General features: G+C 42.2%; 1 long non-coding RNA gene and 1 other non-coding gene across 2 annotated transcripts; one reads left to right on the forward strand and one right to left on the reverse strand.

Annotated features, from left to right (window-relative positions):
* Nucleotides 1-6,115: 6,115 nt before the first annotated feature.
* On the reverse strand, nucleotides 6,116-40,230 carry LOC119534806. The gene is made up of 3 exons (XR_005217116.1): nucleotides 40,030-40,230; nucleotides 9,131-9,225; nucleotides 6,116-6,815 (listed from the first exon to the last, which is right to left on the reverse strand). It is a non-coding gene; the product is annotated as an uncharacterized LOC119534806 (long non-coding RNA).
* Nucleotides 40,231-46,909: 6,679 nt separating this feature from the next.
* Nucleotides 46,910-47,068, forward strand: LOC119535617. The gene has a single exon (XR_005217233.1). It is a non-coding gene; the product is annotated as a small nucleolar RNA SNORA81 (small nucleolar RNA).
* Nucleotides 47,069-72,089: the final 25,021 nt, after the last annotated feature.

Here is a 72,089-nt window from a genome sequence, read left to right on the forward strand (position 1 = left end):
GGCAAGAAAGAGGAAAAAACATATTGTCCAGGCAAGAAGAAACACTGGAAACTGGTTCTTCCTTCCAAATTCCTTCTCTATCTCTCCCTTCCTGTCATTCCCTCTGCCAGCAGCCTAACGACTTCCACGACATCCGGCTGGACCCCGGTAGCAGCCTTCTTATCCTCTGCCTTTGGACAGAAGCCCTCTGTGCCAGTTTGAATGTATTGTGTCCCCCAAAACGCCATTATCTTGGATGCAATTTGTGTGGGTAGATGTATTAGTGTTGATTAGATTGCAATTCTTTGATTGTTTCCATGGAGATGTGACCTACTCAACTACAGGTGATAACTCTGATTGAATAATTTCCATGGAGGTGTGGCCCTGCCCTTGTGTCATGGGCCTTGATTAGTTTGCTGGAGCACTATATAAGCTCAGACAGAAGGAGCGAGCTTGCTATAGCCAAGAGGGACACTTTGAAGAATGCACAGGAGCTGAGGGAGGAGCTGTAGCTGAGACAGACATTTTGAAGTCTGTCGGAAGCTGATGCAGACATTTTGGAGAATGCCATTTTGAAACACAAGCAAATGCCAGCCCCATGCCTTCCCAGCTAACAGAGGTTTTCCAGATGCCATTGGCCATCTTCCAGTGAAGGTACCCAATTGTTGATGCATTTACCTTGGACACTTTATGGCCTTAAGACTGTAACTGTGTAACCAAATAACCCCCCTTTTACAAAAGCCAATCCATTTGTGGTGTTTTGCATTCCAGCAGCATTAGCAAACTAGAACACCCTCCATCCATGTGGGTTTCTCCAGAACACCAATTTTGTCATTCCATTTCATGTGCCCAAACCCCTAGTGGCTCTCTCTTGGTTTTTAGGATAAAACCAAACTCCTTGGCTGGGGACTCCCGGCCCCCCAACATTACAAACTGCTTTTCTAATCCCATCTGCTATGAGTCACATCCCTGTCCCCAGCAGCTATACATTCTTAGGGGACCCAGGACCCACAAACACAGCACATTTTACGTTCTCTTGTGCATTTTGTGCTCTGTCCCGAGCCTGGGGTGCATCCGCGACACGCGTGCGCGTGCACACACAGACACCTGCACTTAGTTTTCTATCCTTGTGCACATAACATAAATTCCACAAAGCCTATCTTTCAATGATCGTTTATACAGTGTCCCCCATAGGAATGCCCAAACAGCCCTGCCACCCACATACTCATTTTGGCAGTGACCAGGGTTTTTTTTTGGACACAGGTGTCACGAAATGGCACTGGGCTCCTTGTACATCAACAACCCAAAATAAATTAATCTCGTTGTACTGGGAACTACCTAAATTCCTTTACTGCAAAACAGGGGCGTGATGTAAGGTGCCCCCCGAGGCCTGTGGCCTCCCCACCCCTCCCCGCCTCCCTTAGGGCTCCTTTCAGGTCCGCGAGGCGAAGTGCAGGGTTGGAGTGGCTACCGGTCTTGGGGGAAAGTCTTGACACATGTCAGCGGGATTGAGAGTCACCGCGATTGTTTATGACGGAACAAAAGCGCTGCCCGACAGGCCTGGGGAGCAGGCCCCGCTCCCCTCGGAGCCACCCGGAGCCGGTGGCGGGCGCGCCTCCCCAAGCCGGGGCGGAGGCGCGAGAACAGTGTCGGGACTCGCTGCGCAGGCGGAGAAGACGCGCTGCCAGTCCCCGCGGCGCCCCAGCTCCCTGCGTCGGACCCCAAACGCCCCACGCCGAGGCTCGGGACCCCCCCGATGCCACCGCCGCTGGGAACAGCCCTCCCTGCCCCGCAAGTGCCCTGTTCCCGTGAGAGACAGACTGTTTACACGGCTGCTTCCCCGGCTCCCTCCTTGCAGACGCAGGACGCACGGTGTCCCGGGGTCTACACCTCCCCCTCCCCCGGGTCCCCAGCGGCCCTTGCTCAGCCACGCTGCGGGGAGGACACCCCGGGTTCCAGGCACAAGGAGCTCCAGCTTAGACGGGGTAATGGAAGCTGCCAGAAAAGAAACGGAATGCAAAACAAGATAAAGTAGAATAAATAAATAAAACGAAATATAAATATAGAATAAAATAAAATACACTATAAGTAAAATAAATAAATAAAAAAAGAATAAAATAAAGTGTAAAAATACATAGATAAAATAAAATATAAAATAAAATGTGAAAATGAAATCATGCTTCAGGCTGGCTCAGGCTGAATACAGGAGCAGTGCAGGGAGAGCGGGTCGGAGTTTGGGAGGAAGGCAGGATCAGCGAAGGGTCCAGGAGAAGAGGAAGGACGTGAGGTTGACCTTGAAGAGTGAACGGACCATGATGGGCTAGGGGAGGAGACGAGCTGGACCGAGGTGAGGGCAGGGCCTCTGCCTGCTTCTGGTCTCCATGCCCTCCTTACGTGAGCAGGTGCAGAGCCCCCTTCACCCACGCAGTGGCGGTGGGGGGTGTCAGAATGACGAAGCAGGGACCCGGGTGGCCCCATCCGTGGACGACAGAGACGGCGCACACAAGGGCCCGTACTTCTCCTGCACACGCCACACACCTTTGACTTCTGGCCTCTCTTTTCCCATGCTATGGGGCATCCAGGAAATCAATGACGAAGCTGTATATTGTGCGTGAGCTTCAAGTTAGGATATATTCCTGGCACCTCATCTGTCCAGGTGGGATGGATAAAACAGGATTTCAGGGGATGGAATATGAAAAGCTCCATAGGCTGGTAGAGAGGAGCCGTCCCCCTTTATTGGCCTTCAATGCAGGAACCCTATATGTTTACGGGTGATTATGAATAGTCAGTATTTCCACCATGTAGGAAAAGGAAGAGCATGGAAACACATAATCCATGTAATAGTCTTTGTCCCAAGTTTCAGTCATGGTTTCCAACATCTTCCTCGTAAAATTTTGCCCGGAGCCATCATGAAATGGTAAAGTTGTTTGATTTCCACATTATCTCTGTCTTCAATTAGTAACTTGGCAGACCTTGAGCTACCCATTTGGGTGCTCATTCTTTCCAGTCATATAATGAGGACGGCACTAGTCTAGGGGCTCAGTGGTCTCCTCTGATTCTCTCCAAATGATGCCATTCCCTGCTGCTGTGCTCTTGGTGGGGAGATTGCTGAGTGAGTGGCTGTAGAGGACAGTAGCTAGAGCTTTGCCTCTGGAGCATGGGTGGGGTTAGAGCCCAAGCTCAGCCACCGAAGACCCTCCCTTAGCTAAGTGAGATCAGTCATGAGCATCAAATGCCCTAATGCATGTAAAATGCTTAACACCAAGTGCCTGACTCTAGCAAGCATTCCTGATATGTCAGTAGAATGAAATAAAAAGATCCAAAAGGAGGAAGAAAAAGAAGGTGGTCTAGATAAACCAAGGCTAAGTCCTGAGTCAGATTTGAACTGATTTTGTATAAAAACGGTTGTCCGATGGATTTGGGACAGAGTTGGGACCCAGGTTCTAGCTCAGCAATGCAACACTGGGAGAAAATCAAGAGAGCATCAACATCCTTATCAAAACATAATTTGTCACAAAGACAACATAAACCAGAACTAAGCCTTTTAAAATGTGGATACAGCTGCAAGGAGTGACAAGCATTTGGTGGCATGCACGGTGACCTCCAGGCTCGCCGTGTGGAAAGGACAGCGGTCAGCCCCGCACCCTTCCAGACTGGCTTGTTAGGAAACCGCATGACTTAGCAGCACGACGCGGCTGAGGGTGGGAGCGTGGCCCTTGTTTAGGTAAGAAGTATTGGGTGAAAACATTTTACCTTTCCGTAGGGAGAAGACTTTCTTGGTAAAAAGAGAAAGCTATCAAATCCTTCTGCCCTAAACTGCATTTTTCAAACACTTTATCCTAAATGTGCCCTCCAAGAGGTCCCTTGCAGGTTCCCCAATTTTAGATTTTTTTTTTAATTGGGAACATCTTTGTTAGTATCTCAAGTGCGGGAAATTTCCCGTTAACCTGGCAGTGACCACAAGCTGAAGCGAGCCATCGTACAAACAGCAAGCCCAAGGAGCTCTGGCTGCACACTGGGTCCCCTGTAAATGTTCCTAGGACAGCCTGGAGCCCCTGGGAAGAGAGAGACGGGGCCCCCAAATCTATACGTGGGATCAGAGGCACATCTGCTTCCCAGCAAGCAGGCCTGGGCCCCAGGGTTTCTCTTTGAAAGCCTCCCCTTTTACTGGGGCTCCCTCGTATTTTATAGGGAGGCAACTCAGCTTATCTGTAAGCGTTTGTCTGCTGCAGTCCAGGTCCCTGGCGGGGAGCCCGTGTTGGCTGTGGGGCAACAGCATGTGCATTTTTTTTTCTGAAGGGGATGGAAAAGAGCACAAATAAACTACAGCCCTGAAGCCTTCACTGGGATTTTCTTCTCTCACGTGCTTTACAGCAGGAGGACAGGATGCTCTGTTTTATCTTATAAACAGTAAGGATGGAAATGGGGTTCTAGAGAACTTGAAAGGGAATCAGTGAGTTCTGACATTCCCAAGAGAAAAACATTTTGCTTTGAAGTTTCTGGACACAAAAGGGGACTAATTCCTGAGATGCTGACTCTGGTAGAATTGTTTGGGTCAAAGGGCACGGGCTCCCAGGCTAGGGAGAAACAATGGCTGCTTGATTGGGGTTTCCCATTGTGGGACTACGGGCTGTTAATTATGTCCTTATCTGCTACTTGGCTGAATGTGGTAGTTCCATGGTGAGTTGCAATGATTTCAAGAAAGAATAAAAGGTTAATACTACTAATAATAAAGTTTGGTGGGAAATATACACTATAGTGTTATGGATTGAATTGTGTCCCTCCAAAAAAACAGGTTCAAATCCGAACTCCTTGGTCCTGTGACTGGAACCTTAAATTTGGTAAATAGGGTCTTTAAGGATGCTACCGGTTAAGAAGAGGTCAAACTGGATTCGAGTGGGCACTCATCCAATATTACTGATGTCCTTATAAGAAAAGGGGAAATGAGGGACGGAGGCAGAGGGTGAGTGATGCTGTCACGAGCCAAGGAAGCCAGGGGTTGCTCGTCCCCCACTGGAAGCCAGGGGAGTGGCAGGGAATGGTCTTCTTTAAGAAGGAACGGGGTCCTGCTGATACCTTGGTTTCAGGCTTCTGGTCACTAGAATCATGAGATGACAAATTTCTGTAGTTTTAGCCACCTAGTCTGTGGTACTTGGTTTCAGCAGCCCTGGTGAACAGATAGAAGGCTGGTGGACGCAATGTTTCCTAGAGTTTCCCTGAAAACAAGAAGTGGCATGCACCCTGGGTTGTGGCCCACCTGCCAGGTGATCTCTGGGCATCATCTGGACAAATGGCACCAGGGTATTTCTCAGTCTTCCCAGGTGTGCCTGGCTGCCTGGGACCACCTCGGCCATTCGGATCCAGGAACTCCAGTGGCTACCTGGCAAACACAGTTCTCCGAGGATGCACCAAGCCTGCTAGGCAGTCATAGAAGTTTTTATCATGCTACTTCAAGTTTAGGACAAACTTCTGGTCCAGCAAGTTTCCACCAGTGAGACCTAATTGGAGAGGCATGGGCCCCACACCCCCCAACAAGAGTGGATCCAAGATTTGTGGGACCAGATGTTTATTCAAGTTAGGAATAAGGAAAAGAATATTGAGTGAAAGATGCAAAATCAAGGCAGAAGCTCAGAAACGTGTGCTTTATTCTATTCGGAGTGCATTGCCTCTGCTCCCAGGCAGGCTCTGCAGGGCAAACGGATCTTTGGGCATGGGCCACAGCACACTGCTGGTGGGGACAATGGGCCTTGGTGGCCTGAGCAGGTCTGGCTCCTCCAACTACTAAGGTTAATCCTAGAATCTCTTTTCCAGAGAGCAAAGCAAAGAGGGCTGTGCCCTGGGTCCTCCAGTGACATGCAGCTCACACTCCCCAGGACAAGGCTCTTGCAGCCTCACCTCCCCTGGTGCCCTGCAGTGCACCCATCACCCAGCCCGTGCTGGGGGAGCATGTGCTGAAGTGAAGGAGCAAATCGAAGCAAAAAATGAATCCCCATGAGTTTTAGTTTCCCAGGCTACTTAAAGCAAATAACATACAATGGGTTGGCTTAAACAATGGGAATTTATTAGCTTACAGTTTTAGGCCAGGTAAATGTCCAAATCAAGTCATCGTCAAGGCAGTGCTTTCTTCCCCAAAACTGGCTGCCGGTGATCCATGGCTCCTCTGACACATGGCAAGGCACATGGCGTCTTGTGCTCTCTCCCTTCTCTTATGGGTTTCTTTGCTTTCAGCTTCTTGCTTCCATGTCTTTCTCTTTTTTCTCTATATTCAATCCATTTACAAAGGACCCTTGTAATAGGATTAAGGCCATTCCGAATGAGGGGGGCCATACATCAACCAAAGTAGGCTCATCAAAAGGTCCTACTTACAAAGGGTTTACACTTACAGGAATGGGTTAGATTTAAGAATGTGTTTTTCTGGGATATGTACAGCTCCAAACCACCACACCACCTGAGAAAGAAATTCCCAACCTGGGTTCACAGGTCAGGAGGAGCCCCGTTCCATACCCGGGAGACGGAGGGTGGGATAATAATCTCTCCTTGTTTGTGAATGGAGAGGGTTTCTTGGAATGGATTCTTTCTCTCAAGAGAAGCTGGTGCTGGAGGGATTTGTGGATTTCTTTGTCTTACATCCACTGTCATCCTTGGCTCTTGTGCCGAAGGGAGGCCCCTGCCTGCCAATTTCCTCATGCATTGTGCATCTCCCCAGCACTTTCATGGTGAGAAGTAGAAGGATGAAGACGACTCTGCCTTGGTCTATGAGCTAATAGATCTGCTGAGCCAAGCAGCTCCGGGAAGTCATGTGTGGAAGGGAAGCTTTCCATGGGATGAAACTTTGCCTGGTGGAAGATAAGAACAATGATTCAGACTGATGGGGGAAGCAGTGGGATGGAGCTGGAGGGGTTGTCGGCAATAAAACTTCGGGACACATTAATCTCTCCGCCGAGGGCTGGGATGCCTTGGAGAGGGCATCTGTCTGTGTGCAGGTTCCAGATGATGCTAAACAGAATGTGCTCCACAGCACTCAGAGCCAGCGAGATGCTGCGCAGGGGAAAAGGGTTCCATGGTCACGTAGGTTTGGGAAACAGCAGACTGGCCTCTCCACTAGGAAATTCATAATGTGTGTTAGTGTATTAAAATCTGGAAAGCTTGGCAATTAAAAAACGAACCCCTGAAGTGTTAAATTTGTCCAGCATTTCCCAAATGTACTTGATCCGAGGGCTCTTTCCCATGTAAGGCCTATGTTCCCTGGAGCATGCCACAGAAAGCACTGGAACCAAGTCAGCACCCAGATGACTTAGAAAGGAGCTGCCAGAGTTATGGGATTAATTGGCTTGTCCCTCACTGGATGGAGGGTAGGGGCCTGGGGGAAATGTGGCTCCATGGTCAACGACTCTGCCCTCCCATTCGAACTGTGAGTCTGCGAAGGAAATTTTAGGAGAAGATGGGGAGGAGAGGGTTAAAAATCCTCAAGAAGTAATGCCTGGGCCAGAGGAATGGGGGAAAGAGTGACCTATCCTGTGAGGTTGGAGAAGAGCCAATGGGAGATGGAGAACCTTGTTATAAAAGATCTATTCTGTTGACTATTGATTATGACCCTAAAATTTCACTATTCTTATTTACCATGTTGTTACTACAGGTAACATTTATGGACTGCCTTACTGTTTGTGGTGATTTGGATCTCCCTTGATCCTCAAGCAGCTCTGTAAGGTGTATGATGGGACTTGATATTAGTCACTCTGCAGACGAGGTGACAGAGCTGAAGCGTGACATGCTGGACCTTGCACACCCAGAAATGGCAGAGCCAGGACGCACACCCGGGCAGCCGGCTCAAGTCTCGGGCTCCTTACCTAGGAGAAACGAGCAGCTTTGGGGCTGTCCTTCCTCAGAGAAGACTGGAAGGGGAAGGCCAGGGCCGCCAGCCTGTGCTGAGGGACGTGCGGGAGTGCAGCCCCGTGCAGGTGCCCCGTGCAGGTGCCCCGGGCAGCAGCAGAGTTGGGTGTGTTGGGGAGTGGGAGAGAGGACAGGGGGTGTCTCCTTTCCCCACACATTTACCTCTTTGGTTCCTGCCAAGCCAGAAGCAGCAGCTGACAGAGCCCTGGCCTTATGCAGGTTTTTCTAAAGGCTTTGAAGAAAGGCACACGGATTTTTCCTAATTTGGGGGGCTTTTCCAAAACTTAGAAAGGTGGACTGAAGAAACCCTGATCTATTTTAAGACTGTCTTGAGATTCATTAGGGTTGTTCTGGGGTTCTGAGAACTTAAGTGTAGGAGCTGACTCCTGGGATCTAGCCCCAGGTGCAGAGGCTCCCGGGGGAACAGTGGGGCGCTACATTTAATCCCGTCTGAGCCTCCAGTCATGTCAGGATCTCGAGGCCAAGCAGGGGAAGCCGTGGCTGTGAACAGTCTGGCTTGGGTTCACAGTCGTGGGTCCCCCTGAAGAGGCCTCATCCACAGGCCACCCGTCTACCTCTGGATGCTGAGAGAGCAGGTGCCGTCGTAGCCGAGCTGGGGAGCAAGACTTAGGGCTCAGAGCCAAGGAAGGTTTGGGGCGCCCAGAGGAGCCGAAAGCACAGTGTGCAGGACCCTGTCAGATGCTGCGCTCTCCCCCAGGGGTGTGACTGAGAAGTGGGGGAGGTTACATTTAGCAGGGAATTAGTTGGAGGGGGAGGCGCCAGGGCTGAAGTGGGGGTGGGTGAGGAGAGGGGAGGCGCCACTGGGGACTGTGCTGGTGACTCTGAATGGCAGGACTCAGCGATCACGTATGGCTGAGATTATTGTGGGGAGGGTAGGGGGTTCAAACAGGACACAGAGAAGCGGGTAAGTCCCAATGGGAGAAGCCCTGGGACAGTATTCCGCAGGGAGGAGAAGGCTTGCCAGGGTCACAGCCCAGGGGTACAGGGGTGTACCTTCACCATGAGTATGGGGTGCTGTGTTGGGAATGTATTTTCAAGACCTCTCCATCCATTTGACTTCGACCTCAGGCCAAAAAGTGAGGAAAGTCCAAAAGCAGTTCTGAGGGTCTTGCCCGAGGACCACTGGGTCCATCACCTCCAGGTCCAGCTACAGCCTTCTCTTTGCCAGCCCCTGCCACCCACCTCCTCTTCAGCAAACCCATCCTGCCCTTTGCTAGATGGATCCCCTTTTCATACTCACTTCCTTATAAGGACACCCGGTATTTTGTATGTAGCTTCTCATTCATTTTGCTTCTTATATCAGGTTCACCTGCTCAAATCCCGCTTCTGCCTTGCCTAGGTGAGAAAAATTACCCAAAATGTGAAAATATAAGGCAAAAGGAGAAGTGCAGATCCTTTCGACATCATGCTGGAATTTTATAGAAAATGCCCATCCAAGAAATATTCAATTATATTTCACTTTTCTTGGCTTACCATTGATTATTGATTTGGGTCCACACTCTGAAGTTACCTGTTCATTTGTAGATTTTTGCCTAATACAGATGCAAATTACTTCTCTCTGGTAGAAAACATAACCCAAAGTTTACGGTTATGGCAGGACATAAACCAACTTCTTATCTAACCTAATTGTCTTATTCCAATATTCTTCCAACATTCAATGGCTATAAATGCTCAATACCTCAAATGCTCTTTGAACAGCTTTTCCATCCTGTTTGCTCCCTCAATCAGTTAAATAAATCTGTAACACATGTTTATACCATGTTTGTATGCATTCATGTTTTTAACATTTTGGAAATTATACTTTAACCCTGTCAGCTAAGCTGGGCTGCCAAGAAGTGCACCCCAGGCTCTGTTTAAGCCCAGGCTTGTCCTTTCTTGGCCCCCAAATCAAGGCACAAGCAGTGATACACTTCTTTGCTGACTCTCTGTTTCTCTGTTTGGTTTTTGGAATTCTGACTCTGTGTTTTTTTCTTGTGTCTTGTTCTTGGCCAAGTCTGTTAGTCTGTATAACTTGCTGTCTCTTTCCACAGCTGGTTCCAGGGACTGGTGGGTCCATTTCCTTATCTTGGGTCGCTAGACTGGCCTCAACTGAGAATTACATTCCCCCTGTAAATCAGAAGACTCGTGGCTTGGGTCACACTGTGTTCTGGACTAGTGGGTATTGGACTGGTCTCAATGGCACAATTGAGAGGGCACCATGGGCATATGTGAGCCTGGCTTGTGTTCAGCTGCTAAGTTAACCAGTCTTGGTGAGAACCGGCGTTATGGTACTTGGTGACCTCTGTTGGGTCTGGTGGGTGATGGGAGAATCTGGCTGGTTAGTCTTTTGTTGTTGTACATTTGTCTCTGTGAATCTAGTCAATTAAGAAAATATTTTATGGCCACTGGAAAGGAGAACAGAGCTCTTTGAGATGGAGTCTGGTGAGTTTTAGCATTTCTGTGCTTACTTTTGACCTGAGTTAAGACTGTAGAACTAGAAAAAATAAAAATTAAAATATATATATATATATGTATATGTGTATGTATATGTGTATATATATATATATATATATATGGCTGCTGGGAAGCTCCAGGGTCCCCACTGTGACCACCACACTGTCCTGGAGTCTGCAAGGAGGTTGGTGCATTAGGACTAGAGAGCAGGGCCTGACCGGGGACTGTGGTGCTGCCTGGGGTCCTCCAAGACCCCGGAGTCCTCCTCAGAGAGCATTTCAGTGTGAAGGAGGCTCTAGGAGAATCAGGCGGTGTTCTAGTTTGCTAATGCTGCTGGAATGCAAAACACCAGAGGTGGATTGGCTTTTATAAAGGGGGTTTATTTGGTTACAAAGTTACAGTCTTAAGGCTATAAAGTGTCCAAGGTAACGCATCAGCAATTGGGTACCTTCACTGGAAGATGGCCAATGGTGTCCAGAAAACCTCTGTTAGCTGGGAAGGCATGTGGCTGGTGTCTGCTCCCAAGTTCTGGTTTCAAAATGGCTTTCTCCCAGGATGTTCCTCTCTAGGCTACAGTTCCTGAAAAATGTCATTCTTAGTTGCACTTGGGGTATTTGTCCTCTCTTAGCTTCTCCAGAGCAAGAGTCTGCTTTTAATGGCTGTCTTCAAACTGTCTCTCATCTGCAGCTCCTGTGCTTTCTTCAAAGTGTCCCTCTTGGCTGTAGCTCCTCTTCAAAATGTCGGTCACAGCTGCACTGAGTTCCTTCTGTTTGTCAGCTCATTTATATGGCACCAGTGATTTAATTTAGACCCACCCTGAATGGGTGGGGTAACACCTCCATGGAAATTATCCAATCAGAGTTATCACCCACAGTCGGGTGGGGCGCATTTCCATGCAAGCAACCTAATCCAAATGTTCCAACTTAATCCCCACTAATATGTCTACCCCCACAAGATTGCATCAAAGAACATGGCTTTTTCTGGGGGGATATAATATATCCCCCTGGCCCTTGACCAAAATCCATGTACCTCCAATTGCTTCAACCCCATGGGGAGACATCGGCTTTGCTGGGGGCTTCTGTACCTCCCTGGGAGCCCAGCCTGTCACCTACCCAGCCGGCTGGGCAGTCATGGGGGCCCCCTGAGCTTTCCACTCCACATGGGTTTCCTGCCACAAGCCTACACAGCCCCTTGGACCTTAGCATGGGCACCGTTTGGTGCTTATCTCTGGGTGGGGTACCCACCTCAGCTGCCTGAATGCCTTCGTTTGGTCAAGGGGTGCCTCCAGCTTTGATCTCTGGATGGGAAGCCAACACCCAGCCCCGTTGGCCTGAAGCATATTTCCTTATCCCTGTGGACTTCCCACCCCCATATTTATCAGTCCCTTCAACTCTGAGCAGAGATGCCTTCCACCTTTACCCAGGTGCAGTGTCAGACTCCAGCCAGCTCAGCCTCTGGGGCTGCAGTGAGGGATCCACCCCGAGCAGTTACTTGCTTGAAGACGGGCAAGGTCCTCCCACCAGAACCGGTCTCTCGGTTTGGTATACAGGCACCCAGGCTGCCCTCCAGCCCAGAACTCTGCCCTCTCCCATTTGTCCCCCAGCTCAGACCCTCAGCCTTATCCCCACCTGCCCCACCCACCCCGGCCATCCTGCAGGGCCTGCTGCCGCCTCTTTGAGCTCTAATCAATCTGCTGGGTAATTTACCAACTACCAAAGGCCAGTTGCATGGGGTCCAGGGAGCTGGGGTTGCTGCCTGCAGTCTTAGGTTCTGACTTAATTTTTTAAGGAACTCAGATGTAAGTTTCTCACTGGTCTTTAGTGAATAGGGCATGTTCATCAGCCCACACAAGGTTATTTGTTGTTAGTTGCTTTTAATTTTCAGTTTTTAACCCTTCAACCCCGATCCCTGCACCCTTCCTCCACCCCCAAGCCCTTCTCCTAGGTTAGCACTCTAACATCTTTGATATAGATCCTTAATTATGCATGCATCAACCTGGTCGATGAGTTTTGCATGTTTTGTTTTTAAACTACATAAATGATATGCTATGAAAATTAAAATATGTATTTATATAAATGCTGTAGAACTGAAACTGCAGGCTCTCAAGAAAAATGTGTGTCTGTAATTGAGAAAAACCTCTACTTTTCATTGTATGCACATAAAATATATTCCAACTTCTGGAGGAAATTAAAAAATTAGTTTATACAATCTGTTAAAGTAAAGGAGTTCTATTCTAATTGGTTTATAAAGGATTATAAATGTTTACCTATATCTAATATTCCCCAAGTTTCTAGAAAAAAAGAGAAAATAAACTTCTACCACCTGAAATGTGCTAATCTCTTAAGATGAAAGAAAAGGTCTCCTCATAGAAACTGCTGGTTCAGAAGTATTTTAATTAAGAATTGAAGTTCACATAAGCAAGGTGAACTGTTCAAGAAAAAAACTGGTTTAATAATTTTAGTTTATAAACAGCTATGTGTTTTTTCACTGATGTAGTAAGTGTGGAATCTTGCACAAGCACACATTTTATTCTATTTTAAGATTTGAATTTGTTTTCTCATGAAGAGACTAATTATAATGTAACCATTCTAAACTTTTTATACTGGCTTATTGATTAGATAAGCTAACATTACTTCCACATAATGTTTGAAATTAGGAAAACCATAAAATTTGTGCTCAACTAATTTGAATTATGATTCTGACAATTTTTATATCAACAGCAATAATATTCTATAGTGTACCAGTATAAATATTATCCCCCAAATCCTTAGTTAACTTAAAATCTTGGATTAATATTAAATCAAGATAGTTAACAGGCAATTTCTGGAAACTTGAACAATTTCTAAATAAGATAGATTGTTGAAACATTGTTCTCCAACTTCATCCTTCTGTCTCTCCACACACACACACACACACACACACACACACACACACACACACACACAGCTAGTTAGCCAGTTCATGTGTGCACAGTCTGTTCAGTCACACAGAAACTGATGCTGAAATTATTAGTAAATTTTTAACAAGGAGTCTGAATTTTCATTGTGCCTTGGACCTTGCAACGGTCCTATTTGTATGTATGTGTGTGTATGTGTGTCTACACATGTATGTATATATATACTATGTATCTTTGCTGCTTCTTTTTATTCATTACAGAGAAGCTATTCCTTTGTGTTGTGTAATCAAAATGTTTGTTTTCTGCCACTTAAATAGTGTAAATGGGATGTATATGGCTGTAGGGGATTCTATTATGTGTTCTTGTGAGATTTGCTGATCTGCTAAAATATTAGCTTATGGACAAAGAATTTTCAATAACTTACCTCTAAGTTTTCTCTCTGATAAATTTATATGAATATGTAATTAATATATATTAATATGAGACAATACTAGGCATAATGATGGCAAAAAATATGATATATATATATATATATATATATATATATATATATATATATACACAAGGTAATGAAATGTGTTTTTGTTTCTCAAGAGATAAAGAGAATGGTTTTTTCTTAAAGTGCCAGATTGTTACAGAGTATGAAAGAATACAGTGAGGGACAAACCTTGAGTTGTAGAAGGTTTGAGGGAACTAAATGTATTTGCCTTGGATTTAGTACCCGAAAAAAAAAAAAACGAATCTGAAAAAAAATAAGGAAATGTGTTAAGCTTTGCCAAAAGTTGTTCAGTTCTGATGGATTTTTTAGTACAATAATTTTAATAAAAGTTTTGTTGTTTTGTTATTCCTATTCTGTTAATATATTAATGTGAACCAGAATTTTTGTTTCCTTTTTGGCAAGATGACTATTGGTCTTGGAATATTTACTCAGTCCATAATAAGGATTATTCTTTACCTTTCTTGTAACTTTCCTAGGCAACAGAGATATCATGTATTAAGAATAACTTTTTGTGCTTTGTTTTGTTTTTTATATCATTGACTATTTAAAAACTTTGAAAGTTCCTCACTTCTGAAAGTGCTAAGATTCCTTACAATTGTGTTACCTTCTATGTGTGTTTTAAAATGTTGTATTATTATTTTGATTAGTAGGTCATCAAGCTAAAACCATATTTTTTCTCATATCTATGATTGTATTTCAATCTACTCTAATAACTTTTAATTTTGCATCCCCATTCCATTTTTTTTCCTTTTCAAAATATATTTTACAACTAAGCTACAAACCATATTTCCCAGGGGCTCCTAGGCAATCAGGAAGGCTTATTCTTTCATCTTATAAGAAGAGGGATGATAAGAATAACTAGGTTTGTTTATGTGCTCTCTGTTTCTTAAATGGCTCAATGCTATTATAAGAACTGCATGGGAAGGTGTCACATTACAGAGAACTCAGCCTACCAAGGTTAATTTTATACAAGTAATATATTATTAATATAAGGGTGTTTCAGGGGTTTTATGTTTGGCAGGGAGCCCTGAAGATTTGTTAGTGCCCTCACTGTCAATCGTTCATTTATCCTCATGACCGTCATCCACCACATCTTATGGAATCGTTGTTTGTAATACTCCAAGAGAGGATTTTACTTCTCCATTCTGATATTGTTAACTATCATACATTAAACTCAACTATTCAGAGTTTTTCACAAAGGTGGCTTCTGCTTTCCCCACGTTTGCTGGAAGCTTCTACATTACCTATGTTGGCAATGGGGTCTTAAACAAAGAAGGACAGCCTCAAAGCCTAGTAAAAAAAAAGTTGGTAACAGCTACACTAAGCTACAAATATTTCAAGAAATATACTCATGGGTACAGGTTTCGGAGTTGAAGGTGACATCACTTAGATAACCATCACTTTGTACCAGAAGAATGAGTCAGGATTTCGAGGGCTCTTTAGTCCAAAAAACAGTTGACTTAGTAAAAGCAGATTGCTGACCCAAGAACCCAGCAGAACAAAAATAATTAAGAGAACTGAATGAACTGATGAGGGAAATTTAATTGTGGTTATTTTTTGGAAGATCATTGAAATTGTTTTTAATAGTCTAATTTCTGATGGATGTATAAGGAAGCTGTTTCTCTTCTTTTATATCCATCTTTAACATTTTGTTTAGTAGTCTATACTTTTGCACCGAGAATGAAATATTTAAAGTGTTTTCCTGGACCTCTCAGAATTCAGGAAAAAATGTTTTTATTGAGTTTCTTTGCTTTTCATGATAATGTAGTTCTTTTTATAAGTTCTATAAGTATCTGACCTCCTTTTAAGCAGGGTATAATCAGACAAAATAATTATGCAACCAAGGTCATACCTGGAATGTCATACTTAAAAATAAATCATATTAATCAGATATTTTGAAGTCACCATTAAGGAATTAGTGTTTTATTTTACATGTGGGACTAGAAAATTGGTCTGGTATCTGTTCTAAAACTTTCAGAGTACCATCCTGTTAAGAAGGCAACTTTGTGGCATCCAGGATCCATAGATTTTGGGAACCTAGCGAGAGACAAATTCATCCAAATGTCTAATGAAACCCATGGAGATGAATTTCTTCGGTTTGGTTTCCTAGCTTGGGAAATCAGAACCAATAGGAGCCTCCTCCCCCCACCCTAACCCCCAAAAAAATTCTCTGGAATAATGGAGTAAATTGAAAGTGTAATCCTAGATTTCTTATGAAGTTTCCAGACATAAGTCAATTCTTTGGCTGTGGAAATTGCTCAACACTCTATAATTCTATATTTGCTGAGCATATACAATGAGGCTTCTATGTTTAATTGATTCTCTTGCTGTAGTTATTTAAATTAAACAAGCCAAAAACACAATATGGGTTACCTATTATTATTATTATTACTATTATTATTTTGGTGTGCCAGATCAAAAATTATCTCTGGAGATTAGATACAATCACAAGCTCTATCCAAAATGGGAAATGAGGCAAAAGGGGAATGGTGTCTCCTTTCACTGGAGCTTTATCTAACAGATCCATCTCGGATTATTTGATTATCATGGGATTTACCTTTGTTTGACTCACTACTTGCTATTAATTAGGGCCCCAAATCTCTGAAGATATATGTTAACTGTAAATTTTTGCCCATAGGGATGAAATCTTTCCTATCTAGTAGCAAAGACAAACCCCAAAGGTTATGATTTTATTGCGCTATAGAACATTAACCAGTTTTGTTCCTAACTTAGCAATTGGATTCCAGCGTTTCTTCTTTGGTGACTATCAATACTCAGTTTCTTTAATATTCTTAAATATTCTTTAAACAAGCTTTTACTATCTTATTGGTTCCCTCCTGAATGAGTTCAATAAAGCTTTGGCATATGTTTATTCTAAACTCTTTGTCCCCTACCTCAAGACCCCAGGCCATCATTCTGGCAGTTTAAACAACTTGTCACTTCCATAATCTGTGAAAGGGTGTAGATTTCCTTTATGCCTGGACAGAGAATACTGGGCTCATGTAGCTTGCACCCATATCCAAATTTACTTATCCTTAAGTAGTAGAATGTTAGAGCTCAATAGAGTCCCCAAACCCCTCAGTCACTAAGAGGAAACTGAGGCTGGGAAAGGATAAGTGGTTCTGATAACTATGATGTAAATACTGCAATTTACTGTCTGGCCACATAGTACATAATGCCTCTTCCCATCTATGAGTCTTTTATATGCATGTCTATGTCTTAGCTGATAAATTCCCATATGTATGATTCCCCAACCCCTGCATCTTTCATCTTTGACAGCTTCTCCAGAGGTGAATGGGTTTTCTGTAAGTGCTTTTTGATGGGGAGGGAACAAAAGAAGGAATGTTTCTGGAGGCGAGCATTCTGGAAATTTCCTGAGTAAGAGGTCCAGAGGTCAGGGGGTGACTCTGCCTGTTGGAAATTTCTTTAAAGAAACGCCCCTCCTTGGGGATTGCTTCAGTACAGGCCCACCTTCAAGCTTTCTCCAGAGCCTGCCCCGGGGCTCTGCATGGGGAGGAACTATCACGGCCAGACCTAGGGAGACTTTTGCTTGGAGCAACAATTTCTGTTACTTTTGGCAGATATATCTAGAGAATGGCCAGGAAAGCATGTGACAGAAATTCACCAATTTTTAATTCTGAAAACCCCGTGGTTTCAGGGCTGGTCATTTCTTGTCAGAGCTTTGTTTTTTCCCTGTTTGGTGTGAACAACTGGACTTCCAGGGGATTATTCCTTCTTGCAAATTAAAGAAATTTTCAGAGCCAATTTCAAGTCTTTCCTGACTTAAAGGAAAAAACAATAAAAGGATAGTAGGCTTGGGGTTGAATAGCAGTCAGGGACACCACAGGAAAAGACTATTATTACACTTCCCAACAAAGCAATGTTATTTTTAAAAAAATAAAAATATTTTCTCTTATGGCAAACAAAACAAAATAAAAACAAAAAAAACTAACACATCCCTCTAATCGGTGGTTTTTGCAAACATAATTTTAGCTATTAGAGGTAATGGGAGTGATATAGTCCAGGGATTAGGTTTCTTTCCAAGGTAAATTTGGAACCAAAGCTGGAAGTGCTTGCTCAAAGGCATCTTGTGCCTGTTCTTCTTGACTAGGCCCCGGTGCATAGCTCGCAGTCAGGGGCCTGGGCCCCCTTTGGTTCTGGCCTTGGCTGACTGTGGCAGTCACCACTTGGGCCTCAGTTTCCCCTGGGTCAGGGGATGGGGGTAATCACACCAACCTCAAGGCAATGGTGTGAGGGTAAAATGAAATCAGAGCATAATAACAGTGAATATTTTTTGAGCGTCTTCTATGTGCTAGGCACATAGTACATCTATCATTTAATTCTCATTTAGTCCATTTTTCTCCATCTTACAGAGAGGGAGACTGAGGCATACAGAGGTTAAATTACTGGCATAGAACCAGTGGTCAAACCCAGGCAGCCTGGCTCCAGGTGTCAGTCATTCTGCCATTGTCCCTCCGCCAGATAATGCATGTGGAAATATCAACACAAAGTGTGGGACTTAGGATTTCTCTATTTGTTTTAATTCAGTCTGAAAAATGCAAGCACGAACCTAGCATTGCTATATAGCCCAGAGCCCTGAGCAGCTTAATATCAGCAATATCTGTGCTACTAACATGATCGTTACTAACAATCTCAAAGAAAGGTATGCCTTATTAAGAAAATATCTTGCAATTATGTCTTGCCTCAATCTCATGATAAACCTTCAAATGGTAAAACTACTTGTTTTAGTGGCTTGAACACAACTTGGGTATCACTTTTCCCACTGCCAGCCCTTCTAAAGAACAGATTCTTCTGGGTGAAGACACATCTTCAATCACATAGGCATTTTTGAGTATCCCTTTGGCTGTTTACTAAATAGAATCTCCCTTCCTTTATTAACATTTATCTTTATCCCCTCAGTATAGGATATTGCTAGGACAATTTTTTATCTTTTTTTTAAACATAGTTTTATTGAAATATATTTACACACCATACATCCAAAGTATATGATCAATGGTTTACAGTATCTTCACATATTTATGTATTCATCACCATGATCATTTTTAGAACATTTGCATTACTCCAGAAAAAGAAATAAAAAGAAAAAAGTAGACCCCAAACATCCCTTACCCCTTACGTCTCCCTTTGATTAGTATTGCATTCTACCCAATTTTTAAGACTTACAGTAGAGGGTAGGTTAACTAAGACAGTGTAGTAAGGCTAGATCAATTTTAAAAAGATAAAGAAGCTAAGCCCTGTCCACTGGGAAGCTTACATTTTAGTGATCTAGTTACAAGACAAACACATGGAATTTAACGTGCTAGAATATGGCTTCTTGCCACCTATAAAAGCGAAGACATCCATGTGCTATTCTACTATGTGGCTCACCCACATAGACATAGCTCCTTTTGTAATCAAATATCTTTTTAGTTCAAGTTCTTCTCTCTAAGACTACCAGCTCTTTTCTCTTGGAACTTCATAAAAATGATAATGGAAGAGATTTTTTTGAGTTGGACTGAACTGCAGTATGGGTAGTGGAGAAGCTGCTATTTTTCTTCATGTGATAATTAAGTATTTATAATGGGCAGGACATTTCAGATACAATAATAAACCAAGTTCCTGCCCTCAAGAAACCCACCATCTAGGGCAGGGGTTAGCAAACTATGGTCCGTGAGCGAAATCATGCCCTCCGCTTACTGTAAATAAAGTTTTCTTGGCACCCATTCACTTAGGTATTGTCTGTGGCTGCTTTGGTGCTACAACGGCAGAAGTGAACAGTTGTGATGGAGACTGTATGGCCCACAAAGCCTAAAATATTTCCTATCTGACATTTTATAGAAAAAGTTTGCCCACCCTCATTCGTGGGGAAAAGCTGGCATAGTATGTAGCTGGTACATTAAACAAGTAGGACTCATGGTGTATAATCACAACACAATTTATTTCATATTTTATTAAGCGGGGAAAGTTATTCCCCATGTTGCTGAATTAAAACTTGGGCACCCCCATGATATTTTTTTTTAATTCTTAAATAATTAAATTCCTACAGTCATTATTAGTTGCAAAGAACAGTCTCCATTCTAGCTGTCCAATCCCATGTAATAGTAAAAACATCCAACTTCATTCAGAGTTACAATTTCTTTCTTTCCTCAAAGTTAGGGCCTGCTGGTTGCCTGCCTATTGGGAAAGGGGTGTGTAATGGGCTTCTTCTTTCTTCCCCAGCTTGCCAACTATGGTTTTTGTCATTCTGGGGCTGGTGTAGGTTCAGGTGTGGAGTGAGGAGGAAAATTCATGGGAGTAAGAAAGTGTTTACTTTATTGACACTATCATAGGCTGGCTTTGTGCTTGCTGAATTTGGGTAGTTGTTTAAAGCTCTTTATCTTCTGGGACACTTTTGAGGGTGATTTGGAGCCCTCCCTGCCCATTCCAGAGATCTCTTACCTGGGTGTCTGTTCCTCTGATTTAGCTGGTCATTTTCTTCCTCTGTGGCCCCTAGAATGAGACTCCCTCACCCCTCCAAGGGGCTATATTAATGCATCCTCAAATGACCTCACCGGCTCTGTCTTGCTCAGGGCCCAGCATCAGGGCCATGGAAACCCTCTCATTCCATCTGTCCCAGCGAACGCTAGGCTGCAGGAGGATCGCAGAGCCCACACTCTGTTTTGATCTGCCCTTCAGCAGACACACAGCCTGTCTTTCCTCATTTAGATTTCTCAACAGACAGTCAGACACCAGCCACTGTGCCCCCACTCCCTAAAATCCAAGGACCCTATCAAGTCTCTGAGTATCCGTGAAAGCCACCATCTCTCGACTCCAGGTGATGGGGGCACAAGCCCACCCCACTTCACCTTTCTCCCTGTCCAGAATTGGCTCCCAGCACAGCTCTCACCAAAGAAATTGTTCTCAAAGGTTCTTCCTCTTCAAATCCACTTCTGAGTTATTTTATAGCATCAATGTGAGTCCTGCGACTAGTTTTTGGCTTTTCTTTCTGCAAGTCCTACAGTGTTGACTATTTCACTAGGAAACTGATATTTATTGTATCTTGATGCCTCAGTCAGCACTTCCAATTTAGCATCCTATTTGGTTAGATTGAAAGCATTTGGACCCAATAAGAAATAGAAATATTAAAAGTGAGGTTGGATCCAGCTCTGATTCAGGATTCTGAGGGCAAGAGATGAAGAAGAGGAATGAGGAGAAAAAGAAGGAGGAATGGAAAGGAAATCAGGAACAAGATATATGGAGTTCAGAAATCAGAGAGCAGTGAAGATTTCCAGAAAAGGAGTCCGGGTGGAAGGGCACTTATAGTGAAAGAAATACACTTGCTGTGAAGTAGCTCCATGTGAATGGGCCACCATTTCACATGGCATTTCACCCATCCAAACATCTGCCCATGCTTCGTCAACACAAGATCTACAGGTCCAGAGGTGAAGAGGACTTTCTACTCTCCCTGAGCTGCTCCAGACTGATGGAAGAGCCAGCCAGGAAGATCAATGATCACAAATGCTTGACAAGTGCTATAACAGAGGAATGTTCAAGTTACTGATAGATTCAGAGAAGAAGAGTGGCACCTACATCCGTGGGAAGTGAGTGAGTGGCTGGTGAGGGGAGTCTTTGAAGAAAGCTGAGACACACATGCAAGATAAGTAAAATTTAGCCAAGTGAAAAAAGGAGGGAGTAGTTATAGAAGAAGAAAAAGGAATTTGCAAAAACAAAACAAAGCAAGCAAACAAAACAAGCAATGGAATGGAATGGAAATCAAGAAAGAATCCAGCATGTTCAGGGAACTGCAAGTGGATCAGCAGCCAGAACCAAGAGTTACTGTGGGGACATAGAGGCAAACAAAGCTGGAGGGCAGGTCTACAGGATGTTTCTATTTTAGTGGGAAAGAATACAAAATACTATTTATACCATCCGTAAGGAAATTTATGGTGAGTACTCCATCTTCTATTTAGGATAACACATCTTATATGAGGGAGATGGTAGAATATTTGTGGTGATCTGGTCTACTGGTCCAGATTGGGGGGAGAAAACAATGCCAAAGAATCTGGACAGTATATGGGAAAGACCATTTATGTCAAGGTTTCTTGTGATGCATGTTCAAAGTCCAATTGGAAGTTGTTTTCCTCCAAAGTCATGTAATCCCCCTCCACTGGCCCCAACTTTCAGTAAAAGTACCTTCTGCTAGAGGTTCTTGGGAAAATCAGAGAAAGGGGTTGTGTTCCATACTGGGGTGAGTGTAGGGGAGGCAGTGGAGAGGAGAGATGGCCACAGGAGGCAAGAAGCCAATGAGATGGAGGCTTCAGATGACACAGGAACTCTGAGCCATTGGTGACCAGGAGAGATGTCAGTGCTCTGGGAAACCCTGAGAGAAGAACAGGGAACAGGGTGCAGATGAACACTGGGTGTCCATCACTGGGAGATGGGGGCTCAAGACATTTTTATTTACATACCAAAGGTCAGGGTGACCTCATTAGTCAGAGGACTTGAGAAAGAACACCCAAGGCCATTGACACTGAGTTATATGTTGAGAGCCATGCAAAGCAGAATTTTAAGGCTGGGTGAAGACACTGCCAGATTTGCATTTTTAAAAGTTCACCATGGCCACCCTATGAAGGATGGGTTATTGGGGATGGAGGCTAGAGAGCCAGAGGGGCTATTATACTAATCCAAGCAAGACATGATGACATGGTAAGTTACTGCATTGGCATTGGGAATAGAGATGAAAGGACAATGTTCAAGAATAGTTAAGAGGCAGTATTTACAGGAACTGATTGTAGACTGGAGGTTGAGAGGGGAGAGGGGGAGGAGGAGTTAAAGATGATCTCAAGCTTTTGGCTTGAATAACTGGGAGAATGTGTGTTCCACCCACTGAGATGGGGAAGAACAGATTTGTGGGGAAAAGTTACCCATTTCTTTGATGGTCAAGGAATGGGGCTATGAGAAGCAAGGCAGAAAAAAACCTTGGGAAAGGTTGTATTAGGCTAACTCAACCAAAGTATCCAGAATAGAGAAAATGCTGAGTAAGCTTAAATCTTAAATTGGAATGTATATTAATTCTTGACCCTTATAATTGCACATAGAATATGGTTGCTAAATCTTCACTGTAGAACATACAATCACTGTGGCATTGTTAGATTATTGTCAACTCTTTTCTATTACCCCTCTAGGAAGGAGCCTTGATAGTAGGGGGAAATAAAAATTAAAAATCACAGTAGAGAAAAGGTGCCATAACTAATCCTTCTACCCGTGTGGTGGTTTGAACTTGTTATGTACCCCAGAATAGGTCATGTTCTTTTAGTCTATTCCTGTGGGTGCAGACCTGTTATTATGGGTGGGACCCTTTGATTAGGTTATTTCAATTGGGATCTGACCCACCACATTCAATGTGGGTCTTAATTTTCTTACTTCCTTTATAAGAGGATACAACACACATGGAAGCTAAGAGATGAAATTAAGAGAAGCTGAGAGGAAGCCCCTGAAGCCAAAAGCTGGAAGCAATGAAACCCAGGAAAGAAGGACCAGCAGGCATCGCCATGTGCCTTGCTAACTAGTAACTGCTCTTCAGAGAAGGTATCATCCTTTTGATGCCTTAATTTAGACATTTTCATGTCCTTAGAATTGTACACTTGTAAGCTAATAAATCCCCGTTGATAAAAGCCAGTCCATTTCTGGTATATTGTGTTTCATCAGCTTTGGCAAACCAAAACAACCTGGCATTCACTTCCTCTACACTTTCTCCTTTTTTCGTTTGGTCTGCAGACTCATTCCAGATCCAGCTTTCCTTCTTTCTCCCTTGGAAAATGGTAAAACATTGAGATTTCCCCTAATCTCCCTTTCCCCATCACTGGGATTGGTGTGTGGCCCAGGGTAGCCAGTTAGAATAACTCTGCCTTCTTGTTCCATTGATTTGTTCAGGGATGAGTCTGCATCCTAAACAGGGTCAAAGTCCCCTTTTGGAGGCTCTAAGGATGTGGGAAGGGAGCAGCTCACTTTTGGCTGGGCTTGCTCAGCTCTGAGGGTGAGAGTCTATGCCTGGATTCATCTTGTCTCCCGTGGAGAGACCTTGAAGCAAACTGCACCTTTCGGTTTCCCGGTTCTGCCGGGAATTCCTCCTTCCCCTCCCTGCACATTTTTCTTAATCTTGTTTGAGTTAATTTTTTCCGCTTGTAAGCAAGAGAGGCTTGCTACACACGGGCTTTTTGGTGTGCCCAGGGAAAGTTAGTTGCCATCTCAGTTATGTCCCTACTGCATTTTTTCATAGAAAATCTTTATTGAGAGATATCGCACATTCCATACAATCCACATTTTTAAAGTGTACAATTCAGTGACTTTTAGTGTATGCATAGAGTTGTGCAACTATCACTGCTATCTAATTTTTTAAATTCATTTTTATTGAGATATATTCCCATACCGTGCAGTCATACAAAACAAAGCGTACATTCAGTTGTTCACAGTACCATTATATAGTTGTGCATTCATCACCAAAATTTATTTTTGACATTTTCATTACCACACACACAAAAATAATAAGAATAAAAATTAAAGTGGAAAAGAACCATTAAAGTAAAAAGAAACACTGGGTGGTTTTTGTTTTTTTTTTTTTTTTTTTGCCCCCATTTTTCTACTCATCCATCCATACACTGGACAAAGGGGAGTGTGGTCCATATGGCTTTCCCAATCCCATTGTCACACCTCATAAGCTACATTGTTATACAATCGTCCACAAGATTCATGGGTTCTAGGTTGTAGTTTGATAGTTTCAGGTATTTACTGCTAGCTATTCCGATTCATTAGAACCTAAAAAGGGTTGTCTATATTGTGCATAAGAGTGCCCACCAGAGTGACCTCTCGGCTCCTTTTGGAATCTCTCTGCAACTGAAGTTTATTTCATTTTCTTTCACATCCCCCTTTTGGCCAAGAAGATGTTCTCCATCCCACGATGCCAGGTCTACATTCCTCCCCAGGAGTCGTATTCCATGTTGCTAGGGAGATTCACTCCCCTGGGTGTCTGATCCCACCTAGGGGGGAGGGCAGCGATTTCACCTGCCAAGTTGGCTTAGCTAGAGAGAGAGGGCCACATCTGAGCAACAAAGAGGCATTTAGGAGGAGGCTTTTAGGCACAATTATAGGGAGGCCTAGCCTCTCCTTTGCAGCAACAGTCTTCCCAAGGGCAAGTCCTGTGGTAGAAGTCTTAGCCCATCAAACCACCAGTCCCCTATGTCTGTGAGCACATCAGCAACCATCAAGGTGGGGAAGCCCAACATCCCTGCATTCTCCACCAGCTCTTTAAAATATTTTAACACACTAATCATAGAACTAACCATAAAGGATAAACTGGAGTACATTCAAGTTAAGAAGTTACAGTTACAAAAATTCCATTAAGAAACTGAAAAGCAATATTAGTCTGGGAAACAACATCTGCAAGACATATAATTCATTAAAAAAACTTATATACAGAAATATAAAAATAATTCTTTCATATCAATAATAGGAAGACATAAAACCTAATAGAAAAATTGGCACTTTGTAAAGCAGGATATCCAAATTGATCACAAATATATAAAAAGGTGTTCAACCTTATTGTTTTAAGGGAATCTCCATTTCTGTGAATTTGTTCCTACCATATCCATCAGAAATTAACAAACCATAGTCATTCCTGGGCACCCCCAGAATGTTAAATTTACCCACGATAGCTTATCTGTTCTTATTGGGTTATCGTTCCCCTTTCATTAATTGCTCTCTATTGCTAGTTCCCCTACATTCTACATTATAAACCATATATTTTAGGAGTGTGTTGTTTAACCTCCAGGTGTTTGTGAATTTTCTAAGTCTCTGATGGTTATTGACTTCTAATTGTATTCTATTGTGGTCAGAGAATGTGCCTTGAATAATTTCAATTTTTTAAAGTTTACTGAGGCTTGTTTTATGTCCCAGCATACGGTCTGTTCTGGAGCAAGTTCCATGACCACTAGAGAAGAATGTGTATCCTGGTGATTTGGGATGTAATGTTCTATATATGTCTGTTAAATCCAATTCATTTATCCAATTGTTTAGGTTTTCAATTTCCTTATTGGTCTTCTGTCTGGTTGATCTATCTATAGGAGAGAGTGATGTGTTGAAGTCTCCCACAATTATTGTGGAAATATCCATTGCTTCCTTTAGTTTTGCCAGTGTTTGTCTCATGTATTTAGTGGCACCATGATTGGGTGCAGAAACACTTATGATTGTTATTTCTTCTTGTTGAATTGCCCCTTTTATTAGTATGTAGTGGCCTTCTTTCTCTCTCATAACATCCTTGCATTTAAAGTCTATTTTATCAGAGATTAATATTGCTACTCCTGCTTTCTTTCGGCTATAGCTTGCATGAAATATTTTTTCCCATCCTTTCACTTTCAATTTCTTTGTGTCCTTGTGTCTCAGATGAATCTCTTGTGTGCAACATATTGATGGTTCATATTTTTTGATCCATTCTGCCAATCTATAGCTTTTAATTGGGGAATTTAATTCATTTACTTTCAACATCATTACTGTGAAGGCATTTCTTGAATCAGCCATCCTAGCCTTTGGTTTATGTTTATCAGATATATTTTTTCCCTCTCTCTCTTATTGTCCTTTAATGAACCAATATTGAATCTCTTTAGTACTGAACCTTTCTCCATATCTCTCTCTCCTTTCTTTGTTTCTCTGTCAGTAGGGCTCCCTTTAGTATCTGAAGTAGGGCAGGTCTTTTATTAGCAAAATCTCTCAGCATTTGTTTGTCTGTGAGAAATTTAAGTTCTCCCTCAAATTTGAAGGAGAGCTTTGCTGGATAAAGTATTCTTGGTTGGAAATTTTTCTCTCTCAGAATTTTAAATAGGTGATGCCACTGCCTTCTCGCCTCCATGGGGTCTCCTGAGTAGTCACTACTTAATCTTATGTTGTTTCCTTTGTATGTGGTGAATTGCTTTTCTCTTGCTGCTTTCAGAACTTGCTCCTTCTCTTCAGTATTTGAGAGTCTGATCAGAATATGTCTTGGAGTGGTTTTATTTGGATTTATTCTATTTGGAGTTCACTGGGCATTTATGCTTTGTGTATTTATATTGTGTAGAAGGTTTGGGAATTTTTCCCCAACAATTTCTTTGAATACTGTTTCTAGACCTTTACCTTTTTCTTCTCCTTCTGGGACACCAATGAGTCTTATATTTGGACGTTTTATTTTATCTATCATATCCCTGAAGTCCATTTAGATTTTTTCAGTTCTTTCCCCCATTCTTTCTTTTGTTCTTTCATTTTCCGTTCTGTGGTCCTTGTGGTTGCTGATTCATTGTTCAGCTTCCTCTAGTCTTCTACTATGAGTATCCAGAATCTTTTCAACAGTTTCTTTTATTTCCATAAGATCATCTATTTTTTTATTTACTCTTGCAATTTCTTCTTTATGCTCTTCTAGGGACTTCTTCATGTCCTTTATATCCTGTGCCATGCTCTTCTTCATGTCCTTTATATCCTGTGCCATGCTCTTGTTGTTTGTCTTTAGTTCTTTGATTAAATTGCTCCAAGTACTGTGTCTCCTCTTATCTTTTGATTTGGGTGTTTGGGTTTGGGTTATCCATATTGTCTGTTTTTTTCATATGCCTTAAAATTTTCTCTTGTTTTTTGGCCTCTTGGCATTTGCTTTACTTGATAGGGTTCTTTTAGGATATGTAGAATTATTCACAGACTAATCTCTAATTTGTCAGATCTACAGCTTGGTGGTGTACACTTTCTCTAACTAATCAGCATATGGTGTCCACGAGTCACCTATTCCCCTCAAGTCAGTTCTCCCCAACTTTGTAGTGTGTGGGGGGTTGATTTTTGTGGGGTCCAATTGGTGCACCAAGTTTGGGTGTGTTGTTTGTGCTATCCGCCCTGAATGTGGGGTATGTGTCTGAGTGGTTAGGGAGGGAGGGCAGCTTTAATAATGAAACCTCCCAGGTGTTCCTGGAGATTTAAGGCTGTTGCAAGAGTCTAAACCTTCAGTTCAGTCTCACCACAGATTGTCTCTGCCACTGACCCACAAGTCCTTGGTATTGGCGTATGGTTCCTGGGATTTCCGTGTGGGTCCCTCTTCCAAGCCATGCCCTTCTAGGGCTTCTGCTGAGGGAAAGTTGTGCTATGTCACAAGTGCATGCCATCCCTCAAGGGAAGCCCTGGGCCGCTGGGCTGTGCAGGGGCATTCCCAGTCTGCTGTAAGGATGGCTGAATGGGGCATGTTAATTTCCCCCTTCTTGCACAGCTCTGCCTTCCCTGCTCTGGGACAATTAGCTGTGGGTGCGCAAAAGGCTATTGTCCACACCCAATATTGTGGTGTGTGCGTGCTGCTGGAAACACTATCTGTCACACTGGGTTTTTTGGCATGGCTCTGGCCTGTGGCACCAGCACTGAGCAGGAGTGTTCCAACCCGCCGAAAAGATGGCTGCAAGGGGTGTGGTTATATTCCCCTTTTGGCTCACCACTGCCTTCCTCGCTCCGAGACAATTAGTAGCAGGTGCGCAAAAGGCTATCTTCACGCCAGATATTGAGGTGTTCATACAGCCCGTTCCTGCCATGCTTCACTGTGCGGTTCTTGCTGCCATATCTGCAGCCGCTTTTGGGTTTTTAAAAAAGAACTAGTCAGCTTCCAAACACCAATCCATGGTTTCCCCACACCACAGCGTGGCTGCTGGATATTCAGCAGGCTTACTCACTCATTTCAGAATGCAGACTCCTGGTTTCACAAAGCGCACAGTCCCTGTGGATTTAGCAGAACTTGTCAAAGCTGGTACGTCACTGGAATTGGTGTTCTGGGTCATTTTCTGGCTTTTATCTAGTATTTTTCATGGAGGTGTTTTTTGCCCTGTCTCTCCTAGCCACCATCTTAGGTTCTCCCTGCTATCTAACTCTTGAGCATTTTCATCACTCCAGAAAGGAACCTCATAACCACTAGCCATCATTACACAGTCTCCCCTTGCTCACTGGCCTGGCAACCACTACCCTACTTTATGTCTCTATAAATTTGCCTATTTTGGACATTTCATAAAGATAGAATTGTACAATGTGTGACTTTTTGTATCTGGCTTCATTCAGTTACCATGATGTTTTCAAGGTTCTTCCATGTTATCAGTACCTCATTTTTTTAATTATTATTATTCTGAATAATATTCCATTGAGTGTGTGTATAAATATACATATATATATATATATACCATAATTTATTTATCAGTCCATCAGTTGAAAGACATTTGAGTTGTTTCCACATTTTGATTATTAGAGTAATGATACTATGAACTTTCTGAGACAAGTTTTTGGGTGGAAATGTTTTCAATTCTCTTGGTTATATACCTAGGAGTGAAGTTCCTGGATCATGTGGTAACCTTATGATTAATGTTTTGAGAAACGGCCAAACTGTTTTCCAAAGTGACTGTACCATTTAACAATCCCAACAGCAATTCCACTGGGTTCTAATTTCTCCACTTGCTTGTCCATACTTGTTAGGATCTGTCTTTTTTATTATAGGTATCCTAGGGAGGTAGGAAGTGGGATCTCATTGTGGTTTGGATTTGCATTTCCCTAATTACTAATGCTCTTGAACATTTTTCCATGTGCTTATTGGTGATTCATAAAACTTCTTTGTAGAAATGTCTATTCAAGTCCTTTGCCTACTTTTTAATTGGGTTATTTGTCTTTTTATTGCAGAGTTGTAAGTGTTCTTTACATTTTCTAGATACAAGTCATTTATCAGATATATGATTTGCAAATATTTCCTCCCATTCTGTGGAGTCTCTCTAAAATTTTCTTGATGGTGTTATTTGAATAATAGTGTTTTTAATTTTGATGAGGTTAAGGTTATCTTTTTTTTCCTTTTATCACTTGTGTTTTTGGTATCATTTATCTAGTGCTCAGTCCAAGGTTATGAAGATTTATTTTATGTTTTCTTCTAAGAGTTTTATAGTTACAGGTTCTACTTTAGGTCTACATTCCATTTTGAGTGACTTTTTGTACTCTACTACATTTGACATCTCCCTCTTTGCACTTGTCAAATTGCACTATGATTTCTGGTAGACCTGCATGACCCCTCCCTTAGATGCTTTGTTCTCTCAGCTCTGCTCAGAAGCCTTGCAAACCCATCGTCAGCACATCATAGATTCACGGGCAGCATTGTGCAGTGCTGTGTTACTCAAAACTGCATCCGAGGTATCTTTTTTTAGATGTTAATAATTATGGACCTTAAAGGTATTCTGCGCTTAAATAAATGTGGAAAGGTTGCATAGTAAATTCCCGTCTTGAATATTCACAGGACACACTCGATCATTAAAGACTTGGCGTGGACAGCAGTACAGAAATCTGTGTCATTTTATCTAATCTAGTGCTGACGACTTTCCCAGCCTGGTGGACAATATAATGAACTTCCCAGCTGCTCCTTCAGCATAAAGAGCTGGCTGCCAGCGGCTGGCAGTGCTCCTGGGGGCCAGCCCTCAGCTCTTGGTCCCCGGTGGAGATTGACTCGGCTGAAGACAGCCACCTTTCCCATGGTCACACTCCCTTCTGGAGATAGATCACATCAAATTATGGATTGGCATGGGCATGTAAAGGCCTGGTCTTCTCGCCCCAACATGGGACAGCTTTGAAGGGTCATTCGTCCTTGAAACTCCTGCTGGGTCAGCATCACAGCCTGACTTCTTCCTCTACCCACTCTTGCCTCCTTCCATTCCCTTCCCCAGGTATTGATCCCAAGAGCACACCTTCAGGAACCTCTTCCATTCCAAACTGCATCTCAGGGCCTCTAGGGGAAGCCAACCTGTCACCCAACCTGTGACAATAAGTATTTCCCAAACATATTGGAAAAAGGAATTTCAATTTTTATGAAACATCAAGTAATACCTCCTGGAAGAAGTTTCACAGAACACCAGTTTGGAAAATGCAAGATAGCAGAGCCAGAATTGCAACCAGAAGACCAGGCGTGAATTCAGGCTGGCCTATCAAGTAGGTGTTTTATTTTGATCAAGTTACCTAATCTGTCTGAGCTTCTGTTCCTCATCAATCAAATGAGCACAATAAAATCTATCTCCCAGGAAGGTGTGAGGACTGTATGGAGAATTCCTGTGAATGTTCCCAGCACAGTGCTTAGGGGATCTACTAAGGAAATCTCCAGGAGGGCAGGGATTTGTGCCTGCTCTGTATTCTGCTGTATACAAAGGGTTTAGAACAGTGCCCGGCATATAGTAAGTGTTTTGGTTTGCAAAAGCTGATGGAATGCAATATACCAGAAATGAGTTGGTTTTTACAATGAGGATTTATTAACTTACAATTTAGAGTTCTTAAGCCATGAAAATGTCCAACTCAAGGCATCAACAGGATGATACCTGGACTCTGAAGACAGGCTGCTGCATCCAGAACATCTCTGTCACATGGGAAGATGCTTGGCCGGGGTCTGTTGTTCCTTCTCTCCTGGGTTTCATTACTTTCGCTTCTGGCTTCAACGGCTTCCTTTCAGAGCTTAGTGTCTACATGTTTTTTCTGTCTTTTATCCTCTTACAAAGGACTCCAGTAAGAGGATTAAGACCCACCCTGGGGCACTGCTCAAATGAAACAACCTAATCAAAGGGTCCCGCTCAAAATAGGTCTACACCCACAGGAATGGATTAAAAGTACATGATCTTTTCTAGGGTATATACAACTTCAAACCAACACAGTAAGCATTCAATAAATATTTGTTGAATTAATCAAGTACATAGCACACATGAAATCTTTGAATGTTTTTATTAGTGTATATTTTCTGTCCATACCGTTGAATAAGGCATAGCTATTTGTGAAAGGTAATAAGTGAAAATTACTTTCAGTGAGAATTATGAAAGATAAACTTGTTGATCTTTTCCATGAGGATTGATTGGGCAGTCAAAAATGTTGGCACCATTACTGCAATATTTCCTGGGTAACGCCTAACTGGCCTTTACGTATAGTCACCAATTATTTATTTTGCTGACCTCTCTTATAATATTTGGTGTACACCATATTCTTGAGAACATAAGCTAAAAAGTCACTTACAATAGATACTGTATTACATCAAAGTAAGCTTCATAAAGTCCCACTGAAGCGATTTCTGAAGGCTTACTGATTTAAATTGTAAAGTGCTTCAACCCTTATTGGAGAAATCAGTGTCATGCCATCTTTGTTGTAGCATGAACAGCACAAATAAATTCAACTTAATTTAGCACACTCCAAGGTTTATGGTGTTGGAAGCCATTTCCTACCGATGGTGACATTAGAGGGAAAGAGTGTATAAAATTCTCCAAAGTTGCATTGTTTGCTTTGGGTATTATGCATAATTGTGTAAAAAACATAGTCTCTTCCTATACGAAACTTGCAGCTAATCTACTGCCACAGGAACATCACCCTTGGAGATTCAGGAAAGGCTTTGGGGCATCGCTTTTACCTTGCAGGCATAATCTAGTGGGAGAGAAACCTACCATCATTGACTCAAAAGAAGATGGACAAGAAAAAGAGCCAGGTGGAGAGATTCAATCAAGTTGAAAAGGAACACACAGAAGGACGCTGATAATTGTAGCTGGAGCTTGGAAAGTCACCTTGGAGAAGGTGTCACCTGAATTGCATCTTGATAACTAAATATAATTTCTGATAGACAGGGAGGTAAGAGAAGGGCGTTCCAGGAGAGAACTAATACAAGCCTGGAAATGGTGAAGGACTGGACATAAGTGTACAGGGCTGAAGCAGTGGGAAATGAGGATGAAAACAGACTGTGGTGGGAATTAAAGATGGATGAGTGCTTTATTACATTCAATTGATCACTGAGCTAAAAATTATGTTCTCTAGTTCTCATATTATATTTTGTACCCCGAGTCCTTCAGAAAATTTTAAGCTCCTTGAGGGCAAATATAAAAACACAGAGAAATATCTTATCTGAAGATTTGGCTTCTGGCATCCTGCCCTTCTGGAATAAAATCCAAAATGTCAAAATGAATGAAAATGAGAGAGAAAGACACAAATTGAGAGAAAGAGGTTGAAAGAGGTAGAGAGAGAAAGGGAGAGATAGAGGATAGACAGAGAAGAAACAGGGGAAGAAGAGAAAACAGGCAGAGCAAAAGAGCCCTCTTTGAATCGATACAACCCAAATAGGAAGCAAGGGCTTAGGAGAACAAGTGCCTGGGCATGAATTCTGGGTTCTGTCACCGATTAACTATCTGACCTCACTGAGCCGCCACGCTCTCCTGTGCAAAGTGGGAATGGCAGCAGCACCCACTTTGGGGACTGGATGGAATGCATGAGAAGCACCTAGCCCCTGGTCTGGCCCATCTCGAGCCATCAGCAGGTGCCACCTTCTGTGCAAGGGGTTGGTGATTTGGGGCTGCCTCCTGGCACCGAAGCATGTGGCTTTTCTCAAATATCCTTGTTTTCTCACTCAGAGGCTACTGACTCACCATTAAAATGAGATTTTCCATCACTTTGCTTATTGGGTTTTGGCACCCTAAGATGGGAATGTGGAGGTTAGTATAGAAAGGGTCTCCAAAATGATCATCGAGGGACTGACATACGGAAGATACAGAAAGCAAAGCAATGCATATCTACAGAGCATTATGCCTACTCGGCTGTGTTTTAACACATGAGGACATGGCTGATGTGCTTAACAGTGTCCCTGAGTTGGCATGAAAAGGTTACATTTCTTCACTGAATTTGAGCACCTTCCATGTTCAAAGCATTATGAAAGATGCGGGGACTGTACAGATGAATAAGACATTCTTTGTAAAAGTAGCTTGCAGTAAGTTAGAAAGTCTGTAATGCACTGTTTTGGTTTGCTAAAGCTGCTGGAATGCAATATACCAGAAATGGATTGGCTTCATAAAGGGGATTTATTAGGTTACAAAATTACAGTCCTAAGGCCATACAAGTGTCCAACCTAAGGCACCACCAAGAGGATGCCTTCACTGAAGAAAGGCTGATGGTGTCTGGAACAACTCTGTCCACTGGGAAGACACATGGCTATAGTCTGCTGGGCCTTTCCCAGGTTTAACTTCTGGTTTCCATGGCTTTCTCCAAATATCTCTGGGCTTCTGTCTCTCTTAGCTTCTCTCTCTCAGTTCCTGTGCGTCCTTGCTCATTTCTCCTAGGGCATTTCTCTCCAAGCATCTGGGGGTCGTCTCTTAGCTTCTCTGGGGCAAACTCTGGATTTTGTCACTTAGCTTCTCTCCAAACATCTTTGTGTCTGCATCTCCAAGCATCTGGGTCTGCGTCAGCTCTGAGCTCTCTTTCTCTATCTCCCTGAGCTCTCTTAAGGACTTCAGTAAACTAATTAAGACCCACCTTAAATGGGCAGGGTCACATTTCCATGGAAATTATCTAATCAAAAGGTCCCACCCGTGATAGGTCTGCCCCCACAAGAGTGGATAAAAAGAACATAGTCTTTCATGGTGGTACATAACAGATCCAAACCAGTACATGCACTTTGGAAATTTTCCACCAAAATAGCAAAGTGTCAGTAATCTGAAAGAAAATCACTTGATTATTTCCCAAAAATGTTTGATAATGAGTTTCTGGAGTGTGCCGTGTAAAGCTCAGAGCACGTGCACACAGGTTGCTTGCCAACTGAGTTGTTTTGTTTTGTTTTGCAACAAAATATATAAAACCACCATTCTTTCTCTGTTGGTAACTCATCTTCACCCCAAAGAATTGCTCCTCCTCTCTCATTCCCTGTTCTAAGGAAGGGCACTGCTGCCCTTGGACCCCCAGGCTGGAGCTCTGGAGGCACCTGTAAATCTTCCCTTTTCCTCACCACCCACATCCAAGTAGTCTACAGGTTCTATAAATTCTGTTTCTGTAGCATTTTGTACACTTTTTCCTTTGTCTTCATTCCCACTTCCACTGCACCAGGTCATTATTTTTCACCCAGACTACTGCAGTAGCCTTTAAATGATAGCCATTTTCTTTCAAATCCCTTCCATTCTGTGCACTAGGTTAAAATAATTGTCCTTGGTTCCAGCTCTGACCCTTTTTGCCCTGCAAAGGGCATTAGCGCTGTTCACAAAATATTCCCAGCCCCCTACCTCTCTACAACGTGGCCAGAGTGCACTGTCTGGCTCCTGTGTTGTTGGAAGTGATCTGTGTTTCTCTTCTGATGCAATGATGTAAGACCAAGATACCCCAGAAGGTGGCAGCTCCATTAGTCTGAGCCCTGGAGTCTGGACCTTCTGGGACTGGACCAGCAACTGATCTGTGAATGTGAATGTTGCAACAAATCAAGCTTGTGGTTTTAAGCCAATGAGATTTTGTACCTGCTTGTTACTGCAGCATAACATAGCCCATCCTGATTAATCCATACCCTACCCAAAGCCTTCAAAGACTCCTTGGCACCTAGAGACTCAAGTCCAAGCCCTTTAACACAGCATTGGATGACCTCTGATCTGCCTTTCCTCCATGTGTATCTCTCTGCATGCACTGTACCTGAACTAAATTGGGCAGGTCACCATTTCCTGCCTCAACTCACATGATCCCCTCTTCCTAAAATACTCTTCTCCAGACAAACAACCAAATTAAAAAAATGGGCAAAGGCTTGAATAGACATTTCTCCAAAGAAAATATACAGATGGCCAAAAAGCACATGAAAAGATGCTCAACATTATTAGTCAAAAGGGAAATGCAAATCAAAACCACAAGATACCATTCCACGCCTTCTAGAATGCTATTATTTAAAAAATGGAAAATAACAAGTATTGGTGAGGATAGGGAGAAATTGGAACTTCTGTGCGTCGACGGTGGGAGTATAAAGTGGTACAGCCATCATGGAAAACAGTTCGGCAGTTCCTCAAAAAGTTAAACATACGACCTGGCAATTCTACTCCTGGGTTTATACTCAGAAGAATTGAAAATGGAGGCTCAATGCCTGTGTTCACAGCAGCATTAATCCAACAGCCCAAAAGTAGAAGCAACCAAAGTGTCCATCAACAGATGAAAGGATGAACAAGATGTGGTACCTACTCACAATGGAATATTGTTTAGCCATAAAAAGGAATGAAATTCTGACACATGCTATCACCTATATGAGCCCAGAAACATTATCCTAAGTGAAATAAACCAGACACAAAAGGGATATAAACCAGACATAAAAAATATTTTATCATTCCACCTATATGAAATATCTAGAAAAAGAAAATTCATGGAAACAGAAAATAGATTAGAGGTTACCAGGGGCCCGGGTAGGCAGGGACTGAGGACTTACTGCTTAATGGGAACAGAGTTTTTGTTTGGGGTCATGAAGAAATGTTGGTAATGGTTGGTGGTGATGGTGGCACAACGTTGTAAATGTAATTTGCCTTTTAAACGAAGCCTGCTGGGATGTCTCTTGCCCCCACATTAGTCATATCTCCACCTGCTGATGCTCCTCGAGTGGCACATCCATCCCTCTGGGCACTGCACTCTCATCTTCCCTGGAAGTCAGGGACTCTGTTTGGGGCATCTTTCCACCGTATATAGTGTCTTATAAATTGAATTGCACATAATGACTTGAGAGTAAAATGGAAAGCTCTGTTCTACCATAAATGGATTTAAACATATGTGAAAAATGTTTTGGTGTATACAGCATTGTTTCAGGATGTTTTCTAAATTACTTTTTTTTTCTTATTTCAAAAGTAATACATATGACAACCACTTTGGAAAACTGGCCACCCTACTAAAGCTGAGCTGTGATCTTCCTGTGGCCCAGCTCTTCGACTCCCAGGTATCCAGCCAGCAGGAACGCTGCACACGCTCAGCAAAGGATGGCACCAGAATGGGCACAGTTCCCTACTGGTACTAGCCCAGAGGAGGAAACTTCCTGCGTGCTCATAAACAGCAGAATGGATTAGTACATTGTGGTTTAATTGCCCAATGGAATATTCACCAGAGAGCAGAATGAATGACTTAAAGCCAGTTCAACAGCATGGATGAATCTCACAAGCAAATGTTGAACAAAAAATGCTAGACACAAAATAGTATGATTCTAATTATATAAAATGTAAGAATTAGTGAAACGAATGTATGGTTTTTAGAAGGCAGGAGAGTAACTGTTCTTGGGGATCCAAGGGTGTCAGGACTGTTGTTAATTTTCTGTTCCTTGGTCCAGACGCTGACAACATAGACGATCGATTTGTGAAGTTCATTGTGCTGTATGCATATGACCCATGTGTGTTGCTATACTTCAGTAAAATGTTTTACAAAAGTAAAATCTGTTTATAAAACTTCAGGAAAATATAAATATATGGGAAAAACTAAAGAGCACATGAATTCTACAGCCCATAATCATTACTAATGTTTTTACTCACTTCCTTTTAGCCCCATCTCTCCTTATATTTTTAAGCACCAGTGGAAGCCCCAGACCATCTCCAGGAGGGTTCAGGGTTGGGTACCTTAGCCAGTATAGGGCCTGCCCATGACAGTCATACTTGAAAGAAGAGCCTGTGTCAACAGCATCTTTCACAGGTGCTGTGGGATATCATCAGAGACAAATTTAGAAATTGAATTTTAACAATGTTCAGAAAAGAAAAATGAGGCAAGGCACTAAATGTCCCCACAAGTAAGGGGTCCTGGATGGTCACTCTGAGTTGCTCCACCCAAAAAACAGACTTTGCCAGGACACAGTCGCCGCCTCTACTGAAACATCTTTCCATGCCACTGCACATTCTTATACAACTCTGTGGTGGCAGGGGCCCTGTCTACTTGTTTATCACTGTATCCCCAAAGTCTGGCACATGGTAAGCACTTAATAGATAATTTTTAAGTGAATGAATGAATTCTGCCTGGTAATCAATTGTATGTATGACAATAATTTTAACTGATACTTTAATGTTGGATATTTAAGTAGCCGTCTTTTTACTCCTTTGAACAATGCAGTCATAAACAGCCTTTATCAGTTAGGAATTGCACTCAGCTAAAAACCTGGTTGCAGTGGCATAAACATATAGGCTTCATTCTCTTCTCTAAAGGAACTCTAGATGTGGGCAGCTCTATGAAGTCATCAGGAACACAGTCTCCTTCCACCTTTCTGTTCCACCATTCGTAGCACTGGGCTTCCATCCTCAAGGTTATAAGACGGCTGCTGGAGTGCCAAACATTACAACAGAATTTCCACGCAGGAAACAGAAGCAGCCCCCAATTGATTGTGTTACAAAGAATACTGAAAAAGATCACTTGCTATTCATTAATAGCCAAGTACAAGGTTTAGCAAAGCCTTTCAAATTATTCATTAATTCTGTCTCACCAATGAGCTCCAAAAAAATATTTTTGATAAATCAAATTTTTCCACTCGACCAGCAACTAATACCTCAGCACCACCGGGACATAAACGCCATGAACAGTCTTTGTAAAAAAGACTATCACTTCCGTTGCTTATGTGGAATTTAGCTGTGTACAGAAGGTACACAGAACAAGTCTGTTGAGTTGAACTGACATCCCTCCACAGAAGGGAAATCAAGCGTAGGTCCAGAAAGGAATGAAATCGGGCCCATTTTGTTGTCAGATCTCCAGATGTCCTTCGATTTCCACTTTGGAATAGGTGCTGCCCTACTGAGCTCCTCTAGTCCCACCATAATCTCTGTTCATGGGCTGGTTGGGGTCCGTTATCATGAGGTTTTCCAAGAGTGCTCCAGGCTGGAGCAAGCCAAGCTCAGGGACATTACCCACAGCTCCCTACAGGAATCCTTCCAATTGTAGTCTTACAGATGTGATGCTTCTAGCCAAAGAGGGATAGGTTTCCTCTGCAAAAGCTAGTTGTAGCAAATTCTTGGCCAATGGAGAATAATTCTATTCTCTCTCTCTGTGGTTTGTTGTTTTATTTTTAACAATGAAGCTCTGTTCTCAATGAACAAACACTTTGGAGGACACTATTTCCTTCTTTCTTTCTCACATCACCCAACAAGGAACTCAGGGTGAATGGAAGGCTTACTAAGACATTTAATTTTTCAGAATTTTCTGAAGCAGGCTTCAAATCACTCTAACTGATTCCAGTTGTAGGGTGATGTGAGACCAGACTTGGCCATTCTCCACCAAGCAAACTGGGCAAAGTGTTAGCCAAGTCTGCATATGGTAGGTTTTCAATAAGCAGTTTTGGATAGATCAAGTTCTATGGTGCCAGATCAAGCACTTTCCAAACTGAAAGAAATAATTATAGGTCTTTCTTTTCCTGTGTTGAAAAGTACAATGTGTATGTTATTCCAAAGGTTCCCTAGGATTTGCCTGAATATCTTCCAGGGTAATCAAATCACTGATTGGCCCACACTTGGAGAAGGTAGCGGGAAACCAGACAATATGATCCCTTCAATCCTTGGGAACTGGTTAGTCTTCCTGGCTCCATGGATCCTCTTCCCTTTGATACGGCAGCCCTCTTTAACTAGAAGGAGAGGCCCTGAACTTCACAGGTGAACATCTATCTCCTTCTATGAGTCAGTGTGGTTTGCTGCCAGGGAAAGAAACCATAAAGCAGAGATGGAATTTACTAAGAGTATATTGGGTAGCTCACAGAATTGGAAAATCCAAGACCCCACATCAGGCAGCACTAGCCCGGGGAGGGGACCACTGCCTCTGCCTTGTCCAGAGCCTGTGCCTTTCCCTTGCTCAACCACCCCTGCCGCCAGGGTTTGCAGAACCAGCTCTGTCCTTAAAGCGTAGAGTGGGGAGCCTCTGGTGGCGAAGCCCGGGTCGCAGGCCCACTCCCCAGCACTTGAGGACACTGTTCAAGTGCGGTCACAAAGGAAAACACAAACCTGGCGGATTCTGCTTCCCTGCCACCCCAAGACCCAAGGTAGTGGTGGGATTCCCTCCTGTATGAAGGGGTTCTGATGCCGAGTTGGCAAGAAGACGACAAATGTCTCCAACACACCTTAAACCAAAAGCCACAGTCCAGCCTTGGCATGCTGGCTGCTCCTCAGGTCTGAACTCTGCAGAAGGGAATACGCTGTGGGCTGCATCAGGGACAGGAAGCCCCGGAAGGAGCCGACCGGAAACAGGAAGTGAAGGGAGAGTGCGATAGGAAGCGAGGGAGAGGCGGGATGCCCACGGCCAGCCCACTCGCCTTTCGGGGACTCCTACCCCGAGAAAAGCTTTTAAGGCGTTGGCGTGTCCGCTAGGTACCAGCGCTGCAGAGACGGGCCCCCCGTTCGTGAGGTGTCCCCACCCTGCGCGGAGAAACAAGGCGCTCTCTCCAACCAAGATCACGAGAGCACGGCCTCTCCCACTTCTGAAGCCAACCTCCCGGGAATCCTGTTAAAAGTGCAGGTTTGGGTTGGGGTCCAGGATTTCGCACTTGCAGTAAGCTGAAACTGCGGGTTTGCAGACATACCTGGACTAGCAAAGCACAGGGGCACAGCATGTCAGCAAGAGCCAGGCAGGCGGGCGCGTGGATCAGCGCGTGCGGGAGAGTCTCCGCGGGGGGAAGGCCCTGAGGTGCGGGCGCTGAGCGGGAAAGACGAACCGCGCCTGAGCAGCAGGCAGCAGTCAGGATGCCTGCCTCGGACCCGCTGCATGTTATCCTCAGTGATCAACTGCCCCCGTTTGCTGTCCTGCTTTTAGCACGGAAAGCCCCGTGCTCAGATCAAGTTTCATTTCTGTGTTCTTTGCCCAGGGATACCGAGCCAAAGGCGCGCAGTAACTCCGGGTCATTCACCTGTTTATCTCAGTGACTGCTAAAGTCACAGGGCATGGGCTTCATTTCTGGTCCTAGGAATGGCTTAGGAAGCAGGGAAGCCTTAAGGCAATATTATTTTTCTGAATAATTTGGTGATATCAGTCGTCACATCACGGCTCTACCCTCATATTTCTTAAGCAGGGCCTTTATTACCCTGGAAATTTAAAATTCCCATGCATCTATTCCAGTGCGGCAGGATATGAAATATCAGAAGCAGGGCGAGCGTCCCCAGACAGGCATGTCTCACGGCTTTTTAACACATCGCTGCGTGTCAACCAGCCAGGTGGAGCACGTCACTGCGAGGTGAGTCAGCCACAGCATCACCGCCCAGGGCCACAGCCCAGGGTCACAGCTCTGGGTCACGGCTCGAGGTCACAGCCCGGGGTCACAGCCCCTGGGGTCACAGCTCAGGGCACAGACTCCAAGGCTGGCTCTTGACCCAGCCTTGACCTTCCCTGCAGATGAGGCTTTTCCTAGAGAGACTTGTTGATTTGCCTTCAGCAGGTTCCTCCTCACCCAGAAGTATGTTGGCGGTTCCTAGAGAAAGGGCAAGTTTAGGGCCGTGAATGTCACTACAAGGAAAGCTAGAGGATGGAACATGGGATGGTATAACAGAGTGAACCCTGTTGTGGACAATGAGTGTGGTTAATAGTACAAATATAAGATGTTTTTCCATGAACTAGAACAAATGTATGTCACCATTACAAGGTGTTAATAATGGGGTGGTATATGGGACAAACTACAACCAATGCAAACTATGGACTGTAGTTAACAGTACTATTGTAATATTCTTTCATCAGTTGTAGCAAAGGTACTAAACCAATGCTCAGTGTCAAGGATGGGGGTGGGCTGAGGGGTTTGAGATTTTTCTTTTTGGAGCAATGAGAATGTTCTCAGATTGATTATGGTGATGAATGCAGAACTCTGTGATTATACCGAAAGCCATTGATTGTATACTTTGGAGGGATTGTATGGTGTGTGAATAAAACTGTTCCAAAAAACAAAAAACAAAAAAACGTAGTTGGGGGGGAGACCATTTTCTGTCTCAGCTGGTGAGCCAGCAAGACTCTCATTAAATTTGACCTAAGTTTTCTGCCCAGGAAACTCCAGCAAAGTCCAACCAAGCCCAGCTGCCCCCTTTCCTGGAGCAAATCCTCCCAGCAGCTGATAGTCGTGTGTGGCCAGTGCTCTAGCAGCACCGGAGCAGAGAGCCCCCAGGTGCCCTGCCTCCGGCTCCTGCCTTGTAAAATCCACCTGCTTCCTGCTGGCAGGTGAAAGCTTCTCTCACAGGAACACTGAGTTGAACCAGTAGCTTCAGGAGCACAGAGGGTCTCTCGGTCTGCTCCTCTCTGCTTCCCCCTCCACGATTACTCCTCATGCCACCCACTCCCCCAGTGCCCCCTTCCTCCTCCCTCTACCTCTCACTCCATCTGCCTTTTCTCCTCTCCTTTCTGCTCCTCGTGAATCCCAGTGGTGCCACTTGCAGGTCTTTAAACTTGCATTCTCTTTTCCATACTTTGCCTTCCTAGGAGACTAGTAGCCTTTCCAGGTCCAGGCCCCTCTTTGGGTTCGAATTCTTAACTCTCAGGGCCCATGGTCCACAGGGGCTGACCAGAGAGCAGGAACTCGGGTTGTTTCCCAGCGGATCTGAATGTAAAGCCAACCCTACCTCTAATCGGAGCTCTCCTCTGGGCTTACCTGCTCTCTGATCTGCTTAGGGAAGCTGCACCTATCATTTGTTGCTGATTTTAAGAAGCCAATGGGCAAGTGCAGGGAAGAAGCTGGGGGCAATGGAAGGATACACATGGACATTTGTTTCAGTGAGATGCGTGCCTTTGGGGAGCTAAACTTGGAACTGTGTGGGTGCATTTGAGACTCGGCAGTACACAGGTTAACCCAGAGACTAGTCAGGGTCGGACCTGGACTGGCTCCCTCCCCACAGGGGGCCCTGGCCCCCTTCCTCATTCAACAGGTGCTGTCTTGGCTAATGGTCTCCAGAGAGCAGGGTGGCTCCCCATTCTCTGCTTTCTATGGTCTCATCGCCTGTGAGTCTTGACCTCTGACCCACGAGGAGGGTTGAGAAGACTGGGAGCTCACCAGGGCTTGATGGGCTTGGGTGTGGGTAGAGGGCAGCTGTGGATCTGGGCAGCATGTTTGGTACATGGTGTCTAGTTCCAGGTATTTTCCTCCCACATCAAAACTGGCCATTTCTGCTGGGATTTTAAAAAAGAAATGTCCTCAAAGACTCAGCGTTCTGTCTGATCTGTTTGGAAGTAACCATCCCCTTCTCTCTTGAGCCACTTTCATCTTTCCCTTATCTTTCCCTAAGAAGGGTTACTTTCCTTTCTCCACAGTCTTGCAGTCTGGGTGGCAGGAGCTGGCATGGAAATCTGTGTGTGTGGCAGGGGTGGGGGTGGGGTGTTTGAAAGGTGACTAAACAGCTTTGCTGGGTCTCTCAGGATGTCACTCTGAGACCCTGAGATGAAGCCATCCCCATACAGCCCTGAAAGCCACAGGCAGGTCTGGGAGCTGGTGGGGATGGTGCAGGCTTACGAGGGCACAGAGCCCTTACCACCCATGAATACAGGGTTCAGGTGCAGCCTCGGCCAGGGAAAGTGCTCTCTCTGTGCCCAAATGTATTCCTCTGTAAAAGGAGACTAATACCATCTCCTTCATGAAGACAGTTAGAATGAAAGTCAGTTCAGTTCCTAACCCAGTATCCAGTACTTTCTTCTAGGAAGCACTCAGTGATGGGCTCTCTCTGCTGGGAAAGCAGAAAGCAGCAGGAAGTAGTGAATAGTAGTGAGAAAGGGGAACAAAACTGGCAAAAATAGACCTCAGAAGGAATTCGCCCTTAGCCTCCAGTCCAATGTCAGTTTTCACGAGGGACACATGGCAGAAGACAGTTTTCTTTTGGAGCGTCTGGGGGTGTAAAGGGCACTGCTTCAGTGGTGATGCTGATACCTGTAGGAATAAGGTCACTCTGTTTGCAAGACCTCTGAGCTCTGGTAGGTTTGAACACCAACCACCTCGTGGACGCAGGGTATTTGGAGTGGAGCTTCAAATGGAGTCACCCCGGGCAGTTCCAGTTTTCTCAGTTGTCAACTTGGAGCTGATGACTGGAACTATGGGGTTCCTTAAACACGTTTCTTTCCCTGGATGGAACATTCTTTCCCATCTCAATTTGCAGGCTCCCAAAGAGGCGTCTGGCCCTCTTGGAATTTCTTGAAACAATTCCAACTATCCCAGCTGCCCCTTCCTAGCACCACCGTTTTCACTAACGGGTTGGAATGCCGAGGGTCCTCTTTCACTGAGTAGATGCACCCCAGTTACAGCATCCCCGAGTTGACTCAGGCCTGTAGAACACAGTTCTGGACAAGAAGGTGGCTACAAGCCTGTGAGGTGGCATGGATGCTTGGGTAGGAGAGAGTCTGCGTTTGGAAAGCATGTCTGCTCCATTAGTACATCACTCCTCTCACTTCCTCTTTCTCACTGGGACCCAGTGGAGGCTTTTTCAATGCTGATCTCAACCAATGAGGCTGAGCTTCAAGTCTGCCCATTTATTTTCAGCCCAATTCCTCTATAGATGAATCACAGTGGCTTAGAGAAGAAAGGTTCTTACTAAAATACTGTCCCAGAGGATATATCCCTTCCCTGACAAGTAAGGTGAAGGGGTATGTCTGTTAGTAATCTTTCCTCTCTTTTCCCTGCTGAAGTGTTCTAATTTTGTATCTCCTGAGAATGAACTGAGATGAGGGCGTGGCAGAGATATATGCACCCACCCAACATGTCTTCTCTTGAAAATTTCAAATACAGCATTGCTATTTTTAAAAGACATGTGGAGCTGGGCTGTAGCTGAGTAATGCAGGGAGCTATTTGTGCCAAGCCCCAGCTGAGCACATGCCTGCCTGGAATGCCAACGCTTTCAACTTGGTTGAGAAAAGAGGGTGTTCAACCATAAACACTTGTCCAAGGCCTGGAGGAAGTTCCAGCTGCAGCAGAAATTGCATCAGCTCCTAGCTGAATAAGTCTTCTCTTCACCAGTGGGAAGCCATGAAAGAAAATTTAGCCTGTAGGCTCCTGATGATAATTCAGGAAAGGAAGCTGAACAAGATCTCCAACCTGTAGGATCAATATTTGTCCCTGTCCCATATCTTGTTTTTCATTCCCAACTCTCCCATACTTCTGCCTCTGTCTTACTAAAATGTTACAGTATTTTTGAATGTCTCTCTCTCCCCCCTCTCTTTCTATGGCCATTTGTCAATATCACAGCATAGAAACACATGAGTATAAAGAAGCAAACTCTAGTGGACACCCCTGACTAGGTACAGATGTATTCCTGAATTCTACACTAACCCAGAACAGCCCATAGATAATATCACCCACGTGAATGTGGACATGCACATGATGGGGCAACAGCCGGGCAAGACAGGGCCACTTGGGACCTGGGACATGACCCACTATAACTCCACATGGCTAGCTGAAGAGTTGGGTGGGGACATGTGGTAGGAGGTTCAGGGACTCCAGCATTAGCAGGACCCAGAAACAGTTAGCAGGACCCACCTTTGCCCTCTATGCCCAGAACCCAGAACGGCAACGTGTTGGGGAAGGAGGACCAATGAGGAGACTTTCTGGACTAAGGATGGGAAGGATCCCAGCCAGGCCACATCAGCCCTTTGCTCTCTCTTCTTCCTTCTCCCAAGGACTCAGTTTTTGTTGAACAGAAGGTTGAATCCCTGAGGGATAGATGACTCCCAACCAGCCCCAGGTCAGTGCCCCATGAGAACAAGAGAACTTGGGTCCTTATTTCCCTGAGGGCCTAACTCTGTGGCCTATTGAGAGGTTCCCTGGGGAGGCTCTTATGGAGAGAGGACACTGGACCCCTCCTATTTCCCTTCCCAGTGCAACCGGATGGCTGGACATCAGGGAGCCTCATGGGAAATCATGAGATATTGACCAGCATCCGGTTGCCAAAGACACGCACCAGGTCCCTCCTTGCAGGGTTGCTGCCTTTTGCTGGAAGGAATTTAATGGAAAGTAATGAAACCCTGTCGCGGCTCCCACATGGTGTGAGTGTGGTCCCCCCAAGGCTAGGATTGGGTCTGAAGACAAATGGCTGGCCTGTGGAACTGCTGAAGGCCAGCAGGGGGTTTAGCTTGTAGAGGCACGACCTCCAACGACTTACTACTGGTCATCCCGTGATCTCATAAGGAAAAATGGTTGGAGTATCATGAAACACTGAGATAGCTGTCTTAGGAACAATGTCTTAAATGCTCCCTCAACTCTCTTAGATTTGTTAAGAGGCTACTGATGGCTATGTTTCCCTAATCCTTCTTGTTTTCTCCCAATTCTACCTCTTTAATTCCCAAACATCAAAATCCCCCAGGACTTCCCCATATCACTCAGAGTAAATGCCAAAGTCTTTCCAGTGACCTGCAAGGACCTGTTTACCTGGGTCCCTGGTGCCTCTCTGAGCACATTGTCTATAATTATTGCTGATACTCATCTTGCTCTAGACACTCCAGTTTCCTTGCTGGTCCCCAGATATCAGGGTTCCAGAGGTGGTGGCATTCCTTGAGCAAATTAACACATACCCACTCCTCGTACCAAAACCTGTATCAGTCAGGGTTCTCCAGAGAAACAGAGTGTGTAAGAAATTTATTTTAAGGAATTGGGAGCTGGCAAGTGGGAGTTCTATAGGGCTGGCCCCCCCAGTTCAGAAATTCAGGGAAGTGTGATGTTGCAATCCTGAGTGTGAAATCCGCAGGGGAAGCCAGCAGGCCAGAAATTCCGAAAGGAGCTGATGTTGGAGTCTTGAGTCCAAAATCTGCAGGCAAGATCAGCAGGCTGGAAACTCAGAGAGGAGTAGATGGTGTGCTCTTGAGGCAGACTTTCTTCTTCTCTTCTGGAAATCTCAGTTTTTGCTCCCAAGGCCTCCAAGTGATGGCATGAGGCCCACCCATGTTATGGAGAGTGATGTCCTTTGTTTGAAGTCAACTGATTGTAGATGTGAATCACGTCTATAAAATACCTCCACAGCAACATCTGGGCCAGTGTTTGATGAAACAACTGGATACCATCGCCCAGCCAGGATGACACATAGAACTGACCTTCACAGTCAGGGGTGCCCACGTCTCAGGGCTTTATCTTTTGCTGCTTCCACTTCCTTCAAGGCCCTTCTCCCACCTCTCCCCGTGGCTCCTTCTCCCACTTCCTACAGGTCTATTTTCAAATGACCCTTTCTCAGTAAGGTCTTCCCAGAACACTTATCTGAAATTGCACACCCACTCCTCGACAGTCTAGCTCCCGGGTTTTATTTTCCTCTTTAGCACTTCCAACAACCTAACATCTATGTATTTTACTTCTTGGTCTTGTTTAGTGTCTTTCTCCCCCCATTAGGATGTAACTCCACATCTGGCTGGTTCCTTGCTCTACATCCCACGCCTAGAATGGTGCCTGGCACAAAATTGTTGAGTAAATGTGTCCCTTAAAGGTGACGCGCCCTTGACCTCGGTGCCAGTGCTGTTGGAAGGAGCGCTTCATGCGTTCACCAAGCTGCAGGACCCAGCCTAACTCCTCCCAGTGATGCAGCACTCAAAATTCAAGATGTGCAAAGAAAATAGGCTGTAAATACTGCAGTGGACCTCTTTCTTAATGTTCAGTGTCCTTTGTCTTAAGATTTGGTGCCATATGTCTTTATACAGACCTAATATAATGAATTTCTAACGAAGGCAGTTTGGAAATTAATGATTAACAACTACTACTTTTTCTTTTAAATACTGTAGGAATGGAAGCTGGATACACTTTGTAAATTTTAAGAGAGGCTGATCATTACTCAGGCTGTTATTTTTCTCAGTACAAGGCTCAAGGTGGACTGGCTTACTGAGAAAATGCATGCCAGGGACTTTACATTTTCTGTACTGCATGGTGACATGGACCAGAAGAAAGAGATGTGACCATGAGGGAATTCAATCAGGCTCAAGCCATGTTCTGATCACTACTGACTTGTTGGCTTATAAGATGGATGTGCAACAAATATCTTTGGCTATAAACTATGACCTGTCTACCAATAATGAAAACTATATTCACAGTAGTCAATAGCTGCAGTTGATGATGAGATGGCACTCAGAAACAGTGTTGACATAATTTAGGACATGGAATCATAAGTGAAACACCCCATTGTCTGAATAAAAAGCCAGTCGAATTGGCAGAGGGGGTCGATCTGGGAGGAAAGGTGAGGCTATTAACTTTGTTACTGAGGAAGAAAGAAGATTCTTCAGGGCATTGAAACTTTCTGCAATACTGTAGTGGAGGAAATGCCAATGAATGTGGCTGACCTTATATAATTCCTGGGAGGAGAGGGTTTTGAATGCCGCGCTCACTGTTGCTGAGTAGGTAACCACAATGTGCATTGTGTTTCTTTCTTTGGGAATATTTGAAGCTTGTCTCAATGTTCATAACAGATCAGAAATACAAATTTTAATCACAAAGCAACTTTAGTTGTGATGTCTTGTGAGGAGAGTCACTGGCTTTATCTTATTTAGACTTAGATGGATGGGGCTGACTGTAAAAGATGGGGTCTGTAAAATCTTTCTTTCTTAGAAATTTATTAGAAATTTCTAGTTCTATAGAAATGGTTGTATTAGATGTGTTCTATCATTCAATAATATACTTGTGGGCTAAAAGATGCAAGTGCTGTATAATATCAGCCAATTGTGTTAAACTAGCACATCTGCCTTTATTGTGTTTGGCATTAGCCTGGATTTAGAAAGGCCTTTAAAATTGATTTTTTTTAGAAAACATTTGAAAGTGTTTTGTTTGGTATTGTATTTATTCAATAAAGCATTTAATTAGTACTACGTGTGAACTGGACACTCTTGCTAAGCTCCAGAAAGCAATCAGATCCCAGATAGCATTAAACCCAGTAAAATTGCAAAATTGCAGACTTCTTAATGAAGTTTGAATGTGAAAGAAATTGTATATTCACTTATAAAGTTCAAGGTGTGCACGAAATGTGACTTATACCATTGTCTACAACCCAGCTCAATTTCTATTTCAAGATCTCATTCTGTTAGGACGATGGAAACTCACACTTTACCTGATTTCACCCTAGTGAGACCCTGAACAGAGAAAGCAGTCAAACCCACCCAGACTTCTGATCTACAGTTGCTTCGGTGTGCTACCTTTGAAACAACTGATAAAACAATATTATATTATTATACTATTAATTATAGTTCATAGTTTACATTAGCATTCACTTTTGGGTTGTAGAGTCCTATGGGTTTTTAAAATTTTTATTCTAGTAACATATATACAACCTTTTTACCACATTCAAATATATAATTCAGTGGTGTTAATTACATTCACAGTACTGTGCTACCATCACCACTACCCATTAACAAAACTCTTTCATCTCCCCAAACAGAAATTCTGTACCAACTAAATGCTAACTCGCCACTCCTACCCCAATGACAGCCCTGATAATCTGTATTCTAGTTTCTGACTCTACATATTTGCTTATTATAATTATTTCATACCAGTGAGATCATACAATATTTGTCATTTTGAGTTTGGTTTATTGCACTCAACAAGATGTCTTCAAGTTTTGTGCACGATGTCACGTGTATCAGAACTTCATTTCTTTTTTACAGTTGAATAAGATTCCATTGTATGCGTATACCACATTTTGTTTAGCCATTCATTGGCTACTTGGGTTGCTTCCATCTTTTAGTAATTGTGAATAATGCCACTGTGAACATCTGTGTGAAAATACCTGTTCAAGTTCTTGCTTTCAATTTTTCGTGTATGTACCGAGAACTGGGAATGCCAGGGCACATGGTAATTATATCTTTAACTTTCTGAGGAACTGTCAAACTGTCTTCCACAGTGGCTGCATCATTTTACGTTCACACCAACAATGAACAAGTGAAGCAGTGAAGCCATCTGCTCTTGAGCTTTTCTTTGTTGGGAGGTTTGTGATGATTGATTTAATATTTTTACTTGTCATTTGTCTGTTGAGAGCTATTTATTCTTGAGTCAGTGTAGATAGTTTGTGCATCCTAAAAATTTGCCCATTTCATCTAGGTCATCAAATTTATTGGCATACAGTTGTTCATAGTATCCATTTGTAATACTTTTTATGTCTGTGGGCTCAGTAATAATGTCTCCCCTTTCATTTCTGATTTTAGTTATTTACATTCTCTGTCTCTCTCTTTATTGGTCATTCTAGCTAAAGGTTTGTCAACTTTATTGATCTTTTCAAAGAACCAACTTTTGGTTTGGTTGATTCTCTCTATTGATTTTTTTTTTTCCTAGTTCCTCCACTCGAACAGTTACATTCTCAATTTTTGCTTTCTTCTTTTTAAATATAGACATTTAAAGTGATAAATTTCCCTCTCAACAACACCTTTGCTGCTACATTAGTTTTGATATGTTAATTCTCATTTACCTCAAGATATTTACTGATTCCTCTCTTTATTTCTTCCTTGACCCACTGGTTGTTTAAGAGTGTGGCTTAACCTCCATTTATTTGTGAATTTTCCTTCCTTCTGCCTGTTATTGATTTCCTTCTCCTTTCTATTATGATAGGAGAAAGTGTTTTGTATAATTTCAAACTTTTTAAATTTATTGAGACATTCTTTCTGACCCAACATGTGGTCTATCTTGGAGAATGATCCATGAGCATGTTGGAAAAATATATATCCTGCTGTCATGTAGTGTAATTTTCTGTAAATGTCTGTTAAGTCTTGTTCATTTATCATATTTTTCAAAATCTGTTTCCGTATTGATCCTCTGTCTAGATGGTCTATCCATTGAGGAAAGCAGTGTATTGAAGTGTCCAACTACTATTTTAGAGATGTCTACTTCTCCCTTCACTGTTGTCTGTGTTTGCCTCATGTATTTTGGGGCACTGTGGCTCAGTGCTTAAATATTTATGATTGTTAGTTTTTATTGAGGAATTATCCTTTCATTACTACAAGGTATCCTTGTTTGTCTCTTTTAATTGTTCTACATTTGAAGTTTAATTTGTCTGATATTATTAGAGTTACCCCCACCCTGTTCTGGTTGTGGTTTCCATGAAATATCTTCCTCTAGGCTTTCACTTTCAACCTATTTTTGTCCTTAGTCCGAAAGTGATTCTCTTATAGAGAGCATTCAGATGGGTCCTGTTTTTTTTTTTTTTTTTTTGTAATTTAATACATTTTGTTTTGAAATAAATTCAATCTTACAGGAACAGTTGCAAAAACAGTTCAAACCCCATACATAGAACTCCGTCATATCCCGACCCCCCTCCCCCGATACCCCAATTCATCACCTTTAAGATCCTGTCATACCACCGTCTCTTTCTTTCCCTTCCTCTCTCCCTCCCTCCCTCCCTATCTATCATCCATCATCTATTGCTCTGTCCTCTGAATATATGAGAGCAAGCTGCACATATCTTTGAACAAACAATATAATTCACATATACCTTTCCCATGGACAAGAACATTCTTTTATGCAATCTCATTAAGTGCAGCTAAGAAGTTAAAGAAATTCAACATTGATATAAAGCTTACATTCTATATTTCCTTTTTTATTTTCTTGTGTCCCATCTGAGTCCCTTTGAGCCTCCTCTCCTCCATCCTCAGATCTCATCCAGGATCATCCTTGGCATTTAATTGTCATCTGTTTAGACTGTCTCTTTTTTTTTTTTTTTCAATTGTGGAAACATATATATAGCTAAATCTTTCCATTCCACCCCCTCCCTAGTATTCCATTAGTGGGATTAATCACATTTAGAATGTTGCAATGCTATCACCTTCCCACCATCCATTTCTAGAAGTTTCACTTCACCCCAAAGAGAAACCCTGCTCTCATTTCTTAACTTCCCATTGCCCCTTCCCCCACTTCTTGGAACCCCTACTCTACTTTTCATCTCTATGGTCATATTCTCTGATACTTACTTTCTGTTTACTGTGGGGCTTAAATTTAACATCTTAAATCTACAACAATCTTGTTTTTCTTTGATACCAACTTAACTTCCATATGATACATAAACTATGTTCCTATACTCCATCATTCCCCCACCTTTATGTAGTTCTTGTCAAAAATTACATATTTTACATTGAGTCCAAAACCACTGATTTATTATTACAGTTCATGTATTTTAGAACCTGTAGGAAGTAAACAGTGGAGTTATAAATCAAAAATACACTAGTATTGGTATTTATATTTACCATGTGATCTTTACTGGAAATCTTTATTTCTTCATGTAGTTTCAGTTAATTGTTTAGTATTCCTTTCTTTCAGCCTGCTCAACTCCCTTTAGCATTTCTTATAGGACTGATTACTGGTGATGAAGTCCCTCAGCTTTTGATTATCTGGGAATGTTTTCATCTCCCCCTCATTTTTATCCTCCAGGTGTTTGTGAATTCTCCAAGTCTCTGATGGTTATTGACTTCTATTTGTATTCCATTGTGGTCAGAGAATGTGCTTTGAACAAATTCATTCAATTTTTTTTTTTTTAATTTTATTGAGGCTTGTTTTTATGTCCCAGCATATGGTCCATTCTGGAGAAAGATCCATGATCACTAGAGAAGAATGTGTGTCCTGGTGACCTGGGATGTAATATTCTATATATGTCTGTTAAAATTCTCTATATCTCTCTCTCCTTTGTTTCTCTGTCAGTAGGGCTTCCTTTAGTATCTGAAGTAGGGCAGGTCTTTTATTAGCAAAATCTCTCAGCATTTGTTCATCTGTGAAAATTTTAAGCTCTCCCACAAATTTGAAGGAGAGTTTTGCTGGATAAAGTATACTTGGTTGGAAATTTTTCTCTCTCAGAATTTTAAATATGTCATGCCACTGCCTTCTCACCTCCGTGGTGGCCACTGAGTAGTCACTACTTAGTCTTATGTTGTTTCCTTTGTATGTGGTGAATTGCTTTTCTCTTGCTGCTTTCAGAACTTGCTCCTTCTCTTCAGTATTTGAGAGTCTGATCAGAATATGTCTTGGAGTGGGTTTATTTGGATTTATTCTATTTGGAGTTCACTGGGCATTTATGCTTTGTGTATTTATATTGTGTAGAAGGTTTGGGAAGTTTTCGCCAACAATTTCTTTGAATACGCTTTCTAGACCTTTACCCTTCTCTTCCCCTTCTGGGACACCAATGAGTCTTAAATTTGGACATTTTCTTATATCTATCATATCCCTGAGATCCATTTTGATTTTTTCAATTTTTTCCCCATTCTTTCTTTTGTTCTTTCATTTTCTGTTCTGTGGTCCTCAAGGAGGCTGAGCTGTTGTTCAACTTCCTCTAATCTTGTATTATGAGGGTCCAGAGTCTTTTTAATTTGGCCTACAGTTTCTTTTATTTCCATAAGATCTTCTATTTTTTTATTTACTCTTGCAATATCTTCTTTATGCTCTTCTAGGGTCTTCTTTATGTCTTTTATATCCTGTGCCATGCTCTTCTTCATGTCCTTTATATCCCGTGCCATGCTCTCGTTGCCTGTCTGTAGTTCTTTGATTAATTGCTCCAAGTACTGTGTGTCTTCTGATCTTTTGATTTGGGTGTTTGGGTTCAGGTTCTCCGTATCGTCTGGTTTTATCATATGCTTTAAGATTTCCTGTTGTTTTTGGCCTTTGGCATTTGCTTTAATTGATGTTTAATTTGTCAGCATTGCAGCTTGGTGGTGTATACTTTCTCTAACTAACCAGCAGATGGCATCTGTGAGTCACCTATTCCCCTCAATTCAGTTCTCCTAAACTTTGTGGTGTGTGGAGATCTGATTCTTGTGGGGTCCAATTGGTGCACTTAATTTGGGTGTGACATCGGTGCTGTCCACCCTGAATGAGGGGCATGTGTCTGAGCGGTTAGAGAGGAAGGGCAGCTTTAATAATCAGACCTCCCAGGTGTTCCCAGAGATTTAAGGCTGTTCTCTGCTGCTGACCCAAAATTCCTTGGTATTGGCATAGGTTCCCTGGGATTTCTGAGTGGTTCCCCCTTCCCTGCTGTGCTCTTTGAGGACCTCTGCTGAGGGAGGGAGGGCTGTGCCACATCACAAGTGCGCACCGGCCTCCAGGGAAGCCTTGGGACACGGGGCTTTGCAGAGGCATTCCCAGCCTGCTTCAAAGATGGTTGAATGGGTCGCAGTAACTTCCCCCTTTCTGCACAGCTCCCCCCCCACTGCCAGCTCCAGGACAGTCAGCCGCGGGAGTTTTAAAGGCCACTGTCCATGGCCGATACTGTGGCGTGTGAGTGGTACTGCGGGAAAGACTTGCTGTCACACTGGGTTTCTTGGCATGGCTCTCTGCTGTGGGTTCGGCCCTGGGCAGGTGTGCCCCAGCCCATCAGAGAGATGGCTGCAAGTTGTGTGTTTTTTTTTCTCCTTTTGGCACCCCTTTGCTCCCCTGAGCCCAAGACAATCAGCAGTGGGTGTAGGAAGGGGTATCCTCCATGCCAGACACCAAGGCATTAACCCAGCCCGCTCCTGTCGTATCTGCAGCTGCTCCTGGGCTTCTTTTTTTTTTAAAGAACTAGTCCATCTCCAAATGCCAACCCACCATTTCCCTATACCGCAGCGCAGCTGGGACTTTCAGCTGACTCACACACTCGTTTCAGAATGCAGACTCCTGTTTTCACCAAATGCACGTTCCCTGTGGATTTAGTAGAACTTGTCTGGCTGGTGCTACTCTGGAAGTGGTGTTCTGGGTCACTTTCTGGTTTTTATCTGATATTTTTCATGGAGGTGTTTTTTTGCCCTGTCTCACCTAGCCGCCATCTTAGGTTCCGGCTCTCTATTGATTTTAATTCTTGATTTCATTGATCTCCATTCTAATTTTTGTTATTTCCTTCCTTCTGTTCACTTTAGTGAACAGTTAGTCTGCTCTTCTTCTATGTCCTCCGGGTATGAGGTTAGGTCTCTGATTTAAGATCTTTCTTCTTTTTTAATATAAGCATTTAGAATTATAAATATCCCTCTCAGCACTGTCTTTTCCACATTCCATAAATTTTGTCATTTTTTATTTTCATTTTCATTTGCTTCAAACTGTTTCTTAATTTCCCTTGTGATATCTTCTTCAGCCCATTTATTATTTAAGAGTACATTGTTTATTTTCCACATATTTGTGAATTTTTCAGTGTTCCCTCTGTTATTGATTTCTAGCTTCATTCCTTTGTGGTCAGGGAAGATACATTGTATGATTTCAGTATATTAAAATTTATTGAGACTTGTTTTGTGGACTAGCATATGGTCTATCCTGGAGAAAGACTCCTGTACTCTAGAGAAGAATGTGTATTATGCTGCTGTTGCATAAATTGTTCTATATATGTCTGTTGGTTGTAGTTGAAGTATAGCATCACTCAAGTCTTCTATTTCCTTATTGATCTTCTGTGTGTTCTATCCATTATTTAAAGTAGTGTATTGATGTCTCCTACTATTAATCTAGAACTATCTGTTACTTCCTTCAATCTGTCAACACTTGCTTCACACATTTTGAGGCTCTCCTAAGTGCATATGTATGTATAATAGTTATATCTTCATTTTTTTCATTTTTAAATGCAATTTTATTGAGATATAGTCACAAACCATACAGTCGTCCACAGTGCACAATCAATTGTTTGCGGTACCATTATATGGTTATGCATTCATCACCACAATCAATTTTTTAACATCTTCATTACTACACAAAAAAAGAATAAGAATAAAAATTAAAGTAAAAAAGAACACCCAAAACATCCTATACCCTTCATCCCTCCCTATTATTCATTTACTTGTTCTCATTTTTCTACTCATCTGTCCATACACTGGGTAAAGACACTGGGAGCCACAAGGTTTTCCTGATCACATGGTCACACAGTGTAAGCTATATAGTTATACAGTCATCTTCAAGAATCAAGCCTGCTGGGTTGCAGTTCACTATTTCAGGTATTTCCTTCTAGGTATTCCAATACATTAAAACTAAAAAAGGATATCTTTATAATGCATAAGAATAATCTCCAGAATGACCTCTTGGCTCTATTTGAAATATCTCAGCCACTGAAACTTTATTTTGTTTCATTTCTCTTTCCCCTTTTGGTCCAAGAAGACTTTCTCAATCCCAAAATGCCAGGGCCTAGCTTATCCCTACTAGTCATGTCCTGCATTGCCAGTGAGATTTACACCCCTGGGAGTCATGTCTCCTATAGGGCAGAGGGCAGTGAGTTTACTTGCGGAGTTGGCTTACAGAAAGAGGCCATATCTGAGCAACAAAAGAGGTTCCCTGGGGGGTGACCCTTAGGCACAATTTTAAGTAGGCTTAGCTTCTCCTTTTCAGTAACAGACTTTATAAGGGCAAGCCCCAAGATCAAGGTCTTGGCCTTCTAAATTGGTAGTCCCAATGCTTGCGAGAATATCAGTAATTCCCCAGGTGGGGAAGTTTAATATTTCTACATTTTTCCCCAGTCTCTCATGGGGGCTTTGCGAATACATTTTTATTCTCTGCCTAAATTACTCTGGGATGTACTGAGGCTTCACACTAAACTGTACAAACCAACCAGATTTCACTCCCTATTCAAAGTTCCATGTAATTATGGTGTTTGAATAAACTGACCATACAAGTTAAATTATACAGTATGTTACAAAAAATGTAGATTTTGTGCCTAATAAAAATCTCTTCCTTTGGTCTCACACAGAAGTCAAAGTTTTAAAACACTGTCAATATCATGCTTTACCCTTTAGTCTGATTTACGTTGGTACTAACCAAGTCCATTTTGTTCATATCTCTAATTGAGGTTTGTTCTAGTTTGCTAATGCTGCCGGAATGCAAAACACCAGAGATGGATTGGCTTTTATAGAAGGGGATTTATTTGGTTACACAGTTACAGTCTTAAGGCCATAAAGTGTCCAAGGTAACACATCAGCGATCGGGTACCTTCACTGGAGGATGGCCAATGGTGTCCAGAACTGTTAGCTGGGAAGGCACGTGGCTGGCATCTGCTCCAAAATTCTGGTTTCAAAATGGCTTTCTCCCAGGATGTTCCTCTCGAGGCTGCAGTTCCTCAAAAATGTCACTCTTAGTTGCACTTGGGATATTTGTCCTCGCTCAGCTTCTCTGGAGCAAGAGTCTGCTTTCAACGGCCATCTTCAAACTGTCTCATCTGCAGCTCCTGTACTTTCTTCAAAGTGTCCCTCTTGCCTGTAGCAGCTTGCTCCTTCTGTCTGATCTTATATAGTGGACCAGTAATTTAATTCAGACCCACCCAACGGGCGGGCCAACACCTCCATGGAAATTATCCAATCAGAGTCATCACCCACAGCTGGGTGAGGCGCATCTCCAAAGAAACACTCAAAGAATTACAATCTAATCAACACTGATAACGTCTGCCCACACAAGATTACATCAAAGATAATGGCATTTGGGGGACACAGTATATTCAAACTGGCACAAGGTTTGATCTCCTTTTCAGACTCTTTAACATTTTCTGTATGGGGTAATGCTGCCATTCAAAGCTGCCCGACTCTGGCTCTGAGTCTCAGGTATCACACAGGTACTCAAAGTTCCAGGGACTGACCAGGTTATAACACAAAGAGCTCAGCATGTCAGAATTTAGAAATAGCCATTACAACTCAGGAATAAATGTAACTGCTGTAAGAGCTTACAATTTAGGAACCTTTACAATAAGCCTCCCCTTGATAACCTATGCTCTCAGATTCAGTTCTCAGATTTTGCATGTTATAGTTAGTCCATATTAGTGAGGCGTTATAATATTTGTCTTTTCGTTTCTGGTTTATTTCACTTAATATACTGTCCTCAATATCCATTCAACTAGTTGCATACCTCACAACTTCATTCCTTCTTATAGCAGCTCAATATTCCAGTGTATGTATACACCACAGTTTGCCAGTCCATTCATCAGTCAGTGTACCCTCAAGCCATCTCCATCCATTGTGAATCATGAATACTGCCCCCATAAACCCCATTGTGCAAATGTCCATTCATGTCCCTCTTTTCAGTTCTTCCATGTAAATATCCAATAACAGGGTTGCAGGACCATTTCGCAACTCCATGCTTAGCTTCCTGTGGAACCACCACATTGCTCTTCATATGGGCTGCCCCATTCTACTTCCCCACCATCAGTGATTAGATACATCCCTTTATCCACATTTTCTCCAGCACTTGTATCCCTCTGTTTATATTTTAGATGGTTTGATTCATACACCATACCTTCCCTCCTAAGTAAACAATCAATGTTCCCTGTATAATTGTATAGGTATGCATTCACCACCACTATCTGCATGTGGACATTTCCATTTCTTCCACAAAGAAAGAGGAAGAGGTGAAAAAAGAAAAAAAATAAGACAACTAAAAAGCAACAAAAGAAAAAAATAAAATTAAATACAATAAAAAGGTCAGACAACACCACCAATGCCAAGAATCCCATACCCCTCTGTTCTGGTTTGCTAATGTTGCCATTATGAAAAATACCAGGAATGGATTGGCTTTTATAAAGGGGGTTTATATGGTTACAAATTTACAGTCCAAAAGCCATGAAAATGTCCAAATTGAGGCATCAATGTGAGTGTACCTTCACTGAAGAATGGCCAGTGGCATCCAGAAAACCTCTGTTAGCTTGGAATGCACATGGCTGGTGTCTTTTGAGTCTTTGCTCCATGGTTCTGGCTTCAAAATGACTTCCTCCAAAATGTTTCTGGGTTTCTTTTAGCTTAGCATCTCCAAATATCCTTCTGTCTGCATCTCTAAGAATCCCTAAGCATCAGCAAGCATCTTTTGGTGCATTTTTTCCTCTCTTAGCTTCTCAGAGCAAACTCTGAGCTAGCATCTCAGAGCATCAGCAAGAAACTCTGCCTGCTTCCAAGTGTCTAACGTCTGTGTGTCCTGGCTTAGCATATCCTCATACATTTTTTTTCTCTCTTTTAGGACTCCAGTAAACTAATCAAGACACGCCCTGAATTGATGGGGTCAAACATCCATGGAAACATTCATTCAAGAGGTCACATCCTAATCAAAAAAGATTAATCAATCTGCCCCCACAAGATTGCATTAAAAAATATGGCTTTTTCAGGAGACATAATAGATCCAAACTGGCACACCCTCCCTTATATCCCCCTCTTATAGACATTTAGCTTTGGTGTATTTCCTTTGTTACAATTAATGGAAGTGTATTACAATGTTACTGTTAACTATAGACTCTAGTTTGCATTGATTTTATTTTTTCCCAATACCACCTCATTTTTAACACCTTACAAGGTTGACATTCATTTGTTCTCCCTCATCTAAAAACATATTTGTACATTTAATCACAATCATTGACCACTCTAGGTTTCACTAAGTTATACAGTCCCAGTCTTTATCTTCTATCTTTCCTTTTGGTGTCCTACATGCCCCTAACCTTCCTCTTTTAACCATACTCAAAGTCATCTTTGTTCAGTGTACTTATAATATTGTGCTACCATCATCCAGTATTGTGCTATACATTTCTGGATCTATACAATCTATCCTGTTAAACATATATGCCTGATCTTTACCCTCTTTCTGTCTCCTGGTATCTTCATTTCTACACTCTTCTCCAAACCTCTCTCTCCATTCTTTTCCTATCCATCTGTAGCACTCCCTTTAGTATTTCTTGTAGAGGAGATCTCCTGTTCACGAACTATTTCAGTGCCTGATTATCTGTAAATATTTTAAACTCTGTCTTATTTTTGAAGTACTGTTTTGCCAGATATAGGATTCTTGGTTGGCAGTTTTTCTCTTTCAGTATCATGAATATATCATACCACTGCATTCTCACCTCCATGGTTTCTACTGAGAAATCTGCACTTAGTCTTATTGAGCTTCCCTTGAATGTGTTGGGTTGCTTTTCTCTTGCTGCTTTCAGAATTCTCTCTTTGTCTTTGACACTTGACAATCTAACTATAAGTGTCTTGGGGTAGGTGTATTTGGATCAATTCTGTTTGGGGTATGCTGCACTTCTTGGACCTATAATTTTATGTCTTTTGTAAGAGTTGGGAAATTTTCATTTATTATTTCCTCTATTATTATTTCTGCCCTTTTTCCCTTCTCTTCTCCTTCTGGGAACCCTGGAACATGTATATTCATGTGCGTCATGTTGTCATTCAGTTCCCTGAGCTCCTGCTCATATTTTTCCATTCTTTTCCCTATCTTTTCTTTTTTGTGTAGGATTTCATATACCCTGTCCTTTCAGTAATCCTTTCTTCTGCCTCTCCAAGTCTGCTGTTGTATGTCCCCATTGTGTTTTTCATCTCTTCTGTTGTGCCTTTCATTTCCATAAGTTCTGCCATTTGTTTTTTCAAGCTTACAAATTCTTCCTTTTGGTTACCCAGTGTCTTCTTTATACCCTTCATCTCTTTTGTCACACTTTCTTTCAACTAGCTAATTTGATTTAGAAGATTTGTTTGAACATCTTTAATTAGTTGTTTCAAGTCTTGAATCTCAGTTGAAGTGTTAGTTTGTTCCTTTGACTGAGCCATAACTTCATGTTTCCTGGTGTGGCTGGTGATTTTTTTGCTATCTAGGCATCTGATTTTCTTGATTAGTTTATTCTGGAAGTTGTTTTCTCTCTTTTGCCTTGGGTTTTCTTGTTGGTTTTTGTTCTAGTTTGCTAATGCTGCCAGAATGCAAAACACCAGAGATGGATTGGCTTTTATGAAAGGAGGTTTATTTGGTTACACAGTTACAGTCTTAAGGCCATAAAGTGTCCAAGGTAACACATCAGCAATTGGGTACCTTCACTGGAGGATGGCCAATGGTGTCTGGAAAACCTCTGTTAGCTGGGAAGGCATGTGGCTGGTGTCTGCTCCAAAGTTCTGGTTTCAAATGGCTTTCTCCCAGGACGTTCCTCTCTAGGCTTCAGCTCCTCAAAAATGTCACTCTTAGTTGCACTTGGGGTATTTGTCCTCTCTTAGCTTCTCCAGAGCAAAAGTCTGCTTTCAACAGCTGTCTTCAAACTGTCTCTCATCTGCAGCTTCTGTGCTTTCTTCAAAGTGTCCCCCTTGGCTGTAGCTCCTCTTCAAAACATCACTCACAGCTGCACTGAGTTCCTTCTGCTTGTCAGCTCATTTATATGGCTCCACTGATCAAGGCCCACCCCAAATGGGTGGGGCCACACCTCCATGGAAATATCCAATCAGAGTCATCACCCACAGCTGGGTGAGAAACACTCAAAGAAATATAATCAAAACTGATAACGTTTGCTCACACAAGATTACATCAAAGATAATGGCATTTGGGGGACACAATATATATTCAAACTGGCACAGTTTTCTTTGCTCTCTATATTTTTTTGTTTCTCTTGCTGACCACTTGTCAGATTGGCTCTGCCCCCAGTATTCTCCCAAATCAGGCACCAACCATGGCCTGCCACAGGGATGGGAGGTAGGCATTGGTCACCCCAGCAAGTTCACTGTGTGTGGTAATATAGATCTGCTGGCTTCCAGTGGTGCTCTGTTTTCCACTTATCAGCAAGACCTGAGTTTGTTTTAGAGCCCTGCTTTGATAGTTGGGTTGTCCATATTTCTCAGCCAAACTGGGCTGGGTTTCTGTGCAGGGCATGTAGGCCAGCTCCTGTGGTCCTAATAAAGGGTCTGGAGCATTTTTTAAAAGGTGTTTCTATTCCCTTATACTTTCCGGACTGTTCAGCAGATGGTGCTGTTTGGTAACTTAATTGTCCTCAGAGGCTGCTTTGCTTCTGAGCACAGGCTGCATGTATGCAGGTGAGCTAAGACTTTGGGATTCCTATGCCCTCACTTTGCCAGCCAAAATCCGGCTCTCTGTGGGGCTACACCATGGCAGAGTACTCCCTCAGCTGACCCAGTACTCGACTCCAACAGTCTGCAAGGCAAGGAAATGGCCACTGGCTGCTGCTTCCCTCAAAGGTGGGGGAAGGGCTTTCAGACCTAGTACTGGAAATGCAGTCTCTGTCCACTTGTTTTTCAGTCTCTTTGCCCTTCACAGATTTGGACCCTGAAATGTCCTTCCCTGTTCCCCAAATCTTCAAAGAGTGGGGTATGTCTCACTGTTGTGAGATATTTTAAAATCTGTGTCCCTGGTGGGAGAGTTCCTGTCTGCTGGTTCTGTGCTTTTCCTGCACTGAGCCTGAATGAGGGTGAGTGGACCAGCTGGTCTGTGACAGAAGATTCCTACTTGATAATTTCTTCTCTTTCTTCAATTCAGCATCTGCAGGGTCTTTCTCCAATCTATATCCTCCTCTAGAGTTTCAGACAATTCAGAATTGTCCTTTTTTTTTATTGAATCTCGGAAGAGGAGTTATCAGTATCTGTTTACATCACCATTTTGATGACATCACTTCCCCTGTTATATTTTCTTGAATTGACCACATTATCAGTATATATTGACTTTCTTTGTAACAGTTTTTGACTTAAAGTCTATTTCAACTTGATGTTAGTATAGCTATCCCATCTTTCTCTTGGTTACTATTTGCATGGTATACTTTTCCCATCTTTTCACCTTTTTTCTTGTTTTGTTTCAATTTTTATTTTATTTTATTTTAACTTTCCAAATGCACTTTAACAAGTAGAGAACAAATTTCAAAGAATATTATGGGATACAATCCTACAGTTTCAGTTATTTCCTTATTGTGAAATATAACACATATACAAAAAGGTGATAGCTTTCAAATTACAATTTAACAAGTAGCTCACTAAGTTTATTCTTCAGAAATATAAATCCTTTAGAGAACTTCTATGCCAGCTAAGTCCCAAAACCCAGAGACAATACCCTCTTCAAGAACATCCACCGGATGTCTCCTTTTCTCATAAAGTCAACACCCCTTATCAACATGAACAAGTTATAGTGGTCACTGCCTAGACATCCATGAAGATCGGGAAAGTGATTAAACTTGAGGAAGGGGTAGAATTAGACAAGATGGAATTTAACAAAGGATGATGAATACTGAATCCCGTCCTTTCACTTTTAACCTACTTGTATTTTTAAATTTAAGGTGATTTCTATTTATAATAGAATATACTTGGGTCATGCTTTTTAATCCATTTTGCCAATTTCTACCTTCTGACTGGAGAGTTTAATCCATTTACATGTAAAGTAACTGCTGGTAACGAAGGACTTTCTTCTGCCATTTTGTTATTTGTTCTGTGTAAGTCATCCTTTTTTGTCCCTCAAGTCTTCCTTTAATGCCACTTTTGTATTTATTTGATTTTTTTGTAGCGTACCATTTTGAGCCCCTTCTTGTTTATTTCTGCATAAATTGTTAAGATATTTTCTTTGTGGTTACCACGGGGCTTAAAGTGAACATCCTAAATCTATAACAATCAGGTTTAATTTGATAACAACTTAACTTCAATAGCATACATGTACACTGTTCCTATACCCTCCATTCCCCCACCTTTTTGTTGTACTTGTGACAAATTATATTTTTATACATTGTATGTCCAGAGCCATAGATTTATCATTACTGTTCATCATTATTGTTACTTTTTATGAAGTAGAAAGTGGAGTTACATATGAAAAATGCAATACAATAATAATGGCATTAATAATTACCCATATGGTTACTTTTACTGTTGAGCCTAACTCTTTTATGCTGCTGCAGTCCACCATTTACTGACCTTTCCTTTCAGTCTGAAAAACTCCTTCTAGCATTGTTTGTAGGGGAGGACTAGTGGTGACAAACTCCCTCAGCTTTTGTTTATCTGGAACTGCCTTAATCTTACTGTCATTTTTGAAAGACAATCTTACTGGGTATAAAATTCCTTGTTGGCAATTGTTTTCTTTCAGCAATTTAAATATTTTGTCCGACTGCCTTCATCCCTTCATGATTTCTAATGAGAAATTGGCACTTAATCTTACTGGGACTCCTTTGTACATAACATGTTGCTTTTCTCTTGCAGGTTTCAGTACTCTCCTTGTCTTTGGCATTCAACACTAGACTCTTATTTCCTGGAATCATTTTCTTCAGACTTATTCTGTCTGGGGCTCTTTGGGATTTTCTGAGTATGTACTTTTTATCTTTAATTAAATTTAGGAATTTTTCTGTCATTATTTGAATATTTCTTCTGCTCCATTCTTTCTTCTTCTTGGACATCATAATGCATATATTGATATACATGATGGTGTCCCACAGGTCTTTTAGATTCTCCTCACTTTTTTCATTCATTCTTCTTCCTGTTCCTCAGCTTGAATCATTTCAATTTTCAGTTTTCAGTTCACTGATTCTTTCTTCTGCCAGCTCCTATCTGCTGTTGAAACCCTCTAAGGAATATTTCATTTTGGTTATTGTGGTCTTCAACTCCAAAATATGTGTTTTGTTCATTTAAAAAATTTCTGTCTCTTTACTGAGATTCTCATATTGCTCATTCATCAGTTTCCTGATATCCTTTAATTCATTTCTGTGTTTTCCTTTATCTCCTTGAGTATATTGAGATTGTATTTTAAAAGCCTTTATCCAGTATTACAAAATCTGTTCTTCTTTGTTGATAGTTTCTGGATTTTTATCTTGTTCCTTTGGATAGGTCATCAATTACTATTTCTTCATCTCAAAATCATTTGCTGCATGCTGTACATTTTAATATTTTAAAGTGCCAACTCTGGGGGTTAGTTGCTGGGCTGTGTGTACCTCAAATTTGTATCCAGCTAGTGATATGACAGAGATTTCCTTGACTGCCAGAAGCTGAAAAAACAAACCAATGCAAACACCTTTAACAATCTTTGAAAATTGGCTCTGCATTGGCTTGTGCTCTCCATCAGATATAGCCCTCCTGTCATGAAGATTAGCCTGAGGCAAATGTGAAGAACAAGGTCCTCTCCATCTTTTTTTGAGGCTGCATTTTGTCCTGGGCTTTTGCTTGCTCTTGACCTTAGGAACTCCCCCCATTTATAGGAATATGAATGCCCCCTCTACTACCTATGAAATAGACTCCCCCCTCAGGTGCTCCATTGTATGCCTTAAAGCAGGTAATGCTTTGCCTGGCTCCTTCAACTTAATTGTTTCTTACGTTGCTTTAGCTGTCAGCAAACTGCTTCTGCCTGAAGGTCAAGTTTCAAGATGGCAAACTAAAGGTGAGTTTCATGGTTCAATCTCTCAGTCTGTCACTGGAAAGACTGGCACAAACATACAGACACTGCAGTATGTGCTTAGGGGTTATTCTGCTCTGTCTGAACAGAGCCAGGGACCCATAATAGGAGTGCAGGTTGGCTTTACACCATGCTGTTGAGTGGATAGGAGGGGAGCCAGCAAGGGTGTCATGAGTTTCTCCACTGTTTTTTAAAGTTGCATTTTCTTTATTAGGCATTCTCCCAGTTATTGTAACCCTGTAATTGTTTCCTAGAGTTCTGAGGAAGATGGATTTGCCAGCTTTTGCTAGTTGTTCAAAGATTCTCTAGGGGAAGAGCACCCTGGAGTGTCTTCTGCTGCCATCTTGCTTGACTGAAAGCTGTATGGGTATTGTTTTAAGCCACTAAATTTGTGGCAATGTTTTACACAGTAACCCAAATTAATATAGGGGAGAAAAATCAAAGTGTCATGAACAGAGGAAGCACTTAGTCCAATCCACAGGATTTCCTCTCCTTTTCATTCCTAAAACTTTACAGCAATAGAACTATCCAGGCGTTACACCTGCTTACTACATTTCCCAGCCTTTCTTGCCATTAGCTTGAGACCATGTGACTAGTTCTGGCTGCTGGTCTGTGAGTGGAAATGACATGTGCCACTTTTGAGCTGAGGTGACTCAAAACCAGAGTGCTCCCTCCACTGATTTCTTCCCTGTTGGAGGCCAAGTGCTCCAAATAATGCAACTGCAAGAGGTCTGAGCCTCCATCCACCTGGCCCTGAATGCCTTCTGGAACATAGTGCCTGCCTGCCTGCACTCATCACATTGTGGATTTATCACTGTGGCAGTTAATCCTAAACAAACTATACACACACTTTCACCCAAAGGTCACTGCTATCAAAGCTTACAAGACAAAGTAAAGAGAACTATTCATTTCATAAGTGCCTTTAAATAGCAACTTCTCTGGTACAGTTAATTTTCCTTTACAGGTCACAAGTAATTGACATAGAAGGGAGGGTGGTCAGGGAAAAATGTTTGAAAGCATTGCAAGTAGACAATGAAAAAATGAAGAGAGAGACACCACTGAAATAAGTCATTGGGGAAATACTAGTTTTATAAAATGTAATTGTAGTGATGTATAATCAACATGGTGAACTAAGATATCACCTGAAAATTCCTCCCCAGAGATTCAGTGAATAAAAGGACAAATCCCATCTGCATAGAACGCTGGAGGACAGTAGAGACTGGAGAAGGACTCCATGAATGCTGAATTGAAGAAAGAGAAAAATTGAATTGAAGAGGATCAGTGGGCCCAGGTAGGAAACTTGCATCCTGGGCCCACTGATCCTCTTCCTTCCCCCTCCCTCAGTCTCCACACAGCTTGGGAGATGCTCAGAGACAGTGGCCCAGAACCCTCCCACCTCCCATCAGGGACACAGACTGTAAAACCACTCACAGCAGTGAGTTACACCCCATGCATATCCAGGCACAGGGACCCAAATCCACAAAGACCCCAGGGCAGAACACTGGCCTCTGAGGAGTGCTGCATATGAAAATTTCCCTGGGGGAGGGGGTGGAGAGAGAGACCACAGTAGAATGGCAGGTGCCAAGTGGTCCACTCACTCAATCCAGTTAATGTCAGCCGGACCACCTAAATGCAAAGTGGACTTTTCTGGAGTGACCCACGTTTTTGGATTGACCCCATCTAGCTCCCTAAGGTAGGATACCTTAACAGGGAAAAAAATCAGAGGCAGAAAAGTCTCACAGAGGAAAAAAGGGGTGGGTTTAAGCTGAATTGCTGTAAGACAGGAGAGTCCCAGAAGTGAAAAGTGTAAGGAAAACAGGGCACTAATTGAGGGAGAGAATTTAACCAAATCATAGGAGCTTGGAAGAAAGTGCTTCACAAAAACAAATGGAACACATCAAGATTCCCCCCAAAAAAAGGAAAAAAGGAAAGGAATATTTCTCCTGGTGCTGAAACAATTACATAAAAAGTGCAATCTTAAAAACTGTACCTCATATCCAGGGCAAGAGCCAGATGAAGAAGACCTGAGGAAATCTGATCAGTTAAACTCAGGCTATTCTAAAGATCTGGAAAAAGTTTGACCAAGCATTAGAGAAGAGCTGTAACATAAAGCCAATTAACACTAAAACTTTAGACAAGAGGGAGAAACTGACTTTCAGAGTTAACTCATCAAGATAAGCAGATGCCTAGATAAAAGCAAAAAATTACAAACCATACTAGGAAACAAGAAAATATGGCTCAGTGAAGAGAACAAGTTAAAACTCCAGAGGAGACACAGGATTTGGATCAACTAATCACAGAAGTTTGAACAAGTTTCCTAAAACAATTCAAAAAGATGAGGGAAAACATGTATAAAGAGATAAAGGATTTAAAGAAGACAATGTGTGAGCATAAGAATTTGAAAGAATAAAAAGAAACAATAGAGACTATGGGGATAAAAGGCTCAATAGTATAGATTTAAGATATACTGGAGATATACAGCAGCAGATTTGAACTGGCAGAAGAAAGAATCAGTGAATTAGAAGACAGGACAATTGAAATCATAGTCAGAAGAAAAGATAGAGAAAAGAATAGAAAAAATTGAGTAGGGTCTCAGGGGTCTGAGTGACAGCACCAAGTTCACAAACATATGTGTCATGGATGTCCTGGGAAGTGAAGAGAAGGGAAAAGAGGCAGAAGGAACATTTGAGGAAATAATGTCTAAAATTTCCCAACTCTCATGAAAGACATAAATATACATATCCAAGAAAAGCAATGTACTCCAAACAGAATAAATCCTAACATACCTACTCTGAAACACATACTAAACAGAATGTCAAATGTCAAAGATAAAGAGAAAACCCTGAAAGCAGCAAGAGAAAAGCAATGCATCACATACAAGGGATCCTTGGTAAGAGTAAATTCTGATTTCTCATCAGAAACTATGGAGGTGAGAAGGCAGTGGTATGATGTATAGGTACTGAAAGAGAGAAACTGCCAGCCAAAAATTCTTTATCCAGCAAAACTTTCCTTTAAAAATAAGGGCAGTTTAAAATATTCACCAATAAACAGAAACAAAGAGAGTTCATAAAAAAAATACATGCCCTATAAGAATTACTAAAGAGAGTTCTGGAGGTTGAAAGGAAAAGACAGAAGAGAGTGGCTTGAAATAGTGTGAAAAAAAATTGAAGATTATCAGTAAGGATAACTGAAAGGGTAAATACAAACTCCAGTAGTACTGTATCTTCAATATACAACTCTACTCTTTAATTCCAATAACAGAATACAATTGAAGAAGAAAAAGGCTGATTTCCTATTACCACAAAATATACAGTGGTAAAGTGTGACAAAAACAACATAAAGATGGGAAACAGAGGGATATGGTAGCAGAGAATGTTGTGCTATTGAAGCTAAGTTGGTGTCTTTTCAAATTAGTAGATTATAGATGTAGGTTGTGTAATATAAAGCCCAGGGTTTCTACAAAGAAAGTATTTTAAAAATGTACAGAAACAGAAGTGGGAAAGAGATGAATCAGAAACATCAAGAAGATGAACTATACAGAAGAGAAGGTTGCAATAAAGGAAAACAGAAACAAAGAAGCTAAGACATAAAAAAAAAAAACTAAATGACAAAATGCCTGACGTAATACTGCCTTTACAGAAATAAAACTGAATATTAGTGGATTAAACTCTCTAATCAGACACAGATTGGCGGAATGGATTTAAAAAGTGATCCAACTATATGTTGTTTACAAGAGAATGACCTTAAACCCAAAGACACAAATAGTTTGGAAGTGAATGGTTTGAAAAAAAATGTTCCATGCAAATAATAACCAAAAAAGAACTGGTTATTATAATATCAGACAAAATATACTTAAAGTCACAAACTGTTACAAGAGTCAAAGAAGGACATTATATATTAATAAAAGGGGCAATCCAGGTTTTACCCTTGGGAAGACTGTTGCTGCAAAGGAGAGGCTAGGCCTCCCTATGGTTGTGCCTAAGAGCCTCCTCCCGAATGCCTCTTTGTTGCTCAGATGTGGCCCTCTCTCTCTCTGGCTAAGCCAACTTGAAAGGTGAAATCACTGCCCTCCCCCCTACGTGGGATCAGACACCCAGAGGAGTGAATCTCCCTGGCAACGTGGAATATGACTCCCGGGGAGGAATGTAGACCTGGCATCGTGGGACGGAGAACATCTTCTTGACCAAAAGGGGGATGTGAAAGGAAATGAAATAAGCTTCAGTAGCGGAGAGATTCCAAAAGGAGCCGAGAGGAGGTCACTCTGGTGGGCACTCTTACGCACACTTAAGACAACCCTTTTTAGGTTGTAAAGAATTGGAGTAGCTGGTGGTGGATACCTGAAACTATCAAACTACAACCCAGAACCCATTAATCTCGAAGACAATTGTATAAAAATGTAGCTTATGAGGGGTGACAATGGAATTGGGAAAGCCATAAGGACCACACTCCACTTTGTCTAGTTTATGGATGGATGAGTAGAAAAATAGGGGAAGGAAACAAACAGACAAAGGTACCCAGTGTTCTTTTTTACTTCAATTGCTCTTTTTCACTCTAATTATTATTATTGTTATTTTTGTGTGTGTGCTAATGAAGGTGTCAGGGATTGATTTAGGTGATGAATGTACAACTATGTAATGGTACTGTGAACAATTGAAAGTATGATTTGTTTTGTATGACTGCGTGGTATGTGAATATATTTCAGTAAAATGAAGATTAAAAAAAAAAAAAGGGGCAATCCACAAAGAAGAAATAACAATCATGAATATTTGTGCATCTAACCATGGTGCCCCAAAATACATGAGGCAAACACTGGCAAAACTGAAATGAGAAACAGACACCTCTACTGTTAATAATAGTTGGAGATATCAATACACCACTCTCATCAATAGACAGTACATCTAGACAGAAGACCAATAAGGAAACAGAGAACTTGAATAATATGATAAATGAACTAGACCTAATATATTCATAACATTGCACCAAAACAGCAGGATATACATTCCTACTCAAATATGTATGGATCATTCTCCAGAATAGACCATATGTTTGGTCACAAAAGAAGTCTTGAGAAATATAAAAAGATTGAAATTATACAAACCATCTTCTATACAAAGCAATCATATAATGGAATGAAGCTGGAAATCAATAACAGAAAACTCAGAAAATCCACAAATATATGGAAGTTAAATAACAGACACTTAAACAATCAGTGGGTCAAAGAAGAAATTGCAAAGGAAATCAGTAAATATCTCGAGATGAATGAAAACAAGAGCACAATATATTAAAACTTATGAGATGCAGTGAAGGCAGTGCTCAGAGGAAAATTTATACCCCTAAATGCTTACATTCAAAAAGAAGAAAGAGCTAAAATCAAAGCCTAACTTCACACCTGGAGGAACTAGAAAAAGAACAGCAAACTAATCACAAAGCAAGAAAAAAGAAAGAAGTAAAAAAGATTAGAGCATAAAGAAATGAAATTGAGAATAAAAATAGAATTTACAAAACCAAAAGTTAGTTCTTTGAAAAGATCAATAAAATTGGTAAACCCTTAGCTAGACTGACAAAGGAAAAAATAGAGAATATGCAAATGAATAAACTCAGAAATGAGAGGAGGTATGTTACTATTGGCCTCACAAAATAAAAAGGATCGTAAGAGGATACTATGAACAACTATATGCCAACAAATCGGATAATCTAGATGAAATGGACAAATTCCTAGAAACACATTAACAACCCACACTGACTGTAGAAGAAATAGAAGACCTCAACAGACCAATTACAAGTAGAGATTGAGTCAGTCATCAAATACCTCCTAACAAAGAAAAGCCCAGGACCGGATGGCTTCACTGGTAAATTCTACCAATCATTCCAAGAAGAATTAATATCAACCCTGCTCATACACTCCCAAAAAATGAAGAGGAGAGAACTCCACCTAACTCATTCTGAGGCCAACATAACCGTAATAATAAAGCCAGATAAAGATACTGTAAGGAAAGAAAATTACAGACCAATTTCTCTTATGAATATACATGCAAAAATCCTCAGCAAAATACTTACAAGCCAAATCCAACAGCACATTGAAAGAATTATACAGCATGATCAAGTGGGATTTATCCCAGGTATGCAAGGGTGGTTCAATATAAGAAAATCAATTAATATAAGTTAATGTGCTTGCTTCATCCAGCTCTCGCACCTCACCTTAGGCCACAGCTCATTCTCATTCACCACATCAGAGCCACACTGGCCTTTTTTGCAACCTCACATCTGCCTTGGGATTTGTGCATTATTCCTCTGGAATCCTGGAATCCTTGAACCTCACTCTGCACATGGCTGGTTCTGTCCAACACCTCTTCTAGATCTCTGGTTTAAATGGTACCACTTCTGAGAGTCCTTACCTCATTATCCTTTCTTGACCCTCTGCAATGCCCCACATTCTCTATTTTAGCCCCTAATCTGTTTCCCTCTAGCAACTTTGACAACTACTTTATTTGTTTACCTGTTTTTTCTCTTTCCCCATTAGGATATAAGCACCCAGAGAGTTTCAGGACTGCGAAGAGTCTAAGATTTTACCCTACTTGTGAGCTAACAAGTTAGCTTGTCACAGTTTCATGGAGGCTGGTGAAGACGAGACTTCTGGGTCAGAGACAAAGGACTCGATGACTCCGAGCACAGGAAGCAGCGTGAGCTTCATGCTTTCACACTGGTTTCCCTTGCCCCATAAGTCCCATGGGGACAGCACAGAGACACCCAGACAGAAGCTGCATATTCAGTGGGTTTGTGTCACAACTGAGGAATCCTATGCTTAGGGAGCCCAAATCATTTATAATGGGATGCAGGAAAACCTGCCTGACCTTTGCCTGCAGAGAGACATATTTATTATCCTAGGTATTAAACAAACCTTTTTCTCTGGACAAAGACACTATCTCTGTCTTCCAAGGATGTTTGCTATACAAACATCCTTGAAAAGAAAATGTATTTGCTGGTAAGATGTATGGAAACATGAGGAGCCCACTGACAATTGTTTCTGTACCAAGGGCAGGGACCATGCATATATTTCTCCAATATTCAGTACAGTGAGAGAAGGTACTATTTAAACTGAAATAGCCATGATGGGACAGAATTGTCTCCAGGAGATGTTTTGTGTATTTCAGTAGAAAAAATCATAATTTTAAAGACAACTTTGTTTAAAAAAGTCCAAGGCTAAAACAAATAGAAGGAAGGAGGGGAGAGAGGTCATCAAAGGACTGAATTGGGGAGTGGTGGGATGAGTGACTACAAGTAGAGATGATATTTATCTCTGCTCTCTTTGAATTTTCGGACCTGAGGAATTTTCTTGGGCAGATCATCAGGCTTAGAACCAAAGTCTGAACTGAAAAGCTTTACCCAATCCCCCATATCCTACATTTAAATGACCACAAAGCTTTGTCAAATGTTCCTCCTAAGTCTCTCAACTCTGTCTAATTTTCCCCATCCCTGCGGCTCCTACTCGGGATCTGACTATCTTAATCTCCCAGTGGGATTATTTCACCAGCCTGCTGATGGAGTTCCCTGCCTTCAACCTACTGTCACACTGCAGCTAGAAGATCCTTCCAAAATGCAATTCTGATCCCCGTGATCAGATGATCCTCTTTCTTTGGGATAAAGTTCTATCTAACTTCCTAAATTGA

This window comes from Choloepus didactylus, chromosome 5 (assembly GCF_015220235.1).
Source record: "Choloepus didactylus isolate mChoDid1 chromosome 5, mChoDid1.pri, whole genome shotgun sequence".
Lineage (NCBI taxonomy): Eukaryota > Metazoa > Chordata > Mammalia > Pilosa > Megalonychidae > Choloepus > Choloepus didactylus.